The sequence below is a fragment of the Miscanthus floridulus genome, chromosome 8 (genome assembly GCF_019320115.1).
Source record: "Miscanthus floridulus cultivar M001 chromosome 8, ASM1932011v1, whole genome shotgun sequence".
Lineage (NCBI taxonomy): Eukaryota > Viridiplantae > Streptophyta > Magnoliopsida > Poales > Poaceae > Miscanthus > Miscanthus floridulus.
The window spans coordinates 202,007,679-202,079,368 of NC_089587.1; the positions used below are offsets into that span (position 1 = coordinate 202,007,679).

General features: G+C 47.1%; 2 protein-coding genes and 2 pseudogenes across 4 annotated transcripts; all 4 read right to left on the reverse strand.

Moving 5' to 3' along the window:
• Positions 1-6,021: 6,021 nt before the first annotated feature.
• LOC136474607 (binding partner of ACD11 1-like) lies at positions 6,022-14,934 on the reverse strand (annotated as a pseudogene).
• A 6,923-nt stretch (positions 14,935-21,857) lies between these two features.
• LOC136477923 (oligopeptide transporter 4-like) lies at positions 21,858-25,151 on the reverse strand (annotated as a pseudogene).
• Positions 24,911-39,699, reverse strand: LOC136477924 (oligopeptide transporter 4-like). Of its 2 annotated transcripts, XM_066476195.1 has the most exons (3): positions 39,115-39,699; positions 25,265-25,455; positions 24,911-25,074 (listed from the first exon to the last, which is right to left on the reverse strand). In XM_066476195.1, the coding sequence occupies exons 1-2, from the start codon at positions 39,643-39,645 to the stop codon at positions 25,294-25,296; spliced, it is 693 nt and encodes a 230-aa protein (XP_066332292.1). In that variant the 5' UTR covers positions 39,646-39,699; the 3' UTR covers positions 24,911-25,074; positions 25,265-25,293. The 2 variants fall into 2 exon arrangements, with proteins under 2 accessions (XP_066332292.1, XP_066332290.1); XM_066476193.1 differs by lacking the exon at positions 24,911-25,074 and having other exon boundaries at positions 25,161-25,455.
• Positions 39,700-40,007: 308 nt separating this feature from the next.
• LOC136474608 (oligopeptide transporter 4-like) lies at positions 40,008-48,281 on the reverse strand. Of its 2 annotated transcripts, XM_066472167.1 has the most exons (7): positions 48,055-48,169; positions 47,706-47,975; positions 47,496-47,593; positions 41,620-42,198; positions 41,201-41,453; positions 40,883-41,065; positions 40,008-40,780 (listed from the first exon to the last, which is right to left on the reverse strand). In XM_066472167.1, exons 2-7 carry the CDS (start codon positions 47,946-47,948, stop codon positions 40,163-40,165), a joined length of 1,974 nt encoding a protein of 657 aa, XP_066328264.1. In that variant the 5' UTR covers positions 47,949-47,975; positions 48,055-48,169; the 3' UTR covers positions 40,008-40,162. The 2 variants fall into 2 exon arrangements, with proteins under 2 accessions (XP_066328264.1, XP_066328263.1); XM_066472166.1 differs by having other exon boundaries at positions 47,706-48,281.
• Between the last annotated feature and the right edge of the window lie 23,409 nt (positions 48,282-71,690).

Genomic DNA, 71,690 nt, shown 5'->3' on the forward strand with positions numbered 1-71,690 from the left:
GGTTACACTTCTTTCCCTGTCTCTGTGTCGATTAAGGACCGATCGTTGCATATGACTCTAGACAAGTCACAGATTTATTGTCTCGAGCGCATACTTGGGTATGAGCGTAGGGAAGACTTGTTGCTCTCTTGTCACGGATTTGGCTCTTTCCGGACCGACTGATTAGAGGCGGAGATGGTGGAGGTCCTTGCACCACACTGATTCCGGGACTCAGGAGTGGGGGCTTGGAGTCCAAGTTTGGACGGGGACCTGGACACCCGGGACAGGAGAGTGATGGGTTAGTCCGGCTTGTGCCTGGGGTACAAACGGGGCGTGTGTTTTCGGGGCACCCAGCTGGACACATTGATTCGCGAATCGCCGGAAAATCCGGAAAATTCTGGATTTTTCTTATTTCATATCTTCAAGGCAAATCGATCCAATACCGTGGCTGATGGAGTTTTGAACCTTTTTTTTTCTAATATCCGTTGAAAACCAACAGAATTCTGAACATTGGGCTCTCCAACTGTTTTAGCATTGAAAACGAGATGTTTGAAGTTTGCAGGTGGCAATGCTGCCTTTACTGTTTATTCGATTTTAAACTCTCAACGTAAAATGAGTTGTTTTAGGCAATTAATTTCATGCTCAAATTGGCATACTTTCTTGTTGCTCAACCACGAAATTTGACAAGTCTGGTACTGTGGTATACTGAATTACTAATAATATGTATCGATGTGTTGCTAATCCTTTCTTTATTCTGAGTATTTACTTTCACGAAATTTACATTAGATTGTCATGATAAAATAAATAGGGTTGTAACTAGGTTGCAAAACTTTATGTGGTAGACTAGAAACACTTGTTTAGGCACTAGGGTGAAATAGATTAAACGATAGGTTTTAATTTTACAAGAATTTTAGATTAGCTCAATTCCCTCTCCCTTCCACTTTTGTGAATCTTAATCATTTTAATTGATATCAGAGCCTTATGCTCATTAGATTATCCTTCACCGCCTAGAGAAAGATATCATGTGGGGATGAACCACCTCCCATGTTCAATGGCGACGGTTTTTCTCTACCTTTCTCACAGATAGAACATTCTGGAGTCAAAAACCATGTCACCATCTGCACGGGTACGTTTGGAAAAATTTGGTCAATTAGAAACAAAGAAAAGGACATGACAGAGTGCAAGATATTACAAGTAATAAACTTTCGTCAAATATTTGGGCTGTCAAGTACTCCTCACAAAAAAAGTACATTTTACTCCACTATGGGTGTATTTAATACTTACAAGATATAGAGAAGTTGTTAAATGATGTAAAGATATAGAGAGCAACTTTTATTCGAATGACTCTTCAAATAATAATTTAGAGTGTGAGTTTAAGAAAAACTATTGGGGATGCTATAAAATGGGCACGTGCTTCCATACTCCATCCGTTTTTAAATCTATATTAGGACAAACTAAGTAGTTTGCTTCGAACTAAATCATCTTAGGGCAGTCCCAATGGTGTATTGATGATGGTTTCTATCCTCATTAAATGACTTGCCACGTAGGCAAAACGCTGACATGGCAACGTAATTAATGAAGAAAGAGAGCAAAAATCCTAGAAATGGTTTCCTCATGAAGAAATCAGGTCTTCTCTTGACCCAATGCACCAAGAAACCATGAAATCGCCATTGAGGAGAAACCACCAGTTTCTAGGGGCTCGTGTCGCACTCCCATTGATGAAGAAGATAGAGTTGGGAGAGAGAAAGAGAAAATAATTATTACTCATAGAAACCATAGGTTGGAAAGCAGTATTTTTTGGTGCGGTATCCTATATTATAGAAGTTACTAGTTTTTTTCATTGGGACTGCCCTTATATACATAATGGAGAGATTAAGTTGAATAGCCGGTACCATTTTTTAGCCTAAAATCGAAAGATAAGCCAGCGAGTGTGAACGATCATGCGAAGTTTTAGCTAGAGGCCACTGTTTGCGTAACAGCAATGTTTGATCCGTACTAGCTCTACTTCGCTGTTGAAGATTAGCTTCGAATGAGAAGAATCAAACCCCAAAGAACAGCTTAAGCTAGCTCCGTTTTCTTCTACGTGAAATACCAAAAGTCGAGCCAGTTGACGTTGAAATGTTGACCCAGCTTTCAATCTGTTTTTTTTTTTTTTTTGCGAAAATTCTATCTGGTTATTGTTTTTGTGAAAACGCCAAAGCTTGGTGTCTTGACTTTTTTTTGTAGAAAGGGCTTAAATTTAAATTTTATAGTGCTGATATATATGGTAAGCCGTGCAAGGCAAAGAAACCCACAAATAGCCATGGCCGTAAGTATTATGCAGTTCTTGACATTTGCCTCTGCAGAAGGCTCCTGGTACAGTATATGCATGTCTTGGCTGTTTAATTTTTTGCACCCAAAAGCTGAAGGCCACTGAAAGTTTAGAACCTGGGGCTTTTCTGAGAAGTTGGATTCTAAATTTAAAAAAAGGAGAAATCAGCGAAACTGTAACTGAGAGGCTGAGAAGGGTGAGCAATAACCTTTTTCGTGTATCCATGGCAAAATGAAATACTACGAGGGAGGCCACGCCTGCAAATGCACGCCATGTACATATCTGTGAACCTGCAACATATAACACGAGCTTGTTAAACGAACGAGTGTTAACATGCTAGTGTTCCCCACAACACAAGTCATCAACTGCTCGTTTTACTTGATTCAAAAGAAATTAAAAAACAGGCTCCGACAAGATGCATATACTAGGACTAGTAGTACTCCCTCCGTTCCAATATATATATATATATATATGAGGCGTAACCATTTTTTATTCATGTCCCATAATACAATATGTGCTCTCTCTAAAAAAGCGTATATCGATGCAGTAGTAATAGTGTTGAGAGAGATAATTAAATATGTTCCTTGGTCTTTGAACCAGAGGTGGTTACGGCTTATATACTAGGACGGAGGGAGTACACATCTACTCCCCCCCTCCCATAATAAGTGCACTTCTAGAGTTCAATTTTTTTCTCAAAATACATGCATATTTACATATAAGACAAACTAATTTTACTGATCATTTTCTACTTTCTCTCTTCCCGAGGCATAATAATTACACCTTTACGGGGGCATATATATATTTTTTCACAAACCTTGATCTCTTCACATAAACTCTAAAAGTGTATTTATTTTGGGACGGAAGGAGTAGGGGTCTGGTCCCTGTCCCTTTCCATATGATCAACCACCGCAGTTAGTATCGTTGGAATTAGGTAAAGCTGGGGGATCTGGACTCGGTTAAGTCCAAAGCACCAGTCGCTGTTGAGGAATTTGGTAGGGTTCTCACTTTCTCAGTTCTGTGTGTGGCCTGCAGGTGCAGTTTCGTTTGGACAGAGGATGTCGTCACTGGTGCTGTCAGACGATCGTAGGTACTGACGAAACTGGTGCTCGCCGGCGGACAGGACGGGAACGGGACGGGACGCTAGGACTGTGCGCGGTGCGCTTGTCGTCACGCCTCACACGTGCGAGGCCGTGACCACCACGGGCCTCCAAAGGCAGCTTTGTCGTTGTTTCAGAAGCCTTTTTTTTTTGACAGGGAGGGATGGCACCTTTGCTTCCGATATAATACTAACTCGATCCTCGATCTTAAAATTTAAAATAAATGTATGTCTTTGTTTCGAAGACGAGCTAGGTGAAATAGAGCGATTCTATTTTTTATAAGCCATTTTTTATTTGGTTGGAGTGATTCAATCAAATGCGATTGGATGGATAAACAGAGATCGAATACTGTCAATAGATTCCACATGTTATTCCAAAAACGGGTACTATTGGATTGGGTAAATTAAAGAATAGACAGAGGTCATTTTGTCATTTTAACTTATCTTATTCTCTCAGGGCCTTTCCGAAAGAGAATTCAGGACCTCTTGGTCCTAAATATCATAATAGGACGACCAAACATGCCTTAATAGATCCGTCAGATAGCCTCTTATCTTTATCCCTACTTCGCCCACCAACTGTGACCATCTCACTGACATGGTGCACCAATGTTGCTCCCGCCCTGGCCCTCTGTGCCTCCCCACGAAGGCTCTAGCAATAGCCGTTCGTGCCACATCTTCACCGAATCTCCAGCAGCAGGCGTTCATGCTATCCATGCCATGGAGGAGGGTCACATTCCAGCTCGGTTGTAGGAGGAGGCGTGCAGCTTCGTGGCCACGAGATCGGTTGTCGGAGACGCACTGTCTCAAGCTCCACGGACGGGGATACCAGCTATGCACAAGACAGAAGAACACAGAGTTGATAAGGGACGACCTTGTGCGTGTCGTATCAATTCCTAATAAATGATAATCATGTCCTAGATACAATAGAATGTAAGCTCATTGTCTACATGCAACTCAGATGCAGAGGTAACCTTAATCTTCGTCTGTAATTCTACAAATGGGGGTGAGGACAAAACTACTCATCAGCAACCCTAACAAAAAGCAAAGAGGGGATAAATGGATAACTCATGGATAATGCACTTCACAGTGACATGAACAAGGTTCCCCTCCATACTCCTTTTTCCAGTAGCGGAGCCAGAAGCTTTTGAGAGCCTGGGCAATTTTCATTGTGCAAAAAGTATTCAGTTAGTAAATTATGGCGCTCTTCTTTCGTATAGAGAAAAATTTCTTTTAAAAATCACCGATGAGCCCGGCCGGCCACCCGTGGTGGCCGGGTGGTGGCTCCGCCACTGCCTTTTTCCCTTAAAAAAGACAGGAGCAAGGTTGAAAATAAGCAACTAACATGATTTTTTTGAAAGGGTGGCAAAAGCTTTGCCGCGGATTTTATTAGATGATATAAAAAGAAAAAAAAAGCAAATACAACTCCCTATTTACGACCAGCGTCCCCTGCTAATCAAAACAGAAATCAGCAAAACGACAGAAAAAACAACTGCACGAAAGAAAATAGGTAAAAAGACTGAGACTAGGGACACTCCGAGAACAAGAACCCTGGCCCAACTAGAGAAGAGGTCTACTGCTAGTTCGCCGTATTATGAATTAGAGCCGTCGCCAAAGAAAACTGACTTATATCATCTTTGCACAAACTTGCGACTTGTCTTGGGCTCAAACTTTTTTTTGTTGGAAAGTTCGTCTATTCCTCTCTTTCCAGATATTCCATCAAAAATAGATTATGATCCCATCGAAGCGCCGTCTTTGATTTTTGTTAACTTTTCTCCTACATCTTCGCCAGTAATTATGAAGCGACCCAGTTGTGTTTATGGAGCTGAGGTCAGTTAAACTGAACCATATCTTGATCAACTCCCACACTTCCTTAGTGAAAGAGCAATCTTTACACAGGTGCGTTGGTGTCTCTTGATCATTTGCACATAGTTTACATATGGGGTCATCCGTCCATCCTCGCTTTATCAAGTTGTTTGCGGTCAGAATTTTTTTTGTGCATTAGTGTCCATGCGAAGAATCTGCATTTCGGTTCCGTCTTGGCCTTCCAAATTGGCATAATTCTGAACTTGGAAAAGTTCCCCTGAAACTGAATTTCATAAGCGCTTTTTGTTGTGTACTCTCCACTTTCTGTCCAACGCAATCTTATATCGTCTTCCATATTGTTGATCAACTGCGTATCCTTGATGGCCTCCCAAAGGTCGACAAATTCAGAGACCTCTGCCTGTGAATTCGGAGGATATATGTGGTCAATCCATCTGTTAAGCAACTAACATGATACGTAGTACTTCTTACACTGATGGTAAAATAATTCATCACAAAAGGAAAGAAATATAGAAGACAACTCAAGTTGCACCTTCATGAAAATAATATTCAAAGAACAATAAATTGTTGCTACTACAATTTTATAACCTCTATTATGCTCGAAAATGACATTTAAGGATGTCAAATTCAACAGCAAGAGCTGAATGAAACTTTCATTGCCTGAAAATAACACTGAAGTGTGGAAAAATTAGCTGCAAGAGCTGAACAAAACTACCATTGCCTGTGAATATTTAAGCAAGAAGGATGACAAATTAAATAGAAAGAGATGAAATAAACTATCATCATCACCCCAATCTATATTTACAATAACATATCATAGAAAACACTCAGCAGAATCAGGCTTCTTGGGATTGTTGCTAGAGTTCCTGTCAATAGTGGACATGGTGACCGGAATAGTGACAGGGCTTCCTGGGACATGGGTCTTTGCAAATTCACCTTCGGGTTGCTTATGCTCGCGCTCACTTTGCTCAGTCATTAGAACGCTATCATGAACATTGGCCTTGGATACTTCACTCTCGTGGCAGCTAGGATTCTTCTCAGCTGTCTCGGTGTTTTCTTGCATGTGGGCTACTGCAATTTCACCCTCGTGATTTTTCTGCTCCTCTGTAACCATTTTAGAGTTACCTTCTACATTAGTCATTTGATGTTCACCCGCTTGATGCTCACTCTCCTGACAAGTCATTTCAGGACTATCTAGAATAAAGTTGTTTCTAGAATCATCTTCATGACGCTTGCACTCTTGCTCATCCGCTTCAGAGCTTTCAAGCGAATCAAACTTTGTGGTTTCACTGCTCTGATTGGCTCCCTCCCTCCCACTCAGCCATCATCCTTTCCTTTGTCTTCGCGCTAACATCGGTTGTTGTGGTTGCAACCTTGTTGTAGGCATCAGTTACCCATGCTGCACCTGTAAGGATATATCTGTTACTCATGATGACAGAACTAGCAGTAGAAACAGTCTGTTCAGCCACAGCTAATGCTGACTTGGTCTTCTCTGCAACCTGGTATTTCTCATCCATTTCCTTCATTTTCTCATTCACCACTAAGGTCCCGGTGCTGAACTTCTGGCTTAAGCCCATTGTCCTGTCAAGGGAAGCGACTTTGGCAGTTGTAGTTGATGTGAGCTGATGCTTTTCATCAAAAGCCTTTGCTTTTTCAACGGCATCCATGCCAAGAACAAACCCTTTGGCGATTTTTTTTTTATAATTTTAACACTTTTTGAAAATTAATTTTAAATCTAACACGGTCAGTTTTTTTTAAACTAACACTTTTGGCCGCGCCTATTTTCCTGGCGCGGCCAAATGCCTGTGCCGCGTCATGCATGGTGGCGCGACAGAGGGCTGACGTGGCGACGACCGGAATCGCTGACCGCTGACAGGGCAGGACCAGTCGCGCCACCGATCTTGGCGCGGCAGAGCCGAATAAAACCCCCGTCGCGTCCCGCGTCCGCCAGTGGCCGAGCAGCCGCTGTTGCCCGAGCAGCGCAGCAAGGCCGCCGCGCCCGCGTCCGGCCGCGCTAGCCCGCCGCCGCGTCCGCGTCCGCCCGCGCCAGCCAGCCCGCCGCCGAGCACGGCACGGCCGCCGCGCCCACACGCCGGCGCGCCACCCCCTCCGGCCATGCACGACGGCTACCCGCCGAGGCCTGCGCCCGCGCCTCCCGGCCCGGTCTAGCGCGCTGCAGCGAGGTAATCCCCTAATATAGTTAGTATAGTTAATGAAGTTAGTAAAATTATTAAAGTATAGTTAGTATAGTTAGTAAAGTTAGTTAGTTTAGTTAGTATAGGTAATATAGTAAGTTAGTATAGGTAGTAAAGTTAGGTAGTTTAGTTAGTACAATTATTGAGTCTAGTTATACATTGGATTTAGTCTAATTAGTTGTTGTAGTTAGCCTTGTATAGATGTTAATATTAGATTAGTTAGTATAGTTATAGTTAGAATATGTATTAATATTACTATGGACATTACGTACGATGATTTCGACGACTTGATGAAGTTTCTTGAAATGCTTTTGCAGATGGATTGTTGTGTTAGAGTTTTGTATGGAGAAAGTGTTAGGAGAGAAGATGGGTATGTTTGAGGATATGGAAGAAGAATTGGAATGGTTTGATGAACCTCCTAGCTTCAACGACCTTTATGTCCATTTGAATGCAAAGTTTAGCGGTGATTTCACACTGAAGGAGGGGTTTGATACTAGAAAGACTAGGGCATACTATGTCGTCATGCCCTTGCATGACCCTGCTCACTGGTCCTGCTACACTAGGGTTGTCCAAGGTTCCAATGTGCCCATGGCTGAGGTGGTGGTGGAGAATGGGTACAAGATGCAGGGTGTTCAGGACGGCCCGTCCATTGATGGTTTTGGAGGCAATGACCAAGAATTAGGGGGTCGAAGGGGAAGCAACTCAGGATAACATGCATTTGGACGGTCAGTTGACGTAGGAGCAGTTTCATTCAACTGCAGTAGGTTGTATAAGTAGTGACTTCGATGTGAATGATTTCGAACGGGAAGAGGAGGGGCAGGAGGAGGAGGACAAGATTGGTGATGTAGTTAGCAGTGATTCAGACGATTCTGATGATGACCAAGGAGGTACAGATGCTATGCCAACACCGACTGATGCCATGCTAGACCAGTTCATACTATGCCATTACCAGTACCAACTGAGGTTTTGCATGGTGTCCAGGTTCAGGGTAGACTAGTAATAGATTTGGCTACAGATGATACCCCCTATGATTCATGGGCCAGAATTAGCGAAGCGCAGCAGTATATTCCACCACCACCTTACACAGCGACTGAGCTTGAGCAACTAAGGTCCAAGAACGTACCTTTCAGGGGCGTTCCGAACTATAGGGATGTCAGCATGACAGATATGGTAGTTTGTGACACCGGGCTCCAGATGTGTAGGAATTCATTGTACAACCATGAGAAAGAAACCCTTAGGAAGGGGATGATATTCAACACAATGTCAGAGATGAAACTCTTCCTTTAGGACTATGTTGTGTACCACCATAGGCCGTACACCGTCACTCATTCGGACCAGGAGTTGAGGTAGCACGTGATATGCAAAAACGGTTGTATGTGGAGGTTAAATGCACGAAAGAGACAGAGTGATGGCAAGTGGAGGATAACTAAAGTTGTCAAACCCCACACTTGCTTAGACAATAGGGGGAAGAAAAATCATCAGCAGCTCACTGCACGTTACCTTGCCCGTCGTATATTGGGGCTCATTGATGACAATAACGACATCTCAGTGTCTTCTTTACAACAGTCCATATCTGGATTCGTTAAGTACGATGTGATGTACAGAAAGGCTTGGTATGCTAAGCAAATTGCTATGGTGATTTGATGGGGTACTTAGGAGGAAGCGTACAATAGGGTGCCCTGTATTTTATGTGCAATGCATAACTACAACCCTGGCTTGAAATGATTTGTGGACACCGGAGGGATGTTTTTTTGAGACCCATTGAGGCATGTCCTCTATCGTGTGTTATGGTCGTTCGCGCATACGGAACATGCATTCCAGTTTTGTCGGCCAGTCGTACTTGTTGATGGCACTTTCTTGATAGGAAAGTACTGGGGCACCTTGATGATGGCTATTGCTATTGATCCTGAGGACCAGATAGTACCCATAGCTTTTGCTTTGGTAGAGGGAGAGAACAATGAATCGTGGTCATGGTTCATGCGGCTTCTACGTGTGTAAGTGCTTGGCCCAACTCGCACTATATGTTTGATCTCGGACCGTCACACAGGGCTTCTTAATGCTGCAGCTGAGTATATAGATGGGTTCCCGCTTCTAGTACATAGATGGTGCATGAGACACTTTGCTGCTAATTTCTAGCGGCGTTAGCGGAAGCAGGAGGTATGTGACAAGGTAAAGGCTCTGTGTTGTGTACGTACAGAGCACCAGTTTAAAAGACAAAGAGAGAACTAGACAAGATGGTAAATACAGTGGAAAAGGCCTGGTTAGAGGCGCAGATGGAACAAAAGGCTCAGTGGGCGTTAGCATATGACGAGGGGGTTTCAGGTATGGCATCATGACCACTAACTCCTCGGAGTCCTTCAACCGTGTATTCACCGGAGTTCGATTGTTGCCTGTGTCTGGAATTGTTGAGTTCTTCTTTCATAAGTGCAACGAATATTTTGTGAAGAGGTGGAAACTTGCGCAGAGGAATATAGCTGAGCAGAGGCGTTTTGGAAAGGTCAGAGCTGAGCATTTGAAGGAGGCCAAGGAATTGGCCAAGCAGCACACCTCCGAGCCGTATAGACCCCGCCGTCATATCTTTAGTGTACGGAGCAAGGGTGGCACAAGCTTGGGCGGCGAACGTTATGGTGGATGAAACTACTGAGTTGATCTTGAAAAGGTAGAGTGCAGTTGCAATGTCCCTCAGATCATGCATGCCCCTTGCTCTCATATGATCACGACCTGCACGGTTCGCGGGTACAACTATAAGGATCTGCCATATATGTCACCCTTGTATCTTTGTTCAAACACCGTTAGTATTTGGGAGATGAGCTTCGAGCCATACCTTGACCCGACACAGTGGTCACCTTATAATGGTTATGACTACGTGCCATATCTGGATCTAATGAAGGTAGGGAATTGTAGGAGGTAGAAGAAGCGACTCAAGGGGGACATGGACGCTATGAGAGGGTACGACGAAGACATGTACGGCGGGGGAGACTTCAACGAGACCCGTGGCAGGAATCTTTGCTCCGTTTGCAAACAATCTGGTCACAAGGCTAGCCGGCATAGAAGACGAGGGCAGCAGGTGATTTCATATTGTGTTCGTATTGCATAACAAGTAGTTCAAATTTTGCAATGCTACATAATGTTAATCTGAATATTGTTAATTTGAATACTCTAACCCTTTGTTTATCAATTTATAATAGGATGGCCCCTCCCATGCCGTACCAGTTGTACCCCCTTCTTGAGGTGGAGTACGACGACCCCCTTCTTCCACCGGACGATGAGGTTTTCAAGAGGCGTTCGAGGGATCCTTACATTCCTAGGACTTAGTTCATTACGTCGAACTTATGTCGAACGAATATTGTCGTCGAAAACTTACAGACTCATAAACCAATGAAAATGTTTTGTGGCAACTTGTCGTCCATTTATTTGCTTTATGTTTGTTTCAACTTGCGCACGGTCGCGGCAGCACTTGTAGTTTTGTACAGCACCGACAACAACTCAATTGAAGCTAGATGTTGTCTGTCCGCGTCACTGTCGCGCCATGGTCTATGGCGCATCACTGACGCGCCGTGGACTCTGGCGTGACAGAACCTGGGCTATGGCGTGGCCGAACTAGTGGGCTATGGCGCTGTATTCGAGATAATTTCACCCGATTATGTTCGTTTTAGAAATTTTGAACGCATGATACAAATAGATGTGATCACTTAAGATCGATCATGGGTAATCCGAGTACATGATACATAGGTACAATACATCAGTAGTTCAAATGAAATATAAGACAACACAATAGAATTTCTACTACATAGCTACATTGATCATTAATAAAGCATAGAACTAACAGATGGCGCAATAAAAAACCCTCATTCAGAAACAAACTGAGTAAGCAACTCGTCGTCCGAGTACCAATCCTCAACCACAACCCTGTTACTGTGGCTAGGCTCACCTGCATTGCCATGATCTGCCTTTCGCCTGTAGTAAGCGGCCTCCGCTTCATCTGCGGCCTCTGCGGCCTGAGTGAAGAATGCATCATCATCCTCCTCCGCCTACAAGCCCGTCTCTGCTAGAGCGATGAGCTCACTCAGTCTGCCAGTGTCGTCCTCAGCCTCCTCCGCCTGCAAGCCCGCCTCTGCTAGAGCGATGAGCTTACTCAGTCTATCAGTGTCATCTTCAACCTCATCCGCCTGTAAGCCCACCTCTGCTAGAGTGATGAGCTCACTGAGTCTGGCAGTGTCATCCTCATCCTCGTCCCCCTCATCAGACAACACAATCGGTGATTCAACGGTGCGACCAGCTCACTTTCTGTGCTCATCTAACTTCTTTTCCTCGTACCTTGCACGAGCCACCTCTGCAACATGGTCCTCGCTGCATCCAATCTCTTCATGTATAAAATGCAATCAGTTAGCAACGCGACTATATTACATTTAAAATCAGGCAACGAAAAAAAGGCTTCCAAGCACTCACTGGCACATAATGAAACAACATGCTCGTTCAAGACCTGCATCTGTACTCTTGTCTCCTCCCTTGCCTCCTTCCTTGCCCTCTCCTTCTCTAATGTCATCCGTCTCTTCAATCCCCATTTGACAGGTTCAATGTCGATCGGGTTACAAATACCGCGTTGTCTAGCAAACTTACGCATCTTGTCTTTGTGATGTTTAACGAAAAGGTTGACGTAGTCAGGTCCATATCCCCTCTTTCGTGCAATTACTTGCTTCCCCTTTAGTTCATCCAAGAACTTAGCTTGACCATCATAACATTCCCACCTACATTTCCTAGTGCTCTGTTCAAACGATAAATTATATCATATATGTCTTAGCAAAAGAAACAAAATACGATTTCATGGTTACCATAAAAATAACCAACATCATCATAGTCAATCATATGGCCGCAATAATGGCCTATTCCAAGCTCCGAAAGGACTAGACCGTAGTTGGATTTAACACCACATTCGCACTTGACTGGTGGTGCTTTGTAAATTAACCTTTCTTTCTTCTTTTACTTTGCTTTTGGAGGTTCTTCGGGCCATTTGTTCTTAGGACCATAAAACCACTCCTTGAAACGACACTTCGCCATTGAATACACCTAAATAACGTGACATTAGTACATGACACATATAGCTCAATATTTCAACACATACACTTTGCACTTACTTCATGCTTGTTTGGACACACAAACTCCAACGTATTATCAGGGTTTATCACGGCTTGGTCTCCGCAATGGCACAGAGGAGGTTCCTCGAGTCATCTAACTACGGCTAAGTGCTTCTCCTTAGCCGTCATTGGAGGGGGGTTAGGGGGAGGTGGAACCCACCGCTCGAAGTGCTCTTGTGGATGTCGCCCTCTCCACCAATCATCGAAAAAAGGTACCTGGGGTCAAACTTGTCTGCACCGTCGATCCACTGAAAGAAAAAACACCTCTCATGGGCCTACACAATAAAATTCCAACAAAATATTAGTAACCTAGTAATACAAATGAAGAAAAAAAATATACGGAAACAATTACTTACATTAAAACGATTGCATGTGTAGGAGCAACGAGCCGCTGTGTCTAGATGTCTCGATTGAAACACGTCGGTCGGACGACCACAGTCACAGTTAGGGATAGGGAGTTCAGAAGGGACGGGGGCATCTTTGCTAGACTCGCCGGGGTACAATTCTCTAGGACGACCCCGTTTTCGCCATAACTGCTCCTGAAACATGTCTTCCATCTAATAAAACGTTTCAAATTAAACATCAATCAAAACAATGCAAATTAATGTAAAATATAATCATTTACAATGCAACTAAAATAATATAACCGATAATTATAGCAACAAAAAATATATGGTAAACATACTTCTAACTAAATAATTAACCTTAACATTGATAAAATCAAACTAATATCTTCCCTCAAACCGTAGACCATAGTTCCCAAACACAATTTTTCTTCTAACCTTAACTCTCATTCATAATATCCTATCCACCATTCAAACAAAAATAAAATATGCGTCATTACCTTGAATGAGGACGAGGAGGGAGGAAGGTGGCCGAGGAATGGAAGGGAAGGGAGGGAGACGGCAATGGAAGGCCGGGCGGGGGGCGGCCGGCGTGCTCGGCGGCGGGCTGGCAAGGGCGGACGTTGGCGTGGCGGCCAGGCGGCCTTGCTGCTCGGGTAGCGGGACTGGCCGCGGGGGTTTTATTCGGCTCTGCCGCGCCACGGATCAGGGCGCGGCACTGCCGTGCCAAGATCGGTGGCGCAGCAGAGCCTTGCCATGTCACCGGTCGCGATTTCGGTCGTCGCCACGTCAGCCCGCTGCCGCGCCACCATGCATGGCGCGGCACAGGCATTTGGCCGCACCAGGGCAATAGACGCGGCCAAAAGTGTTAGTTAAAAAATCCCGACAATGTTAGATTTAAAATTAGTTTCCAAAAAGTGTTAAAATTTAAAAAAAAACCCTTTGGCTAGCATAGAACCTACATTATCCTCAGCCTTCTGAAGAGCGGATTCCATGCCACTGGTGTTTTTTGACTGGTAATGCAGTTGGTGGTATTAGGAGTCTTAGCTTGTTGAAAGCAATTTTGCTAATGGGAGATTTGAATATGACATGGTTCTACTACCTCTAGATCAGCTAAAACGGACGCAGGTAGCTTGTAATCGGTGGCTGGTGTGATGATGACAGCCATATGTTCTATAGTCGCTCCCTGCATTAAAGCATGGATTTGCATAATAGAGTTCATAAGTGTAGAAAGGTTACCTTTAATACAAAGGACAAGATATTATGTTAGGTAAAAGACAAGAAAATCACATATAAGATGGAAATATAATACTTAGAGACCAATAACAAGAACACATCACACACGACAGTTTCATGGAAGAAATCATATATGCAACCTGTATATTCGTATTCAGTTCAGGACTCAAATCTAGAAAAAGAGAACTATTAGTAGTAATCATTGCTTTCATTCAACAAAATTAGTGTATAATATTAAATTTGCAGGCACTTATTTCATAGGTAAAGTGTATGAAGATGATCATCATCATAAATAATTTGTAGCAAAGACAGTGGAAACTAATGCAAAATCCTACAGTATACCGTAAGAAGCATAGCCCTCTCTGCTCCTTGATTGTCTCTGAACGTGATGTAGGCAAATTGTGACCGCTCATCACGGCTGCAAAAGCATTCCTGGTCAAATTATGCATTGCATGTGTTATGATATCCTGGAGATGATATGACACTAACCTTTGCAATTCTACATGTAGTCTCTCACCAGAAAATGAAAAGAACTCACTAATATCTTGCTCTGATGCTTTACAGCGTGTTCGTTTGGTCAGCTTCGGCTGGCTAGCTGGCTTTTTTTTTTTCAGCCGAAGAAGTATTTTTCTCTCACCAAATTTCAGCATAAACAGTGCCTTCCATCTGCTACAGTAGCACTTTAATGCCAGCCGAAGTGAGTTGTGGACTTTTGCCGTGCCTGTCATGGTTGCCTTTAAAAAAAAGTGGGACAAGACCATGCCTAGTAAGTGGGATGAATACACAAGGAACTTCTATAAGAATATAAGCCATATTTAAATTTTAAAAAGAGATGTCATGTTCGTTTGGCTGATGAGCCATGGCTGAAAGTACTGTTGGCTGATTTGTTGTGAGAAAAAAATATTGTTCGTTGGCTGAAAAAATACGGCTTATAAGCCAAGCAAACAGGACGAAATCAATTGGCGACAAATTTTTTTTATGAAACAACGGCTACAAATGGCTAGTAGGCATCCAAATACGGTCTACAATAAATGAGCTGCTGATGAAATGTTGCGCGCTTGAGCAGTAGTATAACTGTATAACCTAAAGCCATAGCCCATGACACGAATCGAAGAGAACATAGAAACACAGTTTTTAGGAAATCAAATTTTTTTTATGAAACAACGGCTATAAATGGCTAGTAGGCATCCAAATACGGTCTACAATAAATGAGCTGCTGATGAAATGTTGCGCGCTTGAGCAGTAGTATAACTGTATAACCTAAAGCCATAGCCCATGACACGAATCGAAGAGAACATAGAAACACAGTTTTTAGGAAATCTAAAATGTCTGAATCTACCAATGTACATGGTTGAAAAAATCAACGCATTGGCAAACAAAACAAATGAACAAGATTCAGACAAGTGCGCCAGGATCCCCTAGAGCATCATCGATCAGCTACACATATCAATCTGCAACCAAGCTAATCCCCAAATGCAACATAATCACGAAACAGCCAAAGAGAATAACACGCTGAATTTTGCTTCGGATCGGAAACACACACACACACACACACTGAATCGACAAGAGCAGGAACACCAAAATCTGCGTTCTCACCTCCACCTCCACGGATGCGATCCCAACGGCCTCGCCCTGTGTCTGGGAACGCGATCGAAGTGGGGTGACAGAAATGGAACCGCCTCGCGCGCATTTTGCTGCCGGTTTCGTAGGGGCTGGTAGGAGAGCAAGGCTGATGCCTAATTCTGGAGAGCGATGACGTGGCTACGTCAGGTAACACATGCTCCTGGTACGTCAGCCCATTTTTTTTCATAAGGCCTGTTTGTTTGCCTGCATTAGGGTGGCTGGTGTGGCTGGTTTAGGCCAGGACTAGCTGGGGCAGGTCATGTAGGTGCAAGTGCAACCTACTCAATTCAGGGTTTGATTTGGTAGCCTGTACAAATTGATACTAGTTACCTTTACTGAAAGCATGCAGTCTGTTCACTTATCAGCCAGCCAACAGTATTTTTCTTTCACGATAAACCAGCATCAGTTGACCTTTATCAACCCAAAAACCCATCAGTGGACAGAGTGATGGTAGCATTACCACCCATCTCTCCTTTGCTTGTCTCATTGGCATTCCATCAAACAATTGTCGGCGTGGGCAAGTTCACCTCCGATGGCGTGGGAGCCATGCAGCGCCGCCACACCCAGCTGTAGCCAGGTTGGCCCCGCCCACGCCGCACTTGGGCAAGGCGCGCCGGCAGCCATCCCCAACACCAAAATCCATGGCCGTGACGGCGCGCTCTGCTCGTTGACGTGCCGCCGCGCCACCTCCACGTCCATGGCGGCGCGCTGCGCAAATGGGTTCGTCTTTGCGGCACGGCCGTGACCGGGCGGCGGAGGCGTATCGTCGCCGCGAACCTTCGCGGCACAGCCGCGCCCTGGCGACGGAGGTGCGACGGCGTCGGACCTCGTCTTTTCGCCACGGCCGTGCTCGAGCGGCGGAGGTGCGGCGGCGGCGCGGCGTCTCGCCCTTCATCTACGCGCCGCTCTCCTCCAGCGCTACAGCCGTGCTCAGGTGGTGGAGGGCGACGCCATCGCTCCCATCGTCTTCGCACTGCGTGGGGACTGGGGACAAGAAAGAGCAGCGGTGGCTGAGAGCCTATCTAGCACTTGGGCCATGGAGGCAGCCAGGCCCATAAAAAACGAACTTCAATTCCGTTTCTCTGGGCTCTGAGGTGCTTTCTGTCCAAGCTACCAAAAAAGGCCAGTTGCAGCCCACCGGCCTGGCCCAGCCCCTCGACCAGGCCAAGTGGCCACCCTCTCTCGCTCGCTCGCCATCTTCCTTTCGCTTTGGAGTTTGTACCCACACGGCTTCCAAACCAAAGTTTTAAATCTATGGGATGCAGTTTTTAGCACTAAGAAAAGCTGCCCGCTAATAGCGCCATTTAGCCAGCAATAGCCGCTAAACTGGCCTTCAGTGCAGCCGCTAAAGTGCAAATCCTGGCCCAACAAGCAAGCCGGCCCAACTGGATCAGAGATGAGGACCAATACGTAACCCTAGCTAGTCAGCAGTCACGCATCTCTCTCCAGTATATCCAGTATCGAGCGCTCGCTCTCCGGTTCCACAGAAAAGAGGAGCGGCGGCGCACAGCGGCTGTGCCCTTCGGCGGCGGCGGCGGCGGGGGTCGAGAGGAGAGACCGACGGCGACGGCGGCGCGGAGGCGACCGGCGGCGACGGCGGCTACTTCGAGCGGAGAAACCGACCGACAGCGGCGGCTTTGGAGGCAGCTGAGCGTGGAAGCACTGCAGTAGCAGCAACAACGGCGACACCATGGCACAACAATCTGGCAAGCTTCTTCTCTGCTCAGCACCAACGGTGATGTTTCCATATTTTGTTAGGCTACGATGTACTCCTGTAAACCTATGATGTACTCCTATGAACTGATTATGAATCAATTACTAATGCTTATCAACTTATACCAAGGTCATGTTTTTTTTTCCAAAAACAGCTAAATGGTTTAGCTGCAGCTATCTCCGGCTATAGCTGCGAGGAGGTCAGCAGCTCAAAGGCTTATCCGGAGATTTAAAACCTGGTTCCAAACCCTCTCGTTCCAGTCAGGCGGTGCGACGAGGTGAGCACGGCGGCGGATGGCGAAGGGCGGTGTTGGCAGCGGGATGATCTGGGCGACGGCGGAGGATCTGGCGCGGAACCGTCCGGTGGTTCTCTCTTTGTACCGGCAGATCCTTCGGGCGCCTAAACTCGCCGGAGCTGCCGCTGGGGCACGCCGCGCGGCTGGCAAAGAAGGCGGAGTGCCGAGCCATCTTCCTCTTCGGCGCCGAAGAGGGGTCGCTCCACAACATCCGGGACCTCGTCGAGGCTGCGCGCCACACGCTCGGACTCCTCGACCGCGGCCACCTCCCCTAGCGTGAGGACTTATTCGTTCCTCGCGACTCGCGAGCCGAGCTGTTCCCAATCTTCATGGGTATCTCTTATCTCCCAGCTTCCTTTCTATGCCCATTGTAATATATTTAGGTCTGCTGCGTGCCGGTAATGGCTAAATTGGTGTCATCAGTCATCTGTTCTGATAAGCTGTTATTCTTACTTGTTTCCTGATGCAGACTGCAGAACAATACTGTAACTAGCTAATTGAAACCAAAACCTCTATTTTCTCCTTAATACAATGATACGGAACACTCTTGCGTATTAGAGAAAAAAAAACTAGCTAATTGAAACAACAAATTTTCAGTATGAATGAACTGTCACTTGAATTATTGAAAAGCTGCTGGTGGTCTTCTTAAATTTGAGGTTTGAGATTGGGATGCATGGTTTTTGGAGGTGTTCTTCGAGATTTAGTAAATTGTAGCACAAAGGAATTCTACAACCAACTGCATTTAGTCTGTAGCACTCAGGAATTATAGCACTATTAATAGCATGCTTTTGTGTAACATCAAAATAACTGGAGCCTCGAATCATTGTAGTTTGCACTGGTGTTTATTTCTTGCCATTTCTGCAACCAACTGTATTTGACATACCTGAATTCTACAGCACTATCATCGCTAACTTAACTAGAATGTGTCATAAGTTCAATACTAGTCTTGCAGCCATTTCTTGGGATGTACTATGTTAGACTCTAAGGCCCTAGCCTAGAACATTAGTACTTCGGATAGTTATGATAGATTAGCTGGACATTAGTACTTCGGATTCAGATATAATGCATGCATCTTTCAGTTTACAAGCTACATATAAATCACACTTTTCATGTTGTTAGTTGAGAAGCCATACTTCCATGAAAGGGATGTGTGATTGTGGCAGCAATTGTGGTGAAGCTGAACCCATAAGAGAGTACAAATACAATATGCTGAGGTTGACTTTGCCAGGCTTCCTATATCAGTTCATATCAATCTCAAACTTCTTGCTCACTATGGATGTACTGTCATACTTCCTGCCATTTGCCGTGAACAAGTCTGAAGAGAAGATGGGAATGCCTGAGCGCTGTACAGGTGGAGGCCCCAGTGTGCTGTGGACACAACCAGGTAGATGAATAACACAAGGCCAGTGAAGATGTTGATGGTGGCGAAGGAGCGAGATTAGCAGCCGGAAGAGAGGAAGGTCGAGACGATCGACCAGTCAAGCGTGAAGGCGCTGAGGCCAAGGCCCTTCATGCCGGAGCCCAGCTGCTGTGCCGAGTGCCGTCAGTGACTTGGAGAAAACCCTGCACACACCCATGAGATGGACGTTAGATCCGGGAAGAGGTGGCCTGGCACCACGAACCAAGGAAAGCTGCAGATGAGCGCCACCACAAAGAACTTGAAAGGGAAATCTGGCGCCAGCCCTTGGGGAGATCTTCCTTCTCGTGCATCTCCCTGGCTCACCACAATCGGTTGTTTGCAATATTTCTGTATGTGAAGTATACTGTCATGAACACATGCAGTGTGTGCTAAAACAACATCACGCCGTTTGAACCAGATTGATGTCCTGGACCTGGATTCGAGTATCTTGTCCATGCTTCAGGATTTGTTTACGTCATCTACTCATCTAACATTCTCTCTGTCGCTTTACTGAGCACTGGCAGAGTGGCAGGATTATTGGCATTTCGGCAACGCAAGGTGTGCGGCCGGAACAGCCGAACAGCTCGGCGAGCTGAGTAGAGTTTGGGGAGCAGGTTCATTATCGGCATTTCGGCAATGCAAGGTGTGCGCCCGGAACAGCCAAACAGATCGGGGCGCTGAATAGAGTTTTGAGAGAGGAACGACGGAATCACAGAAATTGACGTGGTAGCCCCAGTTGCTGTCTACTCTTGTTGCAGTACTCTCCATCATGGTGCGGTCGGGGCTAAGAGCATCTCCAAGTGTTCCCTAAAAGTTTCTCCTAAAAATTCCATGTTTCCTAACTCTTAAAAAGGTATTAGGAGAAAAAAAAATAGAGTCATCTTCAATAGTACCTAATATTTCACTTCTAAAAAATCAAATTTTAATCCCACGAGTTTTTTTTGTGGTACTTTTTTTTCCGGCGCGAAAGTGTTCCTGGTCGTGCAACCCTACACTGCCGCCGCCTCCTTCCTTCCTCGCGCCCTAGCCTGCAGTCCCAGCCGGCCATCTAGTAGTAGCATTCAGCACAGCGCAGGCCATCTGTATCATCTAGTACTAGTAGCATTGAACAACAGTGGCATGCAAGCAAAGCCGGTCTAGTCAGGCGCCCAGAATAACAGTGGCATGCAAGCAAAGCCGGTCTAGTCAGTCGCCCAGCAGCAGCTCATTGCAGGCAATCAGCCGGCAAGCATACAAGCAGGCAACCTTTCCACACAACAGCAGCAGACGGGCACGCAACCACGGCCTCCCTCGGCTGCGCAAGGACAGGCACGGCCGCCCGCCAGCGGGACTCGGCCGGCCAAAGCCCGGCATCAGCATCCCAGGGGCGGCCACTGGCGGCATCTGCTCGGGCAGGCGCGGCTACGCCAGCCATGGCCCAGCAGGTGACGGCTGCCAAACCCTAGCACCGGCAAAACCAAGAAGACGACAACGTAGATTGGGTTCAGCGATGGATTACCTCCTCGACGCCGCCGCCGGCGATGATATCCTCTGTATGGCGGCTCGAGATGGCGCCAAGCTAGGGAAGAAGAAACCGCGCCAAAAGACCGTCACACACTATTGGATTCACGTTCTTTGCCGAGTGCCTGAGGCACTCGGCAAAGGCTATATTGCACTCGGCAAAGCCTTTGCCGAGTGCGGCACTCGGCAAAGCACACACGGCAAAAAATTGATCGGCAAAGCACTCTTTGCCGAGTGTATTTTATCGGGCACTCGGCAAAGGCTTTGCCGAGTGCCCCGGAAACACTCGGCAAAGAAAAGCGACCGTCACGGCGCCGGTTCCGTTGACGGTCACTTTGCCGAGTGTCAACCCTGCCGGCACTCGGCAAAGATTTTTTTAAATTTTTTTTAAAACTTTCTTTGCCGAGTGCCAACACGTGAGGCACTCGGCAAAGAACTTTTATTTTTTTTTTGAGAATTTTCTTTGCCGAGTGCCAACCCTCCATGCACTCGGCAAAGCTTTTTTTTTAAAAAAAAAATCTTTGCCGAGCGCCAACCCGGAAGGCACTCGGCAAAGAGCTTTTATTTTTTTTTTGAAAATTTTCTTTGCCGAGTGCCAAACCTCCAGGCACTCGGCAAAGATTTTTTATTTTTTTTAAAAAAATTATTTGCCGAGCGTCAACCCGGAAGGCACTCGGCAAAGAGCTTTTATTTTTTTTGGAAATTTTCTTTGCCGAGTGCCACCACTCCAGGCACTCGGCAAAGATTTTTTTTTTAAAACTCTTTGCCGAGTGCCAACACAGCAGGCACTCGGCAAAGTTTAAATTTTTTTTTTAAATTTCTTTGCCGAGTGTTATAGTCACAGCACTCGGCAAAGCTGGAAAATCTGTTTTCTGGTCGCCCATTTTGCCAGTTTTGCCGAGTGTTGTGACCATTACGCTCGGCAAAGGGGACCTTTGCCGAGTGCAACACTCGGCAAAGTGACCCAAAACGGCAAATGTTTTTTTTTTTTTGCGTTCCATCATGACAAATACATTCATACAAACATATATCACATATATATCTCATCCATCACATATATATCTCATCCATCGCATATATATCTCATCCATCACATATATATCTCATCCATCCACACATCCATCCGCCCATAACACATCCATCACAATATGTAATAATAAGTGCTCAAGTCCATCCAAATAAGTTTACAAGTCCATCAAAGTCCACAAGTGCATCACAAGTCCATCACCAAGTGAACAACAAATGTAAAAAATACAACATGCACTTATCTCGGCCACTGCGACTATGGTGAAGGCCTAGGTGCATCATTCGTAGGTGCATGAGGTGGATTATTCGAACCACCGTCAGATGGAGACTGCACAAAGGAGAAAAGATTGCATGTGAGACAACGTGCACGAAATCTTCTGAAATTTTTATCATAGCCTCCATATATGATATCACGACATCTCAACACGTTTCATGATTTTCGGACTTCGTTTGCTTTTTATAGAATTTATAAACACTTCACACGCAATTTCGCGGACATGTTTCGTGAACGAGATGTCCGAAATTTGAGGTCCGTTCCTGGATACGGCCTCTCATAACACTCACTAACATGACTATCAATTTTCAAATCATTAAACTCCATTATTCGTACCACGTGCAGTTCAAATTTCTAATTTCCGGAAAAATTCAAGTAAACGAAATAAAGTAACTAAATATAACAAAAAGCCACAAAAAATCCCCAAATTGTAACTAGGAGTTCCTGGTGCTTTAAAAAGGCTGCACAAAAAAAATTGGAGGCCAAAAACAAAAAAAACAAAAAAACTTTGCCGAGTGCCGGGGCATGGCACTCGGCAAAGGGTGTCTTTGCCGAGTGCCAGCCATCAGGCACTCGGCAAAGAATGTTTTAATTTTTTTTTTAATTTCCTCTTTGCCGAGTGCATACACAGGAGCACTCGGCAAAGAAATAATAAAAAAAAATTAAATCTTTGCCGAGTGCCGTCCAGGGAGCACTCGGCAAAGTATTTTAAAAATAAAAAAAAAATTATTTGCCGAGCGCCAGATCTGAGACGCTCGGCAAAGAATTTAAAAAAAATAAATCTTTGCCGAGTGCCAGATCTGGGGCACTCGGCAAAGAAATTAAAAACAAAAAAAAACAAATCTTTGCCGAGTGCCTAACCGCAGGCGCTCGGCAAAGAAGGCCGTGGCAAGGCGCCGTTTCACGGGCAGCCTATGCCGAGTGTAGAGATTTTGCCGAGAGTCTGGCACTCGGCAAAGAAGTCCTTTGCCGAGTGCCTGTGTTTGCCGAGTGCCCGGCACTCGGCAAAGAAATCTTTGCCGAGTGCAAATCTTTGCCGAGTGCAGCACTCGACAAAGAAGATCTTTGCCGAGTGTCTGATTTTTGACACTCGGCAAAGAAATTTACACTCAGCAAAGTCTCTGTTTCCAGTAGTGACAGGAGGGAAACCGCTCGGGAGGAGAGGATACGCCACAACGAGGACGGCGCGTAACTTTACGCGGATTGAGGGAGTTTTTCCTAAGTCCTAAAAATTTAGGAATATATACTAGGAGTCGTTGGAGAGTGGTTTTTCTAATCTTTCTAAAAAATAAAGATTAGGAGAATGTTTAGAGAACTCTAAACTCTTGGAGATGCTCTAAGCCTCTAACCACCTGCGTTGCGGCCGCACGGAGCAGACGACGGGGCTGGCGAAACAGTGGCCTCCAGCGCCGAGGAGCAGTTGCTCCACAACATCCGGCTTCCAGGACTTCCTCTAACCTGCGTGCACGCCACCTCAAGCGAATGTGCTACGAATTGATCCCATGAATATATCTCATCTCTTTCAGCTTCTTAAACACTATGCGCTATCGTAAGGCCCGGTTCACCATTGTGTACATGAATGGGCTAAATTGTGTAGATGAATTGAAATTGCAATCCAAATATTTTGAGGCGCGTGGTTTGGAGGGTATTATCATACGATGAGTAAAATTATAGCATTTCAGGAACTAGCATGCCTTGCATTGCCCCGAATGATCAACCTATTCACATTGTTTTCTGTAACTGAAACGTACATGAGAATATGACCTTTACACATAGGAGAAGTTGCATTACACTCCACATATATACCACAAATCTATGGCAACGCAACTGGAATTGATCATTGCTTAACTTGCAGCTGTACCTTATTAAGACATTAAACTCCGAGCTTAGAATACTGGGCAGACGCCATCACCCAAGTCCACTCCTTTAGCGGTAGGACACTTGGCAAGAGGGCAGTGCTCTCCAGCAGTCGATACTCTTGTTCTGCATGGTCAGCGAAAAGTACAGCGCCACCCCCATGAATGCAACTCCGGCGTCAAGGGCAGCGGAGAGAATGTAATTGTACCGTGTCCACCACATCTTTCGGTACCGGAACACGAAGAAATTGAAGATGGTGCCAACAAGCAGCCATGAGTTATAGTTCACAGCCGTTGCTGGAGGCATGGCAGCTGTTGCACCAAAGAGCACCGGAAGATTGATCAATGGTATCCACTTATGGTTGGGGAACATCCTATGGAAACCATATACGATAACTGGGCCTGCTAGGCCCATGAGGAAGAACCAGTTGAGGGCGCCGTAGTTCCCTTCTGGCCCAAAGATGCGCCTTGGACCAACAAGGCCCCACATGACTGATGCGTCGAAGAATACACGATCACTAGGACACGTCCAAGGGCTGTCTGCTGGGAGTGAATCCGAGCAGATGCCGTGGATGGAGCCGAGCAGCCACCATGCCGTCCCAATGTTGACCATGCCAGCCACAATGGTACCAACAAACTAAGTAAATACAGGACATGTTGTTTCTTTTATACATGTCACCAATTCATTTACAATAAGAATGCTTGGTTCCTGTTCACTAAAAAAAATAAGAATGCTTTGTGATTTTGATTTGTATTACCTGAACAAGGAACATGGACTTCGGAGGGATCTTCATATAGTGGCCAAGCTTGAAGTCCGAGAGGAAGGCAACTGCCTGTTGCATACTCATGTAGCCATAGGTCTTGAAGCATACATTAGCAATGGGATAGCCCGGCTTAATCAAACCCATGACATACTCGGTGATCACATTCAAACCAGGTGACTGCACACGGCGTTTTAGAATGCATGACAATACCTCAAACATCTGTCCTTCCTTTTTTATTTTCTTAAAAGAACATAGAACACGCAAACGTGTTACTTGCCTGGTTGGTTGTCGCAGTGATGATGCTGATGGGAAGGGTGAAGATGAATGCCATGCCACACGCGAAGATGAGGCCCCACCACTGGAGCTGGACCTCGTGGTTCAGTACAGTACAAAGGAGGAGGGCCGAGGGCCACTGCAATTGATAGAGCCATCAGCGAATGAAACCACCACGCTGGGATGTCACTATACTTCCTCATAAGCTTTGTGTGGACATCAGGTTTCTCCTTCTGCGATGATTTGAAACGTTGGTAGATTTCTCTGCATACTTCCTCATAGGCAAGATCACGTAGAGAAAGAACACGTAGCCGAAGAAGATGTTGACGGTGGCGAAGAAGGGTGAGATAAGTGGACTGTAGAGGTAGGAGGAGACCGTGGACCAATCGAGTGTGAAGGCGCCGAGACCAAGACCTAGCATACCTGATCCCAGCTGTTGCGCCGTCACGGACTTAGAGAAGACCCAACACACCCATGAGATGGAGGTCAGCTTCGGGAAGAGGTAGCCTGGCACAACGTACCATGCGAAGCTGCACACGAGCACCACCAAGAAGAACTTGGAACGTGAGATCTGGCGTGAGGCTTTGGCAGATTCGTCCTTCTGGTGCAATGCCCTGGTTCAACATTAAGGACACATGATCAGTGCTATTGTTAGTGCCAACTGTACCTCAATGGAATGTGATGTCATGAAACTATATCCTGTTCTTCAATCAGACTGGTGTACACAAATCAAATATATTTTATCTCAACGTTAGCACTTTGTAGTGAAAAAAAAGATGCAGTCATCTAGACTTAATCAAAATTTCAACTGATTCACAAAGTTGCTTATGTAAACAAAAGTTATTCATGAGTAACCATTGATGGTCCTCTGTCAAATGCCAACTGGAGTAATGTACTGCCCAGAATTGATATGTTCAGCCTAACCTAAGAAAGATATGCTAGACCAGATATATATGAGGTAAATTTGGATTATTGGATACAAAACTAGGCCTACAATAAACTTCAAATTTCTACCTCCCATTGTACTGCTTGTGCAATCGACTGTCTCTGGTCAGCTAGCAGTAAAGATGAGCATGCAGCACGGGCCCGACGGCATGGCAGATGCCCCTTTTTTTTTGCTCAGCCCAAGCCCAGCCTAGCCCGGCCCATGCCTGGCACGGCCCGCAATTTAGTCAGAGGCCCGGTGGCGACCTGGTCCCTAGCATGGCCTGTTAAAAATCCCCACTCCCCAAGCCCAACAAATTCTATTCCTAACGGACCTAATCCTAACTTCCCCCGGCCCACCCCCTCCCCCGTGCGACCGCACGTCCGCACCGCACTCGCACTCGCAGCGCACATGCCCCGTTCGCCCCTCCTTCCTTTCCTCGCTCTCGCCTCGCTCGCCATTCGCGCCGCCGCTCCCTACCCCCCAGCCCCATGCGCACGCCTCCGCTGTCCGCGCCGCCCGAGCTGCCAGCCCCCGCAGGAGGCAGCGACGGCTCCTCCCCCGCGGCGTCGAGCGGCTCCATCGAGATCTCGGCGACGGCCCCTGTCAGAAACCGAACGGCGGCGAGAGAATGCGAGCAACAGCGAGGAAACAAACGATGAACACGAGAGTTTGGTGCTGCCAAGGGCGCAGCGTTTTCTGGGATTGTATTACTATTTATTGAATTACAAAGCAGAGAGATGCAAGCCACGACGCACACGGTTGCGCAGAGTGCGCACGTCCATCCCCATGCGCCGCAACAGCCGGCCATGGCTTGCATGCTCGAGTTCATGCCGAGCGATTCTCGTCCAAGACTTCCTACGCACACGGTAACCACAAGCCGGTCCTCGTGTGCATGCATGTGCTAAAAATAGATATGCTATGCTGAAGATTACTCTAGGATTACTAACAAATTCTCCTCCTAATCCTAGTGTATATGTTGTACATCTACAACACCAATTCTGGAGCGCATCTCACAAAAGTGTTCACGCCCCAGAGCTTTAGTAAGAATGTCCGCCAGCTGCTCCGTTGTCCCAATAGACTGGAGCCTCACCCTGTCCTCCTCAACACATTCACGAATGAAATGGTAACGAATGTCGATATGCTTACTGCGATCATGGAAGACAGGGTTTTTGCTGAGTGCGATGGCAGACTCGTTGTCGATCTTCAAGGTGACGGCGCGGGCCTCCTCGCCCTTGAGTTCGGCAAGCAGCCGTGCCAGCCATATTCCCTGGCATGCTCCTGTCGTTGCTGCAATGTACTCAGCCTCGCACGAAGACAGTGCCACAATCTTCTGTTTCTGAGACTGCCAGGTGATGGTGTTGTCGCCGAGAAAGAAGAGGGTGCCTGAGGTGCTCTTGCGTGTGTCAATGTCCCCAGCCAAGTCGCTGTCGCTGTAACCGACAAGCTGGGGATCCTTCTTCCTCTTGTAGTGGCAGCCGAAGTGCAGGGTACCAGCGACATAGCGCAGTACTCGCTTCATGGCCGCTAGATGCTCAGTGGTTGGGTTCTCCATGAACCGGCTGATAAAGCCCACTGAGTACGCCAAGTCGGGTCTTGTGTTCACCAAGTACCGCAAGGAGCCCACCACACTGCGATACATGGTAGGATCAATAGCTGGAGCCGAGCTCACCTTGCTGAGTTTCAGGCGAGGCTCCATTGGCGTTGCGCTGGAGTTGCAACCCGTCAGGCCTGCTGTCTCCAGGATCTTGGCTGCATAGGAGCTCTGGCAGATGGTGATGCCGGCCTCAGTCTGGGACACCTCCAGACCAAGATAGTAGTGGAGTAGCCCCAAGTCGCTCATCTTGAATGTGGCTTTCATCTGGTCCTTGAAGGTGTCGATGTCGACTTGGTTGCCGCCGGCGATGATCAGGTCATCGACATAGACCCCGACCACCAGCTGGCGAGCTCCAGCCCCGCGTAGGTAGACGGCATGTTCTGAGGCGCTCCTCCGAAACCCGAGCCCGATGAGGGACTCGTCGAGTTTGGCGTACCACGCCCGTGGAGCTTGACGCAGCCCGTAGAGTGCTTTGATGAGGTGAAGCACCTTGTTCTCATGGCCGCGGAGGACGTAGCCAGGAGGCTGCTCGACGTACACCTCCTCCTGAAGCACCCCGTTCAGGAACGCCGACTTCACGTCCATATGGTGGACGGCCCATCCTTGACAGGCGGTGTGCGCGAGCAGGAGCCGAACTGATTCCAGGCGCGCGACGGGGGCAAAGACCTCGTCAAAGTCAATGCCCTGCCGCTGCACGTAGCCCTTTGCGACGAGGCGGGCCTTGTGCTTGGTGACGATGCCGGCGGCGTCCTTCTTTGCCTTGAACACCCACTTGAGACCGATCGGCCTGGTGCGCGCCGGCGGCTCCACCAGTCTCCACGTGCCGCTGGCCTCGATGGAGGTCATCTCGTCGAGCATGGCGTGGCGCCAGCACTCGTAGCGCATTGCTTCATCGAAAGAGGCTGGCTCGGCGTCGCTCGCCAGCAACAGACGCTCCTCCAGATCGCGGTGAGCGAGCTCGGGCGTCTGGGCTTCCCCGATTACGTTGTCGACGCGGCGGAAGCAAAGAGGAGCGTCGTCATCATGATCGGCGTCGAGGTAGTCCCCCATCTCAGCTCCTGGTGGGGATGCGAACTCCACTTGAGGATGTGCCGCGGAGCCGGATGCTGATGGAGCGTCTTGTGTCGCCGGTGAGTCAACCATGGGCACGCCTGGAGCCGGGGACGTGGCCGCGCCCGATGGAGACGGTGACGCCGGGCTTGATGCAGGGGAGACCACCGTAGTCGTTCTGGTGGTGGTGACCACGGAGGGCTCTTGATGTTCCAGCTCCTCGACGGTGAAGTCGTTCGGCTCGGCGGGATCTGCTGCAGACCATGCCCATGCTGCTGCTTCGTCGAAGACGACGTCACGGCTAATGTGGACACGTCGCGTCAAGGGATCATAGACCCGGTAGGCCTTGGACCCCGGCTCGTAGCCGACGAACACCATGCGGCGGCTGCGGTCGTCGAGTTTCTTCTGGTGCGGCGTGTTCACCTTCGTGTGGGCGATGCAGCCGAACGTCCTGAGGTGCTGGACCGACGGCGTGCGCCCGTTCCAGAGCTCGTAGGGGGTGCGCCCGCCGATCGCCTTGCAGGAGGATCTGTTCAGCAGGTAAACTGCCGTCGTCACCGCCTCCCCCCAGAACACACCAGGGAGAGACTTGGCCTTCATCATGCTCCTGGCCGTGCCCGCCACAGTTTGGTTGCGGCGCTCGACGACACCGTTCTGTTGAGGCGTGTACGGCGCCGTGAGCTGCCTGCGAACACCGAGTTGGGCGCAGTAGTTGATGAAGTCGGTGGCGGCGAACTCTCCGCCACGATCAGTGCGCAGCATCAGCAGCTTCTTGCCACTCTTGCGTTCAGCCGCGGCCTGAATGTTCTTGATGGCGGTGGCCGCGGCGTCTTTGGATGGCAGCAGGGAGATCCACATGAAGCGTGAGTAGTCATCAACAAGTAGAAGGAAATACTTGTTACCACTCGGGGTCGCAGGTGTGATGGGACCACAAATGTCTCCATGAAGGAGTTGCAGCGGCTCCGTGGAACGCCAGAGCGCCTTCTGAGGGAAAGGCGCCCTCCTCTGCTTGCCGACGAGACAGGCGTCGCAGACCTGCTGCACCTGGTTGATGACGGGCAGCCCGCGCACCAGCTCCTCGCGCCCCATCTTGCGCAGCGCGGCGAAGTGGATGTGGCCGAAACGCTGGTGCCACCTCCAGGCGTCGTCGTCCGTGTGCGCCGCTAGGCACACCGGGCGCGCGATGGTGACGTCGAGGTTGTACAGCCGGCCTGGACTCTGAGGGATCTTGGCGAGGAGGCACCGGTCTTCATCACGAACCCGCATCACGCCGTGCTCCACCAGCACCTGGTACCCGCCTTCGTCGAGCTGGCCGACAGAGATGATGTTGGCGGTGAGGCGAGGGAGGAAGTAGACGTTGGCGAGAGCTCTGTGCTCGCCGTTCTTGCAGTGGAAGAGCACCGTGCCGGTGCCCTCGATGCGAGCGATGGAGCCATCCCCGAATCGGACGGAGCCTGTGACGCCGGTGTCGAGGTCGGCGAAGGCGGCACGGGATCCGGACATGTGATTGGACGCGCCGGTGTCCAGAATCCAGCGCGTTGGATCTCGGTCCGCCGCATCGTCGAACTCGGCGTGGACCTTCTTCTCCATGAGATGGAGCTCGAGGAGCGCCGCGGGTGGAGGCGACGGAGTCACGGTGAAGCGCGGCGGCTACGGCGGAGGGGATCTGGTGTCCTCCTCCTGGGCCTCACCGATGGCAAGCATCAGGGTGGCCTCTTCTTCTTGGGCCACATGGGCCTGTTGGGCCGGCTCCTCCTTCTTCTTGCTGCGGCAGTCGCGGGCCCAGTGGCCCTTTTTGCCACAGCGCGGACAGGGGTCGTCCGGCGGCGGGCGCGAAGAGCTGGAACCGCCGGAGCCGCGGCCGCGGCCTCTGCCGCGGAACTTGCCACGGCTGCCGGAGCTGAAACCGCCCCGGCCGGACTCCTGGTCCTTCTTCTTGTACTTCTCAACCCATTGCTCTTCAGTGAGGAGCAATTTTCCACTCACAGTTTGCGGCGGAGCGGGCTCGACGTCGTCGGCGGCCTTCAATCTCCCTGTGACCTCCTCTATGGACAGTTGTGAAATGTCAAGAAGGGTCTCAATCGAGATTACCAACTGCTTGTAGCGTGGGCGGACGACGCGCAGATACTTGGCCACCACCTTCTCGTCGGGCTCCGGATCACCCAACGTCGCCAGGCGCTGCACGATGCCAGTCATGCGCAAGGCGAAGTCCTCGATGGGCTCACCGTCGCGGAGGGCAATGGACTCGTACTCGGCGCGGAGGTTCTGCGCCGTTGCTTTCCGCACGCGATCATCGCCGATGCGGAAGGTCTTGATGGCCTCCCAGGCCTCCTTGGCCGTGTTCTTAGCCACCAGGACGGGGACCATCTCTGGTGGAACGCTGCTGCAGATCGCGTCGAGGGCGTTGCGGTCGTCGCCGTACTCCGCGTCGTCGTCAACGACGGCGTCCCACAGGTGGCGCGCTTCCATCTTCAGTTGCATGCGAAGCGCCCACTCATGGTAATTAGTCTTGGTGAGCTGCGGCCAGTTGCCGGAGCTTCCTTCCCGGATGATGCGCTCGACGACGACCTCCCGCGGACGGCGTGCGTCGCGGGTGCGCGAGCGGCGTGCGTCGCACGTGCAGGATCGACGAGGCGGAGATCTGGCCGGTGAAGGAGTGCGCTCCGGGGTCTTGGCGCCGGAGATGCCGGAGTCGTCGGTCTTCTTCTTGCCGTCACCCTTGCCAACCGGTGAACGGCCGCGGGGTCTCGGCGGAGACGCCATGGCGACGGCGCGGTCCTTCGAACACTTGGCTCTGGTACCAATTGTCAGAAACCGAACGGCGGCGAGAGAATGCGAGCAGCAGCGAGGAAACAAACGATGAACACGAGAGTTTGGTGCTGCCAAGGGCGCAGCGTTTTCTGGGATTGTATTACTATTTATTGAATTACAAAGCAGAGAGATGCAAGCCACGACGCACACGGTTGCGCAGAGTGCGCACGTCCATCCCCATGCGCCGCAACAGCCGGCCATGGCTTGCATGCTCGAGTTCATGCCGAGCGATTCTCGTCCAAGACTTCCTACGCACACGGTAACCACAAGCCGGTCCTCGTGTGCATGCATGTGCTAAAAATAGATATGCTATGCTGAAGATTACTCTAGGATTACTAACAGCCCCATCGAGATCTTGGTGACGGCTCCTCCCCGAGGCGTCGAGCGGCTCCTCCGGATCCGGTGTCGAGCTGCTCGGGGCGAGCGCACCGAGCTCCTCCACGCGGATCTGGCGTCGAGCCCCCGGCCTCCCCTTCCTGGCTTCCCCCTCTCTTTCTCTGTGTATGGCATCTTTGGGCCTCGGGCTGGCCAGGTGGGTACTTTCTGGGCTGACTCGGCATGGAAAGTGGCCCGACAAGCCCTGCCTGGGCCATCGGCTAGGCACGATGGACTGGAGCGGCACAGCCCGGCGGCCCATCGTGCCCTTCCGGGCCCGTGCCAGGTCGTGCTCATCTTTAGCTAGCAGATGACTCTGTATCCCTTCGCAACAGTACAACGCGTTACCTAGATGATCACCTTGTTGTTTACACTCAGCGAAATGGCAGAGATGCACTAAAATCAACAGGAATTTGCTTAAGTTGGCACAAACACACGCCTTCTTATTTGTTGTCAGTACGTAGGAGCAAGCAAAATCCAAATTCGAGGCTATCAGGCCGCAGGAAGCCACGGACGCAAGCATGTGCAAGTACGTGCAAGGGACCGCTGCGCCTTTTCAAGGCCACTTGGACCTGGACCTCACACAAGCTGTCGGCTACTGAAATTCACCAACTTAGACATGCAGTTTCTTTTCAGACACGCACGGTCTCCCCTTCCCGGCGTACGCGTCCTCTCGATCATAACTGTGCAGTGCACGTTGACGTTGCAATGCAGACTCGCAGGCGTTTAGCCAAGAGTGGATCTGATCGTGTGCCGACCCACCGACTGATTCAAAAAATACCCGAACTTTCCAGTGCAGATTTTTTTTACCAAAAAACTAATATTTTAACCATAGCATCTGGTAAACTAAATTTTCATAAACAACTATTTTTCACTACGACGAGAGACATGGCGCGACGGACATGTATTAGCGTCGCTAAACATGTCCGCCGGCCGCGAGGCATGGTTGAGTCAGGTGTTACAGTAAGTCATGCAGTTTTAGCTAGCATGACCTTTCTTCAAAACGAAGAAACATACCTTAAAAAGTCGTGTATGTTTTTACGTAGACAGTAAAAATCAACAACGATCTACTTTGATGGGTTGGCCCCTGCGCCGCCCCCGAGCACACCATCGGGGCCGCATCGCCATCTCTATAGAAGGCGACTGTTGTGGGGAAGAAATAATGGATTCATTTCAAAGAGCTTTAGTGGAGGATAAATGGACCGCTTGGCTTAATCTAGTAGCTACAATTGCTAATATTCAGCTTAACAATATTCAGCTTAATCTAGTGACAACAACGAGCTCTTCTAGCACAAGACAGGAATCTTCCAAGCTAACCCTAGAAGCACGTTCCTGGCGGCTCCCTCCCCGCGGCTGCCGCCATGGCGCAGGTGCCCACCCCGTCGATCTCCCCATCTGCCACCCACACCCCTCCCCAGCTGCGCGCGGAGCCTGTCGCGTTGTCGCCCAAGCCGTCGCCCGCATCTCGCTCATCGCCCGGCGCTGCAGCCAGCCCCCCAGTCGCGTGCGGGTGATGGCGATGGCAAGGCGACCGCGTGGCCGCCCCCACCACCGCTCGCAGCGGGCTCGCGGTGCCCGTGGAGACTGCCTCCCCGACGACAGGCCCCGACGCCGCGGCCAACCAGCTGCGTGTGGCCGACTGCACCCCGCCGGTGCACCGATCCAGTGTGGACGACGGGGGGCCTGTCGTGTAACCGCCACGAACGCCGGTCGAGGACCCCCTCGCCCCGGCTGGAACTCAGATCCACGCCGTCTGGGCCTAAGTCCGGGCCTGCTGTGGCGATGTCGGACACCCCAAGCTCCTCCACCCTCTCACGGGCAGTGGCTCCATTCTACCCATGTTGCTCCTCGGGAGGACGCACAAAGCGTCGTTGGTGAGCGGACGAAGACGGCGGCGGCGAGGACTCCGACGACGACCCCCCAACAACTTACCTGCATGCTGTTCGTCGCCCGGCCAAGCCGGTAACTGCAAACCTGTCGCACGCCCAAACTCATTCAGTCATGGTTTTGGGCCGTGGCGGAGCGGACGTGGGACGGTAAGGACCTGTGCGAAGGCAGAGGAATGTAGCCGGCCGCTCCCCCAGCTGGTATGCGACCTGCCTGCTCGGACTGTGGATGGTCGTTCCCTGCCCGCCAACGTGGGCGCTGCAGTTGACCCTCGTTCAAAACAGCTCCCGCAAGCCCACAAGATCCCCGCAAAACTTCATGACAGATGTTTTAACTGTCTGTCCTACTCGCACCGAGTAGTGACTTGTCAGTTGCCACAGCGTTGCCTGTGTTGCCACGACTTTCGCCCCCTAGCCAGGGATTGTAAGCAGCCTAGGTTTGCTGTGACAATGGTGGAGATGGGTGCCAACCTACCACGACACTCTGCTCATGGCAACAAACCACCTACCTCCTAGCACGTGCCCCCCGGTGGTCCACCGAGCTTGAACGGGGCCGCGTAGGGTGCCACAGCGGAATCCATCGATGATGCTCGCTGCGACGGAGGAAGCCAGCGAGGGAAACCAAAGCTGCTCCATCTATTGCTGCACATTGCTCCTCCAAGCCAGATCTGCTGGTGGTGCAGATATGCGCGAGCCCGGGGCTTCCCACGTGGGTTGACCCAATGCTGGAGGAGCTCGACGCCTCGCTCATCATCACCCGGCCAGCAGGAGCACCTGCGCCTAGGAGCCCGCCTAATCCAGCAGCCACCTCTCAGGATGTTGGAGCATCGATAGAGGCTTCCCACCGGACGAGGGACGACAGACTCACCTCCGTTGTCGCCAGCGCAGGGGCAGCCACAAGTCACACTACCACGGGGGAAAGCCCGATGACATGGATGCCGAGGCGCGCCCAAGCCACCAAGGCGAGGACGCGGCCACTCCTCCCCAGCCCATGAGCCCAGCGCTAGCCAACACCAACGTCGTGCCAACCACCCAGGGAGACGAGACGATCATGGCTGCGACGGACGATGTCAACCACGCTCCTTCACATCAGACGACCTCGGCCGACAGATGCCTCAAGTGCTTCACCGAGCGAATCATAGAGAGGAGCTAGGTAGCCGCCACTCCTGGAGCTGCCTGGAGATGATACGGCCATCGGTGGACATGCACTGCCCTCGCTCCCCAAGCGAAGCAGGCGAATAGCGACGCAGAGCATAGCTCATATCCACGCATCCAAGCAAGGTGAGTACCTTGTCATGAAGCGTCTAGGACTATCAAGCGGGACGCCGTCTCCACTGACGTCAACCAAGAAAGCGTACGAACAAATTTGGTGAGTTGTTCCCAGCGGATGGCGAGGTTGTCGGCAGCATGGGCATATGCCTCCTCGCCAGCGCCGTAAATGTGGGTTGATCTTTATCCAATGTAATAGCTTAGCTACAGTACACTAGGGAGGGTCTGAGTGTCCATGTAAAACTTTATTGATCCCTTAGGTCGTCGTTAAGACGTGTTGTATCGAATATTTTCTCTGTCTTAATACAAAGACGCACAAACCTTTTTTGTGATCTAGAAAAAACAATTTGAAGGATTTTTTCCTCGGATTTACATAGACATGGTATTTTTTTTCATTACGATCTAGGGGTGAGGAAGAATACCTTATATATTTAGTGAACTAGCTGGCTTAATGGATTGAGAGATAATTTGATCATGCCACGTCGGCACTATGGGCCATCCTCTTAGCCAGGCACAGCCCTAGGGTCAGGCCGGGCTGGCACAGGCACGACAGGCACGGGGCCGTGGACCATGGACCGTGTCGACAGGCCGTGGACCTTTTATGGCCATCTATCCAAATGAGTGAAAAGAGCCTATAGCCTTATGGTTACAACTTACAAGAATCTTTTTTAGTAGCACCTCAGGTTCTGGGTTCGACTTCTCGTAGGTGCAAATACTCTAGATTTAACGGCGTTGTGCTTTCAGTGGTACGCGACATTTCCATCGATAGAAAGGCACTTATGGTGACTTTGTCAATCTCGATGATTTATCGGCTCAGTCTTTGAAAAAGCTCACAGAGGTAGGATATGTGCATGTGTTCATAAAGATGAGTGTTAATACGTTCTGAGCGTATGATTCTTTTAAAAAAATGCTATAGATACGCTTATCCCGCCCATTCACATCGTGCCGGTAGCTGGCTGCGTCACAATGGTTCAAGGACCCAGGGTCGTCGTATCCGGGGGAGAAACCAAGCAAGTTTGTCGATAGCCGGCAGAAAAACGCCTATCCGGGTAATCGCTGTCCCAGAGAGCATCCCGTGATTTCTGTCGTCCTGGACTTGACTATGGAATCCAGCGAGGATGACGGGCACGCCACATTAACGCTTATTTGGTTTCCTCCGCCACGGTCTTGTCATTGGAGACTTTGATAGTTTGGTGATTGGGTCTAGCATGCATCTAGGGCCTTGTTTAGATTGAGAAAAATTTCAACCCGATGAATAGTAGCACTTTCGTCTTATTTGATAAATATTGTCCAATCGTGGACCAACTAAGTTCAAAAGATTCATCTCGTGATTTCCAACTAAACTGTGCAATTAGTTTTTTTTTTACCTACATTTAATGCTCCATGCAAGTGGCTAAAAATTGATGTGATGAAGAAAGAGCGAAAAAACTTGGAATTTTGGGGTAATCTAAACAAGGCCTAGATTACGAGAGATAAGTTTAGGGGGTTCCATCACAAGTTGCCGTTATTGTTTATATATGCACACTGAGTAGCGTGGTGGCAACGTAAGGATGCGTATCACTAGACTAGACTAGACTAGCTGTAGTTGGAGGATGCCGCGGATGTTGCTTTCACAGGCTATCGCACTAGGTTAGAAAAATGTTTTTAGAGGCGGCTGGTAACCCTAGGGGTGGTTTTGTCAGCCGCTCCTATGAAAGGTGGCTAAAAATCACTGATTTGTAGGGGCGGTTCTCAGACCGCTTCTACAAATCGATTTGTAGGGACGGTTGGTGTTATCAGCCGTCCCTATAAATCGATTTGTAGGGGCGGCTGGTGTTATCAGTCGTCTCTACAAATCCGATTTGTAGGAGCGGCTGGATATTGAGCCGCCCCTACAAATCAATTTTCAGAAACGAAAAAAGGGCAAAAAAAAGCAAATTTTTTTTAACCGAGGAGGTTCCCACCGGTAGCCACACACACCCTCACTCTATGGTTGTAGCATTTTTTCACGATTTTTGCACACTTGGAGTCGACCGGGATTCAAACCGGCGACCTCTCTCTCACGCACCATCTCCTCTACCACTACACCTCACATTCACTTGTGTCCATAATCCATTTTGATTTCCCATGTATTATACAAAACTGAGCATAAATTGATTGTTTGAGGCCCTAAACTAATTTAAATGAAAAAGTTGTCAACTATAAAGTTTTATAACTTTTCGAGATCTACAACTTTCATTTTGGTAGTTTCTCCATCCGAGGTCACTTATAAAATTTGAATTTTAAATAATAGAAATTCGAACGTAGTTTTCCATGACAAGATGGTTTCAAATGAGAAAGTTATCAAGTACAAAGTTTCATAACTTTTCAAGATCTACAACTTTCATTTTTACTGTTTGTCCATCCGAGGTCGTTTAAAAAATTCAAATTTCAAATTTTTAAAAATTCAAACGTAGTTTTTCTTGACAAGATGATTTCAAATGAAAAAGTTGTCAACTACAAAGTTTCATAACTTATCGAGATCTACAACTTTTATTTTGGTTGTTTCTCCATCTGAGGTCGTTTACAAAATTTAAATTTTAAATTTTAGAAATTCAAACGTGGTTTTCCTTGACAAGATGATTTCAAATTAAAAAGTTGTCAACTATAGAGTTTCATAACTTTCCGAGATCTACAACTTCTATTTTGATCATTTATTCATCCGACATAGTTATAGTAACATTGTTCACAAATGTTACATATCCATCTTATTGTTTATGAAAGTATAAGAGAGATATGTAAATTTTGTGAACAATGTTATTATCACTTTATCGGATGAAGAAATGACCAAAATAAAACTTGTAGATCTTGATAAGTTCGGCAACTTCTATGTTTATGATTTTTTCAAGTGAAATCAATTAGTGTTCCAAAATAACGTTTGGCCTTCTCTATGTGCTCCTCTAGATATTGTTCTTCTTTTGCCCCTCTCTTTTTTTATATTTTTTGGGCTGTCGTTGTTTTTTTTGGAAATTTTGACTTTTTATTTTTATTTTTTTAATATTTTTCCTTCACTTAGGAGCACAAAAGAAGTAACCGCAGAAAATATGAGCTCAAACAAGTGAAAGACGTGGCCTGTGGAAATTTCAGAAGACTTGCTCAAAATCGACAAAAACCTTGTGACCACGAAAACATGATCTTTTGATCAGTTTTTGACCAATTTAAAATTCTCCGACCCGGCAAAGCCGGGGATGGACGGATCCAAAAAAATTTTCTGATCGATTTGCATATATGGAACGTCGAAAACGGAGTTCGTATGCAAAAACTAGACCAGTTTTACGAAAGCACTTCGAATTAGAGGACAAAACGGGAACAATAATTTCAAACAGTATTTTTAAGTAGTAAATGATCTCAACTGAAAAAGTTGTCAACTACAAAGTTTCATAACTTTCGAGATCTACAACTTTCATTTTGATTGTTTCTTCATCCGATGTCGTTTACAAAATTTAAATTTTAGTATTTACTTTTTAATATTCGGCGTCCATTTGTAGAGGCACTTCGTTGTTGAGCCGCCCCTAGGCTGTATATCCAGCCGCCCCTACAAATCGGGTCATTTGTAGGGGCGGCTGATAACACCGGCCGCCCCTACAAATTTATTTATAAGGGCGGCTCATTTGGTAACCATTTGTAGGGACGGCTCTATCACCAACCGCCCCTAAAAAAAAATTCGTCCCGTTGTAAAAAAAAAGTTTTTTACATAGTGTCGGCGCTCCGCGGATTGGCTTCACGAGAAAATGACGGCCAATTTCGTACTAAGAAAAATCTCTTCTTTGTGATGTAGAGATTCAGAGAAAACAGTATTGCGAATTGGACTGATGACGCCTCATGAAGCGGGGACGCCAGACGGCCAGAGTGATGCCACCGCAATCATGGCCATCGGAATCTCGCGCTCTGATGAAAGGGATGCTGATTTTTCAGTCTAATCGATCGGTGCAATGTGGCGCTGCGATAGAGGGCGAGGCTGGTAAGATTCAGTATCAGAGACAAACTGAATTCCGTCAAGTGTAGGTCTGCTACAGTTGGAGCTTAATCGAGAAGAAAAATAGTACTGTACTATGGTCTAGCATAAGAATGCTTGTGTTAGTTCGCTTCATCATTCAATCATTCCGAGAGGACTGTTTTAGGTCTTGACTTTCTTCGGCGCTCGATATAAAAGCGTTGTGTATGTTTAAACTCTTTCACTTAATACAATGAAAGAGTAGAGAAATGCAAGCCATAGAAGAAATGCAAGAGCGAGAAATTCCACCAAGTCAATGTCAATTGTTTAGCTAGTAGTAGTAGCTGATGGGGTAAGGACTAAGGATGGCAATTGATCTTGCAGAAGCTAGCTTGGTTGGCAGCAAACCTGCGTGGTGATGACGAGGAGCCAGGCGGTGAAGAAGGAGATTTGGCGTTGGTTGAAGGCGCGGATGATGTTGATGATGCCGACGGCGTAGGCGCTCCCAACGCCGAACGCGAAGCCGGCGTTGGCGAAGATGGAGATGAGCACGTGCTCCTTGATGTTGAAGGGGCCCGGGTTGAGGCTCCACTCACCGCCGCCCAGCATCGCCGGCGCCCGGAACCTGGTGCGCGGCAGCACCCGGGCCATGAAGTGACCCACGGGCAGTGACGCCACCTGCACCGTGATCTGCGTCACGATGAGCCGCTCCGTCCGGTAGGAGAAGAACTGGTTGAGGAAGCTCATGAGCGCGCACGACAGCAGCCCGATGCTCCACATCCGGAACGTCCACACCGGCAGCGACGGGTCGTCCGTCGTCGGCACCGTCAGCCGCACCTCCTCGATCGGCGACGTCTCCTCGTCGTCCTCGTCGTCGAGGATGCCCTCCTCCTTGACGGCGCCCACGGGCTCGGCCAGATCGCGGTCGTCCGTGCCCATCTCACTCGTGGGCGGCTTGAATAATACGCCGAGCGGTACTGGCAGCGCCTGCGCGTGCTTTGCTTTGGCCTAGCAAAGAGAGGCGCACCCTGACTACCTGAGCTAGTACGGCTTGTGAGGCGCGCGCGCGTCAAGCGTCTATATTGATGCTCTGAGCACGGCGATAGTGAGCTTAGGCCCGGGCAAAATACCCGTTGACTAATAGTGATGTCCCCTTAGATTTGAGGTTCTTGGCTTGGAGGGTATGATCTTGTAATGACTAAATTTGTATTATTTCAGGAACAAGCATGCTTTTGCATTGCCCAAATGATGAACCTATTGCACATTGTTTTTCCCAATTGTTTAGACATTTCCTTCTGTGAAATCGAGTACTAAGTACATGAGAATATGACCCTTTACACATAAGAGTAGTTGCATTATACTCCACATATATGCCACAAATCTATGGCATCAACATAACTGGAACTGATCATTGCTAAACTTGCAGCAACATATGTTGAGAAATTAGACTCCAGGCTTAGAAGACTGGACAGATGCCATCACCCAAGTCCACCCCTTTAGCAGTAGGACACGAGGCAAGAGGGCAGTGCTCTCCTGCGGTACCCCACCAATCGATGCTCTTGTTTTCCATGGTTAGCGAAAAGTACAGCACTATCCCCATAAATGCAACTCCGGCATCGAGCCCAGCGGAGAGAATGTAGTTGTACCGCGTCCACCACCTCTTCCGGTATCGAAACACGAAGAAATTGAAGATGGTGCCAATAAGCAGCCATGAGTTATAGTTCACAGCCGTTGCTGGGGGCATGTAGGCTGTTGCACCAAAGAGCACCGGAAGATTGATCAATGGTATCCACTTCTGGTTGGGGAACATCCTATGGAAAGCGTATACGATAACTGGGCCTGCTAGGCCGATGAGGAAGAACCAGTTGAGGGCGCCGTAGTTCCCTTCTGGCCCAAAGATGCGCCTTGGACCGACAAGGCCCCAGATGACTGATGCGTCGAAGAACACACGGTCATTAGGACATGTCCAGGGGCTATCTGGTGGGAGTGAATCTGAGCAGATGTCGTGGATGGAGCCGAGCAGCCACCATGCCGTCCCAATGTTGACCGTGCCAGCCACAATGGTGCCAACAAACTATGTAAATACAGTAATTGAAGATTAGTACCCTTTTGTTTCTTTTATGCAACTCACCAATTCATTTACAAGAACACTACATTTGGGGGTCTTTATTTATACCTGAACAAGGAACATGGACTTCGGAGGGATCTTCATATAGTGGCCAAGTTTGAAGTCCGAGAGGAAGGCAACAGCCTGTGCCATGCTCATGTAGCCATAGACTTTAAAGCAGACAACGGCGATAGGAGAGCCCGGCATAATTAGACCCATGGCATACTCAGTGATCACATTCAGACCAGGCGACTGCAGAAGGCATTTTGGAGGGTCTGTCAACCTTTTTGTGCATAGATTATCACCATGCATGGCAATACCTCAAACATCTATCCTTTTTGTTTTATTTTCTTAAAAGAACATAAAACATGCAAACATGTTACTTGCCTGGTTGGTTGTCGCTGTGATGATGCTGATGGGAAGTGTGAAGATGAATGCCATGCCACATGCGAAAATGAGGCCCCACCACGGGAGTTGTACCTCACGCTTCAGTACAGTACAGAGGAGGAGGGACGCTGTAATTGACAACGCCATCAACGAGTAAAACCACCATGCTGGGATTTCACTGTACTTCTTCATCAGCTTCGTGTGGATGTCAGGCTTCTCCTTCTGCGATGATTTGAAACGGTGGTAGATTTCCCTGGACATCGGCATACCCAATTTGAAACAAAGAAACTTATTAGAATCATGCATTCCGTTAAGACGCCACATGTAATTAGAGTCCTTTTTTTTTATTTTGGGTTGCACGTAATCAAAGCATGTTGTATAGAGTATTTTTCTCATATAATAAAGTGGAGATGCCATACTTTCCATAGAAGAACCCGACATGAGTGATGGTGGCCGCAATGGTGGCGAAGCTGAACCCATAAGCGAGTGCAAAGAATATGCTGAGGTTGACTTTGCCATTCTTTTCATAAGCGTCCCAGTTAATCTCAAACTGATTGTTCACAATTGATTTGACGTCGTAGTTGGTGCCATTTGACATGAACAAGTGCGAGGAGAAGATAGGGAATGTCTTAGCGTTGTACAGGTCGAACCCCCAATATGCTATAGGCATGATCACGTAGAGAAAGAAAACATAGCCAAAGAAGACGTTGGCGATAGCAAAGAAGGGTGAGATGAGGGGACTGAAGAGGAATGAGGCGACAGCGGTCCAATCGAGTGTGAAGGCACCAAGACCAAGGCCCTTCATGCCCGACCCCAACTGCTGCGCCGTCACGGACTTGGAGAAGACCCAACACACCCATGAGATGGACGTTAGTGTCGGGAAGAGGTAGCCCGGCACGGCGTACCAAGCGAAGCTGCATGCGAGCACCACCACGAAGAACTTGGAACGAGAGATCTGGCGTGAGGCTTTGGCGGATTCGTCCTTCTCATGCAATGCCCTGATTCAACATTATGGACACATGATCAGTGCTATTGTTAGTGGTATTTCTAAAATACGATGTCATGAAATGATAGAGGACAGTCCCCCGTAAGTTTTCCCTTTTCTTTAATCAGATTGGTGTACAAAAATTAAGTATTTTTCATCTCAATGCAAGCAATTTACAATGAAAAGATGTATCTATTCAAAATTTATCTAGATTTCAACTGCTCACAAGGTTGGTTATGCAGACAAAAAGTGGCTCATGAGTAACCATTGATGGTCCTGTTTCAAATTCCAATCAGAGGGCCTATTCACTGGTTGGTGCTGGTGCTGGTTAGCGAACAGGCTGAGAGTAATATATTGTCCTAACTTATAGCCCGTTATTTTCTAAAGAAGAATTAGGTAAAAAATTGATACAATATAAAACCATGCTTATAATATACTCTCCCTGTCTCAAGAAGATGTAACTCTCACTTTTCGATGGGTCAATCAATCCTAAGTTTGACTATATATATAGTAAATATCTATTACGCTTAATAAATACCAACAAATTGACCATAAAATGTGTTTTTATAATAAATCTATTTGGACATACAAATATTATTTGTATTTTTTTTATAAATCTAGCTAAATTTAAAAAACCTAGGTGATCACCTTGTTGTTCACACAATTTTATTAGTGAAATGGCAAAGCAGGACAGACCGACAAGAATTTGTTTAGTTGCTATACAAACCCACACCAAAACACCTTGTTTTTTATTTGTTGTCAGTGTGTATATATAAACAAAATCCAAGTTCGAGCCCATCACTTATGGGCAGGAACGCAGGCCTGTAAGCAAGTGCAAGTGCAAGGCACCGCTGCGCCTTTTCAAGGCCACTTGGACCTGGACAACACACGAGCTGTCAGCTTCTGAAATCCAATCCACCCACTTGCGGACTCGCGGCACACAGTTTCTTTTCAGACATGCAAGGTCTCCTATCCGGTCCGAACGTTCGGACCCGACCCTCGACCGAACAGACTATTCCCGCGTGCGCGAATCAGGGCAACGGAAGCGACGGCGCGTGGGAACGAGGGTGTGGCACCCAAGCGCGGGAATCGGCGACCGGGACTGGGAGCGACCCAGGTGGTTACGTTAGTTTCTTTTTGTTTTTTCTTATTCTTCTTATTTCTTTCTTTTTCTCTTCCTTTTCTTTTCTTTTCTTTTCTTTTCTTTTCTTTTTTCTTTCTCCTTTTTTCATGCTTCATTTTTTATTTTTATTTATTTTTTGTTTTATGTGAATTTTTTTATTATTCTTTTCATTTTTATATTTTGTATGCCCATTTTATTTCTTTTTTCTTTTTTTTCTTTCCTTTCCTTTTCTTATTATGTTTTTATTTCCTTTCTTCAATTTATCTTTTATTTTTTCATTTCATGCTATTTTTGTTATTATTTGTATTTTTTTTATTTTGTATGTTACACGCACGTAAGTTTCTTTTCTTCTCTCGATATAGGCCGTTAATTGACGTCTTTTTTTTCCTCTGCTTATTTTCTTCTTAACTCCTACTAGCCTGTTAACATTAGTTTTTATTTTTTATTTCTTATATTTCTTTTTTCCTTTTCCTTTTTATTTTCTTATTTTTTATTCTTTGTTATTTTACGTTAAATAATTATTTTATTTTTTCATGTACATATTTATTTCTTATTTTCCTATATATTTATCATTTGTTATTCATGTTTTATGTGTGTTTTCTCTACTTTGCTATTCTTTTTATTTTGTATATTATTATTGTTTTACTATAATTAATTATTTTGTATGCTTTATTTTACTTTATTTTTATATTTTACTCTTCTTTTGTTTTTTATTTTCTCTTTTTATCTTTTGTCTTTATGTTTTCTAAAGATTTTTTATTTTTCTTTTTTAATCTAGTTAATTACTTTCTCATATTTAGTTTTTTATTTTCTATATTTTCATGAGATGCTATGTTCATACAATATAGATGTGATGTTCTAGATGTATTTTGCGATGTTCGTGCGGTATATAATGTCATGTTGTATGATGTTTTTTAATGTTCATGTAGTATACATGTGATGTTCTATGATTTTTTTATATTCACGTGGTATATATGTGATGTTCTATGGTGTTTTTTGTGATGTTCGCGTAGTATACATGTGATGTTCTCGTAGTATACAGGTGGTGTTCTATGATGTTCTTTGTGATGTTCTCGTAGTATACAGGTGATGTTCTATGATGTTTTTTGTGATGTTCACGCAGTGTACATGTGATGTTCTATGGTGTATTTAGTGATGTTTTATAATGTTTTTAGTGGTGTTCTATGGTGTATTTAGTGATGTTCACTTAGTATACATGTGATGTTTTATAGTGTATTTTAGCATGTCTGAAAAGTATCCAGGTGGTGTTTTTTTAAAATTTTCTCTATTACGTGTTTTAACTTTTTTCCTTAGACTTTGCTCTAGATTTTTATTATTTTATTTATGATATGTATTTATTTATGAGTTTATTTTTTTGTATATTATAATACCAGTTTCATGAATCTAAAACTAGAATATTGTTCTTCTAAACTGAGAACATTTTCTTACAAAGACGAAACATTGTTCTCTGAACCTAGAACATCGTCTCTGCTCAATACAAAAATGTTCTATCTTCATAAAATAAGTGTTCGTTATTAAAAATATTTCTAAATATATCCATGTGGGGATCTTGTTTTGAAGGATTTATTACAAGAACCCGATGATGTAATCGGAATTTAATTTGGATCTTTTGTTTAACGGTTATTTTTGTGCATTTGTGATGTGTCTTCTGTATTTGTTATGTTGTGTTATTTCTTTATTTATCTTTTTCTACATATTTCATATTTTTCTTATTCATTTTTCTATTTTTAATTTTTTTTTAGATTTTACAATACAAATCCCATTAATCTATAATTTGTTCTTTTAGATCTGAAATACTATTCTCCTGAGAACACTTTTACTGTGAATGCGGAACATTGTTTCCTAAACCTAGAATATTGCATCTGCTCAGTATAAAAGAAAGTGGTCCATTTTTATATAAAAAGTGTCCGTTAATAAAATTTTATTTAAGTGTATCCATGTGGGATCTTGTTTTGAAGGATTTATTATAAGAAACATGATGGTGTAATCGGAATTTAATTTAGATACTCGGTTTGGTAACCACAACTTTTCAAAGTTTTCAAAACCGTTCATTATACGTGATGTCAGCAATTTTGTTTTTAACGCCTGAATAGCAGCCCTTAGATTTGCTTCAATTTTGTTTTTAACGCCTGAATAGCAGCCCTTAGATTTGCTTCAATTTTGTTTTTAACGCCTGAATAGCAGCCCTTTGATTTGCTTCCTGTAGTTATCGGATACAGTACAAAGAAACATTGGTAATAACAGTTCAAAACGCGAAACAGCCGAGTAAAGAAAATATTGTAGTCCAGAAAACTCACTAGGAAACAGTCAAAACGGCCATAGACAAATCTGTTCGTCCGCGCGCGCGTTTCCAGTGGCGCGAAAATTATTGCCGGCGCCAGGATAGGGTCCGAACGGCCGGACTCTAGGAGCGCCCGGTCTCCTCCCCCTGCCCCTCCGGCGTCCTCTCGGTCAGAACTCGCAGCTATGCGCGCGTTCACATCGCGCCGGCAGCCGGCACCGGTACAGGGTCGTATTCGCGCAGAAACCAAGCGAGTTTGTAAGAACTGGCAGAAAAGACGCCCATCCGGGCAATCGCTGTCCCCGTACGTGGACTTGAACTCCATGGAATCGAGTGAGCGAACGCTACGCGCATGGGGCTTTCTTGAGCGTTGAATAACCTGAGTACTAACTACATCAAACAATTTGCAACATGAAGACAGAAGGCTGCTTTGGCCTCCACTGCGGTGTTGTCATGGAGACTTTGATCATTGGTCTAGCATGCATCTAGATTAGTTAGCGGGCTCCGTTTTGGTGCGTGGGGAGTAGGCTCCGTAATAATAGTTGGGGATTCCATGATCTGGCATGTATCAGCACTTGTGCAGCCAATCCATCAGTCTGTTCGCGGGTGCTGATACGATCGGGGATTATTACTGCTGACTGGTTTGGTGTGAGAGAAAAATACTGTTCTAGCTGAAAATTTACGATCGTTTACGATCAAACGAACAGACTGCATAACCCCATCACTAGATCCAGCCATCCAGGAGTATGTGGCTGCACTCCCATGTTCATGGTGGGGTAGTACCGTAGCAAGTCCTCTGATTTATTCCTACTTGAGCATTGAGAGGACCTTCTTTTTAAAGAGAAAGAGACCATCCATCTGAAATGACGCTGCGAGCCTTGCCATGTATGCAATCATGCGTCATGATGCTCTTAAGATTCTTCGTCTTCAAAAGTTCATTTATTTAACTACACTTTTGTCTTGTTAACGATTTAATGTCATCGGCCAGTCAGATTAAAATTTCTATTCTGGGACCAACTTTGGTGACAACGCTGCTTGGTGCTTCACTCTCTGATTCTTAACTGCAGCTTCCTAGTTTTTTTATTAGAGCGATTTCTTGTGAAACGAGATGGGGGAGCAAATGGAAATTGCTTGTGGAGTGATTCCGATGAGAATTGAATAATCCTCTTCCTCCTAACGAAACATGTGCTACGGCATGTTAAAAAAGAAAGTGCTCATATGTAGGTGCCAGCACCCTATAAAGCAGAAGCAAACGGACTCTTAAATGACTGGAGGATTAACTAAATATTGCTAACCTCGCAGGAAAGGGTTAAACATCGCTGACACAACACCTGTTTTTTTTTTTTTGGTTATATCACAAGTTTTGTCAATTCTCTATCTGCTTTATTAGTACGTCAGGTAAACTAGAAAAAAAATATCCCAAAAAATATTTGTCATGTTCTTCAGCACTACTTCAACAGTGCTTTTCAGCAAACGAATAGTATTTTTCTCTCACAACAAATCAGCAGCGGCCGCCAAATTACAGGTTGGTTGCATGCATTCAAAAATGAGTGCAAAGGTTGGATTGGTGTTCCCTAATATAAAAAAAATGCTCTATGCAAAGCTACGGACGCGCACGAGCTGCCATGGGTGTGCAGCTGTAGGAGATACCAAACGACCAACAAGAGTCCAGAGTTGAATTTAAAGAAGCCAAGAATGCGTTGCCCTCGCTGGCGTCCGAAAATCCAACCACAAAAGGCAACCAAAATCCAACCAAACTGAAGAACGCGGTAGCAGAAAATTTCAAAAAGCGGAATCCCATAACAGAGAAAGGTAGCACAGACAGCACCAGCTTATTGATTTTACTGAAGTAAAAGTAGTGTAGGGTTAAAACTGGTGTGCTCACTGGAAGAGGGAGACCTGGACGAGCGTGCCCGGCCACCACATGTGCGCCGGCTCCACCACGTACTTGCGGATCAGCCCTGCCCACCCGTACCCGAGCACCTTGAACCAGGCAGCCATTGATGCGAGAGCGAGAAATGTCAGCAGGCTAGCTAGCTAGCAGATAGGGTGAGAACGACAATTGCGGAATAGAGAGCTATAGCTGGGTAGTAACCTGCGTGGTGATGACGAGGAGCCAGGCGGTGATGAAGGAGATGTGGCGGCCGTAGAAGGCTTTGATGATGTTGATGATGCCGACGGCGTAGGCGCTCCCTCCACCGAACGCGAAGCCGGCGTTGGCGAAGATGGAGATGAGCACGTGTTCCTTGATGTTGAAGGGCCCAGGGTTGAGGCTCCACTCCCCGCCGCCCAGCAGCGCCGGCGCCCGGAACCTGGTGCGCGGCAGCACCCGGGCCATGAAGTGGCCTACGGGCAGCGACGCCACCTGCACCGTGATCCCCGTCACCACGAGCGGCTCCGTCCGGTAGGAGAAGAACTGGTTGAGGAAGCTCATGAGCGCGCACGAGAAGAGCCCGATGCTCCACATCCGGAACGTCCACACCGGCAGCGACGGGTCGTCCGTCGTCGGCACCGTCAGCCGCACCTCCTCGATCGGCGACGTCTCCTCGTCTTCGTCGAGGATGCCCTCCTCCTTGCCGGCGCCGACGGCCTCGGCCAGACCGCGGTCGTCCGTGCCGATCTCGCCCATAGCGCGTGGGCGGATTGAATAATGCCAAGCGGTACTGGCTGCGCCTGCGCGTGCTTTGCTTTGGGCGCGCGCGTCTCCAGCGTATATATCGAAGCTTTTGAGCACGGTGATGGTGACTTAATACTAATTTAATCAACTGGCACCGGGACAGGCGTCGTCATGCGGCCTGTGCAGTGCTATCTGGCCGCGCCATTTATTAGACCCTATTGGGCCGATGCTGATACGATTTTATACGATTATTAATTATTACTGTTAGTTAATTTAGTGTGAAAGAAAAATACTATTTTAGTTGAAAATTTATGATCATTTATGACAAGCGAATAGGCCGACGGCAAAAAGAAGTTGAACGCGTAATGCTGATACTGTTTGAATGGGAAATCGATGGAATCTGATAGTGTCAATATCCAGATCTTTAGCTTTTCTCCACGTAGATGCACAGTGTGCCAGCGAGCTTGCCGCTAGATCACGAGACGTACGGCGCAGTGGTTCGACACGCTCACGCGGGCGCAGGCTGGATGGGTAGCCGTATGACTGCACATTTTACCTAGCTAATCTCACTTCCTTAGAACATCTTCAACAAAATACTTATATCATTCCTAACAATACTAAAACTAGCAAGGTGACCTGCGCAAATAGCACGGATAGTTTTTTTTTATTATAGCCATTAGTTTTTTTATTTATTTTTTAAAAAATTGTTTATGATTTCACTGTAATTATTTTTTCTCAATGCTTCTCAAATGCTCCCATCGTTTTAAATTATAAGTCACTTTGATTTTTTTTGTACATCCATTTTGCTATGCATTTAGATATAATATATGTCTAGATACATAGCAAAATGAATGTATTAAAAAAGTCAAATCCACTTATAATTTGGAATGGAGAGAGTACATCTATATGCATGAACTCCATATATCATCAACCAAATCTTTTGCTTAGGTGGATGAAAAAATAGACGGGGAGAAATTTTTTCTCTCTAATATTAGGTATAGATAGATCTCATAAATTTTACTCCCTCTATTCCAAATTATAAGTCGCTTTGACTTTTTTGGTTCGTCTATTTTGCTATGTATCTAGACATGTTATTATATTTAGATGCATAGCAAAATAGATGCATAAAAAAATCAAAACGACTTATAATTTAGAACGGATGGAGTAATGTTTATAAAAAAAATCGGAGATTCTGAAGACGGAATAGGTACGAGAAAAAAATGAATGGGAGATAGTCTGTAAAAAAAAGGAAAATCAGAAAATGAAAGAAAACGGAAGAAGTCACTGAAAGGAAAAAAGTGAAATGGTTATGAAAAGGTAAAGAAGGAAAACATGCATATATTTTTTGTATGGATTTTTTTGTTATATATAGACCGTTAGATCTTCATAACATCCAACGGTGCATATTATTCTCATTTTTTTCAATTTATCTCGTAATTTCTAGACCCTCTCGGCGAACGTGAGGGCTCTTTTGATTATGTTGTATTTAAATATAATAGAAATGTAACATAAAGGATTATAGTTGCTCCATAAAATATTCATCCTGTCACCAATACCTAAAAGTTTTAACTATTTAAAATCTACCCTTCTCTCTAAAATGTAGTCGATCCACCCCCTCCATATCTAAGCCATGTTCGCTTCTTTTATAATCCGTCTTTTTCAACTTGTTTTTTCAGCTAGAACAGTGTTTTTTCTCTCACAACAAATCAGTCGGAACAATGTTTCGACTTGTTTTTTCAGTGAAGCGAACGGAGCCCTAGTTTAAAGGTATATTGGTAATCTGTTGGAAGGGGAGAAAAAATATACACTACTACTAATAAGATGATCACATATACAGATATTTAGGAGATGTAGGATAATTAATTTGTTAAAGATGGTCTTACACACGCATTCTTATATATATTGTCGTATCAACGTATCACTAGTTTTGAAAAATTACATATCCCCGTAGGGTTGGTCCATCTACATCGAAGGCAGATCACACAACCGAAGTCGAACCGAAATATCGGTTTTTCAGTTCGGTGTCGGTTTGCACTTCTCGGAAGTTCGGTATTCGACTTCGGTGTTGGTTTTCTAGTCACATCAAAGACGACTCCGATTTCTGTTTGGTTAAAAAAGGATGAGACCAGCACATTTTCTATTTGGTCCGGGGACACTAAAAGTGGGATCACCTGTTGACAGGTGAGGTCCAGTTGTCGGTTTTTTTTTAAAAAAAAATATGTTTCCTCCTCCTCTCCTTATCCCATCCTGTCTCCGTCCGAGTAGCTCGTGACCGCGCCAGGGTACCTTGCGCCCATGCCCACGCCCACATGCAGCAAGACCGCCGCCGGAGCACTCGACGTGGGAGCTCGCGCGGCCGCTCCTGCAGCCCGCGTCCGCATGCAGCAAGACCGATGGCGGAGCGAGCTCCCACCCACGCCGCCGGAGCACTCGACGTGGGAGCTCACGGACACACCTGCAGCCCGCGCCCGCATGCAGCAAGACCAGCAGTGGAGGTCGCCCCGCACGGCTGCGCACCGGAACCGGGGACCATGCTCTCCCGCCCGACCGCGCATGGAGCTGGGGGCGCTGCTCGCCGTCGCGCTAGCTCGACCGCACGCGGACGCCTGGAGCCCCGCCTTGCCCGCCCCGCCCTTGCGCTCGCCACCGGAGGCCCGACCCTGCTCCCGCGCGCAGCCAGCGTCGTCCCACCTGGGCCGCCCTCGTCCCTCGATTTGGAGGGACCGGAGTCAGGCATATGCTCCGAATATTCCTAAGGCCGCGTTCGTTTGAAGGGGAATGCTTGTCGGGAAATATTTCAGGCCAGATTCATTATGTAATTTGAATAAGCTTCAGTAAACATGAACGGTTCTGACTATAGAATACTATTTTTTTTTTAGATATAGAATAAAAAAGTATTCTATAAAAAAATGAATGGAATTGAAAATAAGAAAATTGTAAAAAAGGGGAACTAAAAAGGGGAACTCATTAAAATAAAATATTGCATTTTTCTTTTCTCATTCTCATCGCCTTTCTATCCTTCTAATCGAACTTGAAATTGGATTCAAAAGAAAGCTATTGTGAAAATAAAAGAAATACTTCTTTCAGAACCAAACACTACCTAAGAGACCAGTCTGGAGTCTTGAACTAGCAACTATCTTTTTTCTTGACCGTGCTACGAGGCACGTTTTTCGTTTAGATGTGAGCTAGCAGCTATCAGTTTGAAGGAGTGTTGTTGGGTTGTTGCCCGTTGGCTTGTAATATTTTAAGTTTCATGTTATTAACTACTGCTAGTATTCTACTGAACTGAACTTATGTTGATCGAACTTTTGTTGATGTGATGTCCTGTTTTTTTGTAACGTTTGAAACATGAACTGCTGAACTACTGGTTGCTATATTTCCTGTAAAGGTTCATATGAGAAACAGTCTGTTTTTATTATGATAAACTGCTCTATAACTCTGTATCGCTGTCAATGTCAGGCCTTCTGGACTTCTATTCGGTGTATTCAGTGACACTACTACAGAAATCATTTTCAGTGACCTCCCTCTTTTTCAATCAGAGGCGGTTCACCTAGCACGCCGCCTCTAACCGCGCCTAAAGGCACTGTAGCTTCATGACCGCCTTTGAAGATCCATCTTCAGGGGCGGTTCTATTAAGAAAACCCGCCTCTGATAGCCGTCCATTTTTAGAGACGGTTGCGTTAACAGAACCGCCCCTGAAAATGGATCTTCAGAGGCGGTCTTCTTTACAAAACCGTCTCTAAAAGTGTCATATTTTCAGAGATGGTTCCTTAAGAGAACCGCCCCTATAAATGAATTAACAGAGGTGGTTCTCTTTAGTCAACCGCCCCTAAAAATGATCACCCCCTAAATACCTTCTTCCTTCTGGGACAGTACGCATGCTGAGCACCATTAGCTCACATGCGCGTGTGTTCTTTCTTGGGAGAGCAAGAGCAGTTCTTGCCGGCCGCCATCAAACACCTTCTTCCAACCATTTTTCTAAAGGTTAGCATCTTCTTCCATCCATTCTAATCTTTCATTGCTGATAATGTAGATCGTTTTTCATGCTTTTTTTAGGAATAAGCATAGAAATATTCAAATATGTGTTTTTTATTAGAAATAATAATGGTGAATTTTATTTTTATTTATACATTATTTATTGTTTATATGTTTCTCTAATATGTATTGTTGCATGATATATTTATATGGGGGTTCTATATTTATTGGGATGTTTTTTCAGTTTTTTAGTGACGATGAATGGCGGCGGACTTCCTCAGCCACAAGAACCAGGTTTTCACCCTAGCGATCTTCCATTTGCGCCATCGTCAGATAGGGCCGTTCCACGTTACCCAAACCCGTCAATAGTATGGAATATTTTAAGTTTTGCATGCTAATATAATTTTTGCATATATACATTCATTCATAATATGATTGTTGCATATGTCATAGACTATAAAACCGGTCAAGTGGCTCGAAGCAGCACTATGGATGCTCGGGGTGTGGGAGATCTTCGAGAACACGACAAGTGAGGTTGTGAATGATGAAGCAGCCAAGTTATGGACGTGTAGTCTCGCCTTCGACATCCTCATTAGGTACAATAATGAGGTGCGCCAGGATATCATGCAGACTGGACGACGGTCGCCAACCAAGATAGGTGCCTAGATCGATGCCGTGTGGCTTTCTTTGCAGGCAATTGAGCGAATTGGCTACCGTATACCTGATTTCTCGTCCTTGAAGATTCATGCTTTAATTCATCATAGTCTGGATGTGCCATGAGTAAGCGAGAAGCATGCGACATTCAACCATAGGGATGTGGTACGTCGTGTATGATATGAGAGTAATGTTTATTTATTCTTATTATTATATGAACGCTTCCTGATATTTTTTGTTTGTCCGCTTGTAGGTTTTGCTCTATGATTTCACCTATGTTACATGTGGCTTGCAAACAATTCTCATGCAAGCTCTTAAGCAACTAGGGTACGCCTGGGACTTTATGGAAGCAATGGGCCAGAGGACGACAGCTAGCATCAAGTATTGCGTGAGATTTAGACAGAACCAGGCCATCGATAGTCCATCAGTAGGCTACATCTATGGGATGCCATGTCCTCGACGTGTAGTGTGGGCCTTGCATTACATAGACAATGACCGTGGTTACACCATCCGAGACATACGCTACTGGCAGTGGAGATAGACTATAGTAGCGTCCGGTTTGTAAGGTTCATGTGTTCATTAGGTTTATTCATATTGTTATGTTTGATTAGGTTTATTCGTATTGTTATATTTGATTAGGTTTATGAAATTGAACTCGTGTAGGATTGAAATGCCTTATGAAAGCTTAAAACCAAAAAACAAATCAGATCGAACTTACTATCCTAGTGCAACAACTAAAAGAAGGAAAAAAGCTACTCCATCTTCAGGGGCGGTTCTATTAAGAAAACAACCTCTGATTGAAGGAGTTTTTGCCCTTCGAACCTTTGAAGGATTTGTGTTTGAGAGGTGACATAGTGGCTTACCTAAACTTTTTCAAACTTTTCATGTTCGTTTCTTTCACTTAGAGATCTAGAGAGAGACATGCATGATGTTAATTTTTTTATTTTTACTAGCAATTTAGATTGATTTTGCCCAACTTAATTACTTTGGCTCACATGAACTCTAGTTAATTTCTATATTTACTTTATCATTTTTTAAGCTTTAGGTCTAGAATAATGTAATATTTGTATAGAAAAATAGACATCAATTGCTTCAACATTTATATGCGAATAATACCTTCATGCAAATATACCTTTTATTTTTGAAGGGCACATATGGACAGGTCATGGATGTACATGAAAAGAAGACATGAAGCTTCCTACATACAAGATTTGAATGGTTTTATTGAAGCAGCTCAAAGGCACGCTTTGATTAAGCAGACAAAGGATATATATTGTCCCTGTGTTGACTGTCGGAACCGTATAGTATGCCGAGATCCAAATACGATAAGATCACACTTGGTAAGAAGGGATTTCTTGGAGAACTACGAGATTTGGGATCATCATGGCGAGAGACGTTCAGAAGCAGATAACATGGAAGGTACAAATCCACCGGAAGTAAGGAAAGATGACGAAGCCCATCATGACATGATGCATGATGGTCCAGGAGGATGCTGCATGCAGTGGTGGTGGGGAAGGCTGTGGTGGTGGAGAACGTTGTGGTGGGGAGGATAATGGTGAAGACAACGAAGAAGATGAACAAGAAGACTTCCTAGACGACATGTTGCGCCACGTGGAACAAGAATTACTATTGAAAGGGCTAGATAACTTGGAGACGGTGCGAAAGGCAAGGGAAGATCGTTTGTACCCGGAGCAAAAGGGTTGTGAGAAAAGGTGGTCGTTGCTATGTTTTGTGCTAGACATACTGATCTTCAAGGCTATGTATGGCTGGTCTGATAGAAGCTTCAATGACCTATTGACTCTATTGGCTGTTGTGCTTCCTAAGCCAAACTTTGTGCCTACCAACACGTATCAAGCGAAGAAGCTTATCAGTCCACTAACGATGGGTGTGGAACGAATACATGTGTGTCCGAACCATTGTATCCTTTATCATGGGGTATTCAAAGACCTAACGAAGTGTCCAAACTATGGTGCTAGTCGATACAAAGTAAATGAAGACTGCAGTATGGGTACTAACACTAGGAAAAAGAGAAAGAAGGTTGAAAAGAAAAATGATGCTTCTCAAAACATTGAAGAGAAAAACAGCACCTTAGCAGTAGATGATACTAACCAAAGAAGAATTCATGCATTGGTTATGTGGTATCTTTCACTGATTGATCGCTTGAGGCGTTTGCTCTCAAACCCAAGAGACTCAGAGCTCATGCGATTCTAGGCTTCGGTTGAACACAAGAAACATGACAGAGTGCTACGTCACCCATCTGATGCACAACAGTGGAAGGACTTTGATGCCAAGTACCAAGAATTTCATGAAGATCCGAGAAACATCAGGTTCGCTTTGAGCACTGATGGAATGAATCCTTTTGGTGACAAGGCCAGCACACACAGCACATGGCAAGTAATCCTATCGATCTACAACCTCCCTCCATGGTTGTGTTAGAAGAGGAAGTATTTATTGCTGACCATTATAATTTCAGGGCCCAAAGCACTAGGTATCGACATAGATGTTTTTCTCAAGCCGTTGATGCAAGAAATGGAGACACTATGGAAGCATGGAGTGAAAATGTGGGATGAGCTTGCAAAGAGTACCCTCACATGCAAGGCCATCATTTTTGTTACCATCACTGACTGTCCAGGACAGTTTTCCCTTTTAGGACAGATCAAAGGAATCATGGGATGCTCGGAATGCTTGATTGACACTGCAGCTCAGTTCCTGGAGGGATCCCAAAAGGTAGTGTACATGTGTCACCGATGCTTCTTAGTGGAAGGACACAAGTACCGAAGCAAGAGGATGATGAAATACTTCATTGGTAGTACTATTGAGACAGGGCATGCGCTAGGGAGGCGGGACGGGCATTATGTGTATAACATGGTGAAGAACATCAAAGTCGCCTATGGTAAAAAGAAAAAGGATGGAAAGATCAATAAGAGAGATACGCCTTCGATTGACGGCGTGTCGTTCAAGAAGATGTCAATCTTCTTCAAGTACCTGCCTTACTGGCTAGACTTGGCCGTGCGCCATTCCATCGATGGCATGCACATAAAAAAGAATGTGTTTGAGAGCGTCATTGGGATATTGATGGACATTAAGGCGAAGACAAAGGATGGACTGAAGTCACAGGAGGACCTAGTATGTTTGGACTCTAGGCCAGAGCTTCACCCAAAAGACCTAAGGAACGAAAGACACTACCTTCCTGCAGCCAGCTATAACCTGACAAATGATGAGAAAAGAGCAATCTGCCTGAGCCTAAGGGGTTTAAAAGTGCCAACAGGTTTCTCCTCCAACATCAAGAGACTAGTCTCGATGAAAGACCTAACATTAACTGGTTTCAATGCTCATGATTGCCATATGATGTTGACATGTTTCCTTCCTATTGCTATTAGGGCTGTAAAGCCTATATACGTGAGGATGGTCATCACCCGGATGTGCTACTTCTTCAACCAAATTGCGTGGAAGGAGATCCGTGAGGATAAATTAGGTGGCTTAAAGCATTTCATGGTAGAGACTATGGGACAAATTGAGCAGTGCTTCCCACCATCATTTTTTGATATAATGTCGCACCTCATGATGCACATGGTTGACCAGGTTAGGTGGCTCGGGCCTATGTACTTGAATGAGATCTAGCCGTACGAGAGATTCATGTCTATTCTAAACCGCTATGTACATAATCATGCTCACCCTGAGGGATCCATGATACAGACATATTGTGCTGAAGAAGTCATCGAGGCTTGTCAAGATTACTTGAGGGAAGAGGATAAACATGCACTTGGTTTGCCTGTAACTCATCATAAAGGTAGGTTGGCAGGGAAAGGCAGCAAGGGTAGGAAAACATTCATCGACAAGGAATACACTCAAATGAAAGAAGTACACTCCTGTGTGTTGCAATACCTATTGGTGATGGAGCCATTTATCGAGAAACACATTGCACTCGTAAGAGCAAAAAATCTAGGGCGCTCAGAGCAATGGATCGTTCGTGAGTAGAAGCATCTATTTGGCAAGTGGCTTGGGGAACAAGACTTATCGGAAGGTGAAACCTTACAAAGGTTGGCTTAGGGGCCATTATCCTAGGTTATATCTTGGCAGGCATATGATGTAAATGGATACACATTCTACACCAAAGCAAAGGACCAGAAGTCGATGACTCAAAACAGCGGGGTTCGTATTGAAAATGTCGATGCATTTGGGGAAGTTCACACACACTATGGTTTCATAGAGGACATATAAGAATTGGACTATGGACCAGATATACAGATCACTATGTTTTGGTGCCAATGGGTCAAACAACCGGGTGGCATTGAGGTCGAGAAATTTGGACTCACACGTGTCAACCTTAATAATGTAGGTTACAAGGATCACACGTGGGTGCCTGCTACTCATGTGGCACAGGTCCTGTATTATGCTGATCCTGAGAATCCAAAGAGGCATGTTATTATATCTGAGAAACAGAGGATCCTAGGAGTAAACGGCGTAGAGGATTTGGAGGAGCACAATCAGTACTGCAAAATTATAACACTCTCGCTGTAACAACCTAAATCATTTACTAAAACATGTCATGAGCATCATGTTTATGTGTTAATGCATGTGATAGAATGTGTAGATAAATGACTAATAAAAATGTTAAACGAACGTTGATTCAATAGTTCATGTATATCAAGTAGGGTTTAAAACTAATTTTTATTAAGTGAAAATACTATAGAACATGTGTGTGATACTTAAATAAAGTTTGAAGTACAAACATTATAGATGATAGTGAAATACTTGCTATTGAAAAATGATATTGCTAGCTAGTATTTCTACTAGCCTAGAAATTGCAAATTGAAATCAAGTTCAGCTCGAAAACTTAGAAAATTTCCAAGTTTATCAACAGCTAGACATTGCTATGTTTAGCAAATTATTATGAGAGATTGGGTTAAGGGATGGTGTAATGTTATAGCTTGATTTGGTAGTCTCATATGCCCTCTTGAGCATGGTGAGGATGGTTTGGCTCCTGAAGCAACTGTTTAGTTTTTATAGGCGCTTTAAAATTCGTGCACAACTCGGTCTCGGACTGGGTGGCCGCATGGGCGTGGTCACCATGCTCGGGTGCTCAGCGTCATCGCGTTGGTCGCACATGCATGTCTTGCCGCACGCTGCTGGCTGTGGCTACCTCTGTCCTAGCTATGGCCCGGCTACCGCGGGCCTCACCGCGCAGAGCTGCTGCCGCCCACCCACGCCACGACGAAGCCACTACCGGTGCTATCACCTCACCATCGTGTCTGCCCACTACTGCCTCATCACACTACTGACCCGCCACGCGCCATGATGCTACCACTATTGTCGCATCATCCTCGCGTCTGCGCCTATCCATTGTACCCTCTACGCCGCTACCGGCCCAGTTCAAGGCCACAACTGCCGCACGCACGTAGCCGAGCTCATCGTCGCCTTGTCATTTAAGACACTATGGCCGTGCAGGCCATGCTATCGAAAGCATGCGCGCCTGTCTGCTAGTGCCTATGCGTGGGCCTCCATGATCTCGCCGACCGCATCCCGCCAAGGCAAAGACGAGCTGAGCCACTTGTCGCACCCCGTCTCTCTCTTTCTCTCTTCCTCTCTCTGCTGCCGCCATTGAGCCACGCCATTAATTACCCTACGAGCGATCACCTTCATTCAATTCAGCACATCCATGTCTTCACCATCATGTCCTCTCGCTGCCCAACCCCACCTAGCTTTGAAGCGAGCACGACCAAGCTCTAATTTGGAGTTTCTTCCGCAGCCATGGATATGGGCAGCCCTCCCACTGCCCCTCCCGAGCCAATTCACCTGCACCACTAGCATTGCCTTGACTCCCACTTCACCATGCGTGCCTTAGCCAAACCGCTACCGCCTCCCCTTCGTCGCTGACGCAACCGTGCCGCCACGGTGCGCCGCTACACAGTTCGACCGCATGTGGCTAGCCTTCCTCCGTCATCCTCCGCCCAACCGTCACCTTGGACTGGTCCATGGTAGCCTCCTAATGCTCACGAGCTAACCAATTAGGCCTGTAGCTACCCCACCCCACCAGAACAGTGGCGCTGCCATCACGGATGGCCATGCGCCGCTGCACCCTTCCTAGCCAGTCGTGTCACACTACACCGCCGCTTAGTGTAGCCGCTTGGGTCAGAGATGGTGATCGACCCGTTAGGTGGGCCCGCGTAGGTCTTAGGTGGCCATCGTAAGCGCCCAGTGCCCTCGCTCGCCGCGCTGCCATGCACTGAGTCACCGAGGGTGCGCGCGGGTGAATTAGGGAAAGGCCAGGGGGTTAAGTAAGAAGTTGTGAGAGAGGGGGAAATAGTGTTAGTACTTAGTTGTAATTTAGGAGAAGTGCGAGGTCTATTTTGCAAAAACATCAGCGCATGCAGGATTTCCCCGCGGCGGGCCGTCTCCACATGGGCCGACATTGAGTGGGCCACACCACCTATCGCCGCGCGCTGCGTCGCGTGGGCTGCGCGTGTGGGCCGCGTGGGAGAATTTGTTTTTCTTTTTCATAAGGAATTAGAAATAATTTTCTAATTTAATTTTTGAGCTGATCTTTGGTAAATCATATAAAGTCATGTGGGTGTCCAAAAATTATGAAACAAATTTTATTAGGTTCCTAAAATTATGCTCTATCTGTTAGTATATTTAGTTCATATATATACATGTTGATACCAGAAGCTATTAAATCATTTGAGAGTGCTTAATATTATTAGGTTAAATATGGTAGGAATTTTTGTGGTGAATTGGTGGTAGATTTAGTCCTAAAAATTTTATAGTAGCTTCATGGTATTAGTATGTGCTCACTGTATTTTTTGTAGCTTTAGAATAGACTAAACATTAGGATAGTTAAATGCTCTTTGTTTTAATATACATTAAATCATTAGTGGAAATAAAGATATATTCTTCATTTGTAAAGCTAGGTGTTTGTTAGTTGAACCCAACACTTTGCTTGGTAAAAATGATAGTTAGCTTAGTACCTTAGTCATTAGAGCTAGCTTAGTAGCTTAGTATGTGTATTCTTAGTTTAGGAGTTGGTATTGCTTAAATGCTAAGTGTTGCATCATCATCGCATGCATGTAGAGAACGAGTTGGCGAAGATCGTGCCCACTGGCAATCACAAGTTCGAGGAGATCGTCGAGGAGTACGAGGAGGAGATTCTCATGTAAGAAGAGGTCCTAGAGCGTCCACTGACTGACTCAGCTGACACCGTATCTATCCAAGGCAAGCCCCGATGCATAACCCTTATTTTTTATAATCACTGAATATATATATGTGATGTGCATTTACGTTACAGGAATTTTATGAAAACCACATGTATAGATATAACTGTCCTATGAGTCCTACTAGTATAGGTTTGGGTAGCTGCTATGCTTAGGTTTTTGGTAGCATGAGTAACCTACCGTTACTCACAATAGATGATTATTATAATTACTCTCATGATAAAATGATAAAAGAAAAAATGGAGATAGGACAGGGATATAGTATGGGTATTGATGGGTGTAACAGGTTGTGTCCCACGGTCAATGGGGCTTAGCTTGGTTACACTGTTTTCCCTATTTATGTCGATTAAGGACCATCCGTTGCTGTGGATGGTAGTTAGGTCACAGACTTATTATCCTGAGCACATACTTACTATGGTTGTAGGAAGGCTCATTACGCTCTTGTCGTAGGTTTTGGCTCTTTTCGGACTGACTGATTGGAAGCGGGGAAAGATGAAGGTCTAAGCACCATACTGAGACCGGGTCTCATCTCAAGTGGGGGCTTGGAGTCCAAGTTTCGATGGGGACATAGACCCCTTGACATGAGTGAAATGGGTTGGTCTTGTTTGTGCCTAGGGTACAAATGAGTCATGTGTTTTGGGGTACCCAGCTGAGATACATTGGTTCGCAAATTGCTGTTTCTGTGAGACGGTATGACTTGGCTATGGTCTAGCACCGTAGTAAGAACTGGAAGATGAAAGATGGTGAAATGGTTCTAATTGCTCAACCCTTGCTTGAAAGTAGAATAGGTGCTTACTTAGAATGTTTAGCTAATAAAGTAATCATGACTGCTAATAACATTTGACTATAAGAATGAACTATTAGTAATGCTTTTTTTGTAAACAAAAAGAAAACATCAAACCCATATTGCCTATCATACTCCTTGAGAGTCGGGAAACTATTCCCACTAGTCAGGTAAGTCTTGTGAGTACATTGTGTACTTAGGGTTTATTTTACCCCTGTTGCAGGTGCGGTTTGAGAAGTAGCTCTTGTGTAGAGGATTCTTCTGGTGGGCATAGATGGATCCTTGTATCATTTCCGCTAGATGTTTCTTTTCTTTCTGCTGTCTAATTATCGCACTCTGAAGTCTAGTATTGTAATAAATAATTTCCAAGAACTCTTTTTGTATGAAATGGATTAAGTATTGTAAGCTCATACTCATTATTGGATTCTGGATGTAAAACGTGGATTATTTTCAGTTCTCCCTTGGGGTGTGCTCAACGGAACAGTCTGAGGTAACTCACTTTTGAGGTGCTTAGTGTCTAGTGGAAGACGAGCGCCTCTAAAAGCGTGTTATTCCGAGCGGTTCTGCTACAAGTGGTATCAGAGCCAATAATAAGTCTATGAGTTTAAAAACTCTTTTTAAAACCTAAAATTTGACCAACAAAAGCTTTGCAAAAAGTAGGATGTGATAAATTACGTAAATAGGTATAAGCCCTAGTAATATGGTCTATCTAGGATAGTGGCACTGGTTTCATCTAATCAATCTTCTACATGTACACTAACTTACGCTGCGTAAAAATCATTTAGCGTACGAGATGTGAGTGTGCGCTGTGCCAAAAATTATGTACGAATGCCGCTATATTCTGGCTTGAGTGAACGAATAGGTCGATCCATGCATCATGAAAAGATAATCTTGTTTAAACTAAACTCCCCACACGTATAATTTTTTGGATAGTAAATTGATGGGATAATAAATAAAGAGAAATGCTTTAATTCTTAAGGAAAAGTCTCGCAAGTAACCATTTATCGGGCCTTATCATCTCTTTAGCCTTTTGTTTCTAAATATGGAGGCCTTGTTCCTAATGGTGGGTTCCTATCTATTTACAGATGAACCTGAGGTCTGGTCGTGGGAGCACCAGTGTTGGGATGGGCTATGGTCTTAGTGAAGACCAGGGAGAAAATGGTTATGGCAATGATCATGGCAATGCCAATGGGGAGAGCCATGAGGTCGTATTCCTTGGTCCTCCTCCTCCACCATCACCACCGCCTCTAATGACCCATGTCGAAATGATGGCTGCTCATTGTGAGTCGGCTTGTGCCTTGGAGATGCTGGCACAGACTATTGGTGGCTTCACCCGTGGAGGCCCCGATGGCAATGGCAGGAACGGGGGTGGTGCCCGTAGTCCCAAGAGGCCCTATTCCTATTAGGACTTCTTAGGGACACACCCGCCCATGTTCATGCCGACTGCTGAGCCTTTGGACGCAGAGCATTGGCTTCGTATTCTAGAGAAGAAGTTTTAGCTGCTCAATGTGACTGACAAGAAGAAGGTGCGCTTTGCCGCACAACAGCTTCTAGGATCTACTAGTGCTTGGTGGGACACTTTCAATGCCATGCAGCCTGTGGACCACCATGTGACTTGGTGGGAGTTTACCACTGCTTTCTGTTAGTACTACATTCGTGCTGGTTTGCTGAACAGGAAGCTGTCTGAGTTTCTAGAGTTGAAGCAAGGAAATATGACTGTGATGGAGTATGTGAATAAGTTCAACCATCTTGCACAATATGCTGGGACTCATGTGGATACTGATGAGAAGAAGATGGACCATTTCAATCACGCTCGCTCTTGCATCTTGCAAGAGAAGCTGTATATAGGGGGCCATTAGACCTTTCGTGCTTTGATGAATGCTGCCAATGCTATGGAGGGACTTTGGTGTGACTCTTAGGCTGAGTGGAAGCGTAAGAGGGTGATCATTGGGCCTTCTAGTCACCCACAGTCATAGAAGGTACATGTTGTGAGGAGGGTGTCCTATCACTCTCCGGGTGGATAGTCGTCTCGCTAGACTCAGCAGACTCACCTGGCACCTCCCACACAGTACTATACACCTACTCAGCAGGTGCAGCAGCCTCATGGATAGCAAGTTCTACCTTGTCAGGGATAGGGGAACAAGCCGGGTGCTTATTTCAAGTGTGGCAAGGAAGGCCACTATGCTCGTGAGTGCCCCTAGAACTAGCTTACTTAGTCTTCTCAGCCTTCAGCCAACTCTCGCTTGGTCAAGAGGACTATCATCAGGAAGAAGGTGCCTGTGAGCCGCTCAGGATAGGTTAACTTCATTGAGACTAAGGAGATCCCACATGGAGAGCTCGTGATGCTTGGTATGTTCACCATTAATTCCCACCCAGCATATGTATTATTTGATTCTGGTGCATCACATTCATTCATGAGTATGGGGTTTGCACAAAGGCACAATATGTCTACTGTGGCTATTCCTATTGCCTATAGAATCAGAGCTCCGGGTGCGTAGTTGTGCGTTAACACTCAGATGGATATAGTGAGACTAGTGCTAGCAACTCACTCTTATCATCTCTAGTTCATGATATTGCCTAGGCAAGGCATAGATGCAATTCTGGAAATGAACTGGTTGAGAAGCTATGGGGTAGTCCTGAACCTTAGGCAGAGAGTTGTTGAGTTGAAGCTTCCTTCTTCTAAGGATAGAATGTCTCTCCTTATGTCTTTAGTTTCCACTCTACCAGTTAATGTCCATACTGAAGCCTCTTCTAATCTTGCCTCTATTCCTGAGGTCTGTGAGTTTCTAGATGTCTTTCCGGAAGATCTACTTGGGTTACCATCGGATAGGGATGTGGAGTTTGCCATTGAGTTAGAACCTGGTACTGCTCCTATTTCATGGTGTCCTTACCACATGGCTCCAAAGGAACTGGTAGAAATGAAGAAAGAGTTAGAAGAATTGTTGGAGAAGGGATTCATCCATCCTAGTTCTTCACCATGGGGTTGTCCAACAATTTTTGTGAAGAAGGACGGCACTCTTCAGATGTTTATGGATTATCGCCCTCTCAATGCGGTAACCATTAAGAACCCCATTCAATGCGGATGGGATACGATGGGACGTGCCCTGACCAATAAGACGCACCCTGCCTGATGGAATGATGCCTGGTCAGACGGCACGTGGCCTGGGTATGGCCCACCACTACCGCATGTAGGGCACGGGAAACAAAGTGCCACTACATGTAGGTGTCCCTCCGCCTCCCCAGGCAGGACTTGGAAAGGCCCAAGCGACGGGATCTCCGCTAGGAGAGACCAACAGGCTTCCTGAGTCAATCGAACGGCTCAGGCGAACACCAAGAGATGGGTAAGGAGCAAAGGGACACCCCATGTGGGCCATGCCGACTTCGTCATGAACGACGAGCATGGATCCCGATCGGACATTTCTGATTGGAGCTCTTCAAAACCCCGTCACTCGAGTCATCAAGGTAATATTACCAAACCCCACTATTTCCTTATATAATCATTCATACATCCATACACACATTCATTCCATACACCTACGCCCCTTAGACGATTCTACCCCAAATCATCTAGGGGCTCGGGGGCTAAAGCATTGCGTATGCAGTCAAATGCATCACAACGCTCAGTGTTGCATCATGAAGCGGCAGTTGCCTCATTCAACATGATCAATGATCGATCGGGGTTCAAAGGCCAGCCCACGAAGGGCTCAAGGCCACCTCGCATCAAATAGAGCTAAGGGAGAAAACGCATATGAGCCCCATGTGGCCCTTGCCTAGTCTGCCCTGAAGTAGACAGGGTCATCTCAACCGTCTTGTTTGATCCTAAACATTTGCCAAGCCCACATAATCTCCATCGAGGGGAGGCCAGCAGGCCACCCGGGTCGGTCTCCGGAACAACCTAGGCATCTGCTGGGTTGTAGGTTAAGGAGCAGTGGAATGTCACAAGAGGGCTATGCTGACCCCGTCACGAACGATGGACCTAGATTTCACTCGATCATACCGTTAGCCAGCTCACTGAGCGCATCACTCAAGCCCGAGCAATCGAGGCAAGCGACGTTATCTCAACCCCTCTAGTTGTGAGAAACTAAGGATGGGGTAACGCACAAAACACAACTGACCCCGATCAAACCCAATAGGGCTCAGGGGCTCAAGACACCAAAGACTGCCTCAGCTGTGCGGGCTGCACCGACCCTAGGATCCATGAGCTCCTTCTCGCCTGATCCCAAAACTAACTGCCTCGGCTGCATGGGCTGCACCGATGCTAGGATCCGTGAGCTCCATCTCGCCTAATTCCTAAACTAACTACCTCAGCTGCGTGGGTTGCACCGAAGCCAGGATCTGCGAGCTTCGTCTCGCCTGATCCCAAAACTAACTGCCTCGGCTGCGTGGGCTACATTGATGCCAGGATCCATGAGCTCCATCACGCCCGATCCCAAAACTAACTTCCTCGGCTGCGCGGGCTACACCATGCCAGGATCTGCAAGCTCTGTCTCGCCGATCACTAAAACTAACCACCTCGGCTGCGCACGGCACCTTGGTTAATGACTCTGTCTCAACTAAAATGCACGCACGCACGCCCGCTGACAAAAAAAATTAGGTGATCCTGCCTGAATCACCTAGGGGCCTGGGGGCTACACCCGCAAGTGCGCTCGCGTGCACCCACTGACAAAACAAAACTTCCCTCGCTGGCAACACAAAAAAAACCCCAAACGATTCCAATCGAATCGCACAGGGGCTCAGGGGCTACACCCATGGGTGCGCTCGCACGCACCCACTGTCAAGACAAAAATCCCCCAGATGATTCTACTCGAATCGCCTGGGGGCTCGGGGGCTCCTGTCAGGTTCATAAACCCGGGGTCCCTCGTGGACTGACTTCCTGGCAAAGGCTCGGCCCAGCAGACAACATTGCGAACAAACACGCAACTCTTGGGCCGGCCCAAACACCTAAGCGATAGGCCAGAAGGAAAATCCGCTCTCTGACCAGAAGGCCTGGCTGGGGAGGAATGGCGCCCGCTTCTGACTCTGGCCCGCCTCTCCGATCGAAAGGCCTAGCTTCCAACTCTGGCCCACCTTCGAACGGTCTCTCCGATCGGAAGACCTAGCAAAAAACACCACTTCCAACTCCGACCGGCTTCTCTGATCGGGAATGCGCCGAACACCTACTTATAGCTCCTCTCTGACTGGTGCAATCAGAGTCGATTGGGACCAACTGACTGGGGACGCCCACTCGGTAAGGACCAGGAAACGGACTGAGAAAGTAAGGCAGCACACTCAAGTCAAACGCAATACCAAGGACCATACCCTGTACACCTACAGGATAGTACCCTACGGCCTCCCTAGCATGACCGAACCCGAGCAGTGTTGTAGGCACCGACATTTTCCCCTACAGTGTTGTGGGCGCCATTAACTCCCATACCAGACAAATACGGTAAGGCTCTCCCCACATGCCTCTAAGGCATCAATAGTGTTGTGGGTGCCGGCATTTACCGTACTAGGTGAACATGGTAAAACCCCTTGCATGCCTCTAGGTATCAACAGTGTGGCAGGCACCGACGTCTGCCATACCAGAAGAAGACGACGCAACCTCCCATGTGCATCTGACATTAAACAGTATTGTGGGCGTCTACCATCATCTTGTACCTACTGGCATGGGCAACAAGACTTAGCAGCATACGTACTCTCTCCCTCTCACTTGTAAGGCGATCCCCTTCATCTATAAAAGGGGATGTGCTCTCTTCTAACAAGGAGATCGATCAGTTCACCTACATTAATTCGCCCTCTATAACTTTAGACGCTCTAAAGTTATACCAAGCACACGCTCGAACACTTAGCACATAGCGGGGCTCCCCATCACTCTTGGCCCTTCAGACTAGAGTATGACCGGACCTCTTGTAAACCTCATCTTTCTCCCTTCCGTTTGTAACCCCACAGCAAACTTCGAGCACCTAGGCCGAGGAATAAAATCACCGACCGACTCAAACTGGACGTAGGGCACGTTGCCTGAACCAGTATAAACCCAGTGTCATTGAGTGCTAGGCCACCTCCGATCACAACGTACAGCAAAACTATAAATATTTACGTATTGGTCACTTTCTGCACCAACAGTATAAATGGACTTAAGTATTGTAACTCATTCTCATTATTGGATCCTTGGGGAAAATGTGGACTATTCGGGCTCTCCCTTGGGGTGTGCCTGATAGAACTCACCCGTTGTAGTTCGCTTTCGGGGTGCTTAGTATCTGGTGGAAGACGAGCGCCTCCGTAAGTGTGTTATTTTGGGCGGTTCTGCCACAACTGCCTCCATCCGTCAGCACCTTGGTGAGCTGCTTCATGCCAATGATTTAGTCGACCACGAGCGGGTATCTTCCTGGCTACGGGACGCTTTCTAGGTGGTCGGTCCGATCAAAGGTTATGGTGGACTCCGACCATCGGAGGAAGGAAGGCACGGCCGGCTCGGCCATATAGACCTCACGGCGCATAAGCTTCTGGTGGCGCTTGGAGTCGTAGGTCGCCAACCCTCCGAAGATCATGAGGCAACCATCTAGTGTCAAAAATACGCCGTCCTTCCCCTCGGCGTCGTCTGCGGTCGGCTTGGGCTCCTTCCTATGCTCCCCTTGTTGGAGCCTCCAAACAAGAACCGCTTTATGAGTACGCAGTCCTTATATAGGTGCTTGACGGGGAAAGCATGGTTCGGGCATGGCTCTTTGAGCAGCTTCTCGAAGTGGTCTGGGGTACCCTCAGTGGGCTTCCGAGCCCCTTGCGGTCGGCAGTGGCCATGAGCGAGCCCTCGCACTGCTGCTTGTTCTTCTTCTTGTTCGGTTGGTTGGAGGCGCCTTCGCTGGAGTCCTTGACCCCCTTTGCCTTCCCCATAGGGTGGTCGTAAATTGCCTCGACCGTCTCCTCACCTAAGGCATGACTGGTGGTGATGTTGAGGAGCTCCTTGGTGGTTCACGGGCCCTTACATCCTAGCTTGTGAACCAGGGACTCACAGGTGATCCCGGATAGGAAAGCTCCTATGACGTCGATGTCGGCGATGTTAGGTAGCTCGTTGCACTACCGGGAGAAACACCGGATATACCCACGAAGAGTTTCCTCGAACTTCTATCGGCAGTTTTTGAGATCCCATGGGTTCCCAGAAAGCGTATGTGCCCTAGAAGTTTCTCACAAAGATCTCTTTTAGGTCCGCCCAACTTTAGATTCGGGTGGGCGAAAGGTGTTCCAACTACATTCACGCCGAATCGGCCATGAACAATGGAAGGTTGCGGGTAATGAAATCGTCACTATCCGCACCACCGGCTTGGTAAGCAAGCCGATAATCCTCAAGCCACAGTCCAAGGTTTGTTTCCCTAGAGTATTTCGGGATGTTGGTCGGTGGTCGGTACCGTAGTGGGAAAACAACGTTGAGGATGTGTTGGCCAAAGGCCCGAGGTCTCGACAAGTTGGGGCTCGAACTTCGATCCTCGCTGCTGTCATAGTGTCCACCACGACGAGGGTGGTAGCCGCGGCTAGACTCCTTTGTCTCATCACCGCGGGCACACCTACGGGCATCAAGGGTGTTGCGCGCGTCATGGTGGAGGCCGAGATGCCCATGCACCGGGGCCATGGCGTGCGGCCTACCGCCTCGCTGCGCCTGGTGGACTGACACATCCCTATCGGGTCGCTCTAAGGGCGTGCGCTAGCTAGCGTCGAGCTCGTGTCATTGGGACAGCGAGCTCTTGGCCTGCTATGCCGCTGCATGCTCGAGTAGCGTGCAAATCTCGCGTTGGGCCAGACGATCCTTGGGTGTCGCGGGCTCCAGATGCCTTCAGAGCAAGATCGCCACTGTAGTGATGTTCTGGCTTACCCGGGTGAAGTGTGGGAGGGCTTCGTCGTCCTTAATGATCCTCTAGTTCATGTCGCGGGCCATGGCGCGCACACGCCCACCGTCTCCATGGTGCTCGATCTCTCACTTGAGCTCCGCGCGTTCTTGCTCAAGCTGGAGTCATCCTTCTTTGACCTCTTAGTGTCGTGCCCGCAGCTGCTCTACCCATGAGCGAGGTGGGGCCCCTGCATCCCCCTCGACCTTGTCATCGAGGTCATCCATTGGGGTAGCCCCTCCCTCGAGGATGCTTTCAATGTATCCCTTGGGGGTACCTGCCATAAAACATTCTCGTGAGGGGTGATGGCTCCCCCTGCTGGAGTCAGAGTCGGAGGGCGACTCCGATTCTCCCGCGAGAAGGTCATGGAAAGATTCCATGATATATTCAGTCGTCCCCACGAACTCGTCGTTCATATAGGATGGGGGCATGCACTACGCCACAAGGTGGCCAATGATCTCTACGACGTTGCGTAGACCGGACGAAAGCGATGTCGGGGCGCTCCGGATGAGGTATTCTAGGTAGAGCGGCTCTCCTCCGACAAGCTACGTCACGACATTAGCGAACGAGAAGGTGAGGCGGCATAGGTCCTCCCAGGACGATCGGGGTCCTAGGAAGGCACCGAGCTGGCGCTCTAGCCTCTCATAATTGAAGCTGAGGAGCTGGTCGCTTCCGGGGGCACGGGCCTTCGGTGCGTGCAGCTGTAGCTCCTCAAGCACCTCAGCGATCGCGTCGAGGCTGACGGAGTGGAGAGGCTGGATGGCAGTGGGAACCTGTGCCAACTCTCCCTCTGTCGTAACGATGAAGTCTAGGTTCTCGAAGTACACGTGCGCACTCGGGACCCAGCTGACGCCATGACTAGCCATCCGAGGCCTAATGTAGACATCGAGACGCATAAAAAGTCCCTACCTGGCGCGCCAACTGTCGGTGTTTTTGGACCACCGACGAGTAAATATGTATTTGTGCGTCTGGCTCGGATGGTGTGCTCGAAGGACACAAGGGTTTATACTAGTTTGGGCGGAACGTCCCTACGTCCGGTTCACTACCGCTCATGTTACCGGCACTTGGTTTGTAGTAGGGGTTACAAACAGGCGAGAGAGGAAGAGGATTCTAGGTCTCTGGTGGAAGGAGTGAACAGGTGCTGAGAGCTCGCTTGTCACTCAGCCGTGTGCTCGTGTCATGCTTTTTTTGTCCCGATCTCCCGTGTTCTGATCCCCCATCATGGGGCGTCTTGCTTCCTCTTTTATAGGCGAAGGGAAAGCACGGGTTACAGAGGAGAAAAAAGAGAAGAACGAGAGAGAAGAAGGCTTCCAGGGTTGCCGGGTCCTTCTTCTCCTTCATGCGGGTCCCGCCGAACCTGCAGATGTCAACAGGAACGGCTCTATATCGTGGCCCTGTTCCTCACTAGCGCCATGCGCATGCATCATCTACCGGTCATGGCGTTCCACTTCGTCCCGGCAGACGTCGTGGTGAACTGACACGCCTGTCAGCGTCCGTACGAGGATTAGGCAGAACAGCACCGGCACTCCCGACACTGTTCTTGATGTGAATCCCCAGATATGGCCCGTCATAGCCATGGGTTACATCGAGGCATGCCAGCCTCTTTCTTGGCGTCAGAGTTTTGACTCAGGCACATACGCTTGGACCTAGAGTGCTTAGCGACGGTATGGGTCCCCGTCGGACGAGACGAAACTCGGGTCCTCGAGGTCGGGCAAGCCGAAGCCCACGACCTTGGGCGAGACGGAAACCGCGTCCTTAGGGTCGGGCGAGACGGAGCCCGTAGCCTCAAGGTCGGGCGAGACGGAACCCGCGTCCTTGGGTCGGGCGATACGAAGCCCGCACCCAAGGGGTCGGGCAAGACGGAGCCCGCGACGATGGGGTCGAGCGAGACCTTTTAATATGTCTCGAGCCATCCGGAGAAGTCAACGTGGACGCTAACTTCCTTGCTTTGGATATCCCTAATATCGATACCCGACAGTTGTATTACAGCAGCCGCCCCTGCTAATGCATTTTCAGGGACGGTTCATGTATTGAAACCGCCATTGAAAAAAATTTAGAGGCGGTTTGCCTACTGCAACCGCCCCTGAAAATACGTTTTCAGAGGCGGTTCTTTTAATGGAACCACCCTTGAAAATACCATTTTCAGGGTGGAGTTCCTAACAGAACCGCCCCTAGAAATGTATTTTCAGGCCCGTCGCTAGAGACGCCCCCATCTTCACTCACGATGGCATTGTTGTGGTTGGGCTGACCGCCTCTGAAAATCCATTTTAACCGCCTCTTAAAAAAATGTTTTCTGTTGTAGTGTAATAACCCAACACTAAACCGAGAAAAAAAACGAAGTCATCGGTTTTTTATACTCTACAACAGCGATCGTGTGTTGGTTTTTCCAAAACCGAAGTTCTCGTACTCGGGGAAAGAAAAACGAGTCGAAAAACCCGATTGTACAGCCCTATATCCCCAGCGTCTGCATGGGCGTAGGTCCACCATACTATCATAGAATCTTGAATCTGATACAGTTTGAAACTTTGCTTATCAATGTCTTGTCATCTAGAACTCCAAATCTCAGGATTATCGTCGCTTTGCCCCATGTTAATGCACGGTGTTAGTTCTCGACGAGAAAAAAATGCACTGCTACGGTTCAGTTCCTTTCGGTTTGGCTTCCGTGATAATGGGCCGTTCGTTTCATAAAAAAATAAGTTAAAATATTGTTCTGACTGATTTATTATATAAAGAAAAATATTATTTTAATTAAAAAAATAAGCTAAAGAATACGGATCACAGGAGAAGCGAACATAGCCACCGAACCGCGCTCACAGTCGTCGTCTCTACGTACGACCACCGCGCGGCATTGGCGTTGTACGTCGCCGTCTAGGTCGCATCGCATTGCACGGGCAGCAGCAAGCTAGCAGCGTACTAGTAGATCACGACGTGACGCTGCAGTGGTCCGACGGCAAACTGTAGACTGGACAGTGCGTCCGAGGTTGTG

What these genes read in the sequence shown, in the direction of transcription:
- LOC136474608 (XM_066472166.1), bottom strand. Translation starts at nt 48,239, where the DNA reads ATGGGCGAGATCGGCACGGACGACCGCGGTCTGGCCGAGGCCGTCGGC. An exon ending in TCCTCGTCATCACCACGCAG is followed by an intron (nt 47,594 to 47,705) that starts GTTACTACCCAG and finishes GCCTGGTTCAAG; the next exon opens with GTGCTCGGGTACGGGTGGGC. An exon ending in AGTCCATGTTCCTTGTTCAG is followed by an intron (nt 40,781 to 40,882) that starts GTATAAATAAAG and finishes GTATTTACATAG; the next exon opens with TTTGTTGGCACCATTGTGGC.
- LOC136477924 (XM_066476195.1), bottom strand. Translation starts at nt 39,645, where the DNA reads ATGGGCACGGACGACCGCGATCTGGCCGAGCCCGTGGGCGCCGTCAAG. An exon ending in TCCTCGTCATCACCACGCAG is followed by an intron (nt 25,456 to 39,114) that starts GTTTGCTGCCAA and finishes ATGTTGAACCAG; the next exon opens with GGCATTGCACCAGAAGGACG.